Source organism: Scatophagus argus, chromosome 4 (genome assembly GCF_020382885.2).
Source record: "Scatophagus argus isolate fScaArg1 chromosome 4, fScaArg1.pri, whole genome shotgun sequence".
Lineage (NCBI taxonomy): Eukaryota > Metazoa > Chordata > Actinopteri > Scatophagidae > Scatophagus > Scatophagus argus.
The window spans coordinates 25,806,083-25,867,030 of NC_058496.1; the positions used below are offsets into that span (position 1 = coordinate 25,806,083).

Below are 60,948 nucleotides of genomic sequence, written 5' to 3' on the forward strand. Positions count from 1 at the left end.
GGATGTCTGCCACTGTGATGGATGCTGGGTCTTGTTCTGAGAGATTGCGGTTGTCTGCTCTTAGGTCCACTAGCCACTGAGCTTTGGTGTTATATGATTCCTCCTTCTCCCATATGTTCTTCCAGTACTGTTCAATCTCAGCCCTGATTGGATCTGTTCTCATGTTATTGCCCTGCCACTGGGAGTACACTTGGGATGGTTTGGTGGAGAACATCCTGTTTATACTCCTAGCTTCTGCTTCAGGTGGACAGCCAGAGCTGTGAACCTTTGCTTGGCAGTCTCCAGTGCCTCAGGTGTAGGCTTGTTCATCAGCAGCTCTCCCTTTATCATATCTTTCTGTAGCTCTGAGAGGTGCCTGACTTCTCTCCATTTTGCCTTAATCTTGGCCTCCAGCCTCCTCTTCCATGGGGGGGTGCTTTTTGTGTCTTTGTATTCTATGGATGCTTGTAGCCAAGCATCTCTAGAATTACTGTTGCTGTGGTGTACATCGGCTCACGGGTCTCAGTAATCAACTTAGACATAGTCTGTAGTCCTGCATTAACATCTTCTAGCAGACTTTCAGAAGTTACAAAGTACCTTCTTAGGTGCAAGGTGTCCAGCTTTGTCACATTATTCTCAGGTCAACTGCCCTTCTGTTCAGGGACTCTGTGTCTGTTATTGGGACTTGGTACCCAATCTCCTTGTGTGAGAATGATGATATCTCCCCTCTGACCTGTTGTCCATGCATTCCCTTGCTGTTCAATTGTACTGTTGTTGTACCTCAACAATCTCTAGTTATGATAGCAGTTGCCATTTGCAGATGTTGGAGCACTGTGCTAGAAGTTGGTTTTCGAAGCCAGAGTCAGAGCCTCTGCATGTTACATCTATATATCTATATACTGTATATCAGTAAACACACACACACACACACATACATATACATATATATATATAGTGGAATCTGTTACAGCTGCAAAGGTGTCTATATATTTAGAATTCATTTTCATTAAAGTACCTGTTGGTGTAATGGCCAGGTGGCCCAGTAATTTGCTCTATAAAGTATGGCTTCGACTGAGTTTAAACCTTAACTTTGAACAGTTTTCATCCCTAACTGACACTCTGTGAAGGGGCAAATTACTGAAAGTACTTTGCAGAAACCTTTCATTGCTCGTGTTCATCACATTGCCTGCCCATTTCTTCTTCATGCAAACACTGACAAGTAAATGCTTGGGTTTTGACATTGCTGAGAAAGCAATATCCAGGCGTTTCAGCCTGGAGAAACCGTGGGGTCTTTTCCAGTCTTTCATACCATGAGTAGATATCTTGGTAGAATACTAATGGCTGGCTTTGTCTCAGTCAGTCTTTGTCTTCATCACTGGACTCTGGGCTGTCAGGATATTAAGAATTTACTCTAGCACTTTTACCCTCAAGTACGTCAGTCTCTGTGTATGAGTCTCGACTCAAAAATTTCTACAGTCTAGTCATACATGAACTAAATGAGGAGTGATGATATTTATGTCAGCGATAGAAAATCATGAATAATTGATTTGTTTTCCTTATACATGTCCTCAGTTTATTTCAGTCAGCTATGATGTTTGCTATTTGCTTTTCCTGCGTTGGTTGCTTACTCTTTTGACCAAGTCTAGCCTATGGGTTGCAGTATTTACACCCGTGATGTGTAATATAATTACATAGCCACTTCACAAGTGGTACTAATCTTTTACTGACTATGAAGTAGAGCAATAAAACAGGCCCCAGTTAACTCTAGGGAGTCTTACAGAAGGCATAAAGAGGGGCTATGTGGTAAAAATGTCTGCCATCCTGCTGCTCTTGATGAACTCTCTGTGCCAAATGCTTGACACTGCTTGCGTAAGTAGGGTTCTTTTAAAAAATGACTTCATTTGCATGACAAAGGCAGATGGCTTCAGGGTACGAAGGAGGGAGGGAGGAATGGGGGTGTGAAGAGAGGCAAGAGACGGACCGGGACTCTAGGACAGATGCATTGAGATTGCTGGCTCTCTACCACTCAGGAGAGGAGATACTCTGCTGGACATGCTGGTTATTGAATCCAAGACATTGGATGAGGAGTCAGGACAGATTTGGGTTTGATCATACCACACATGGAGTTTGTTTCCAGATTATTCAAATGTACTTTTTTTCTGCTTTGGCGTAAAAGAGAGGATTCTGCAACTGAGAATGCAACAGTGAATCCAGATATTTTTTATTTTTTTTTAAACTGGCTGGAGTGACACACTAAAATGCTTCTGGCTTGCCTTGTCATACAACACTCAAAACAACTTTTGAGACATTTTTGATTTAAACACCTGTAATAACTACAGTCTTGTATTTACTTTGTGACTTGACAGAGATACAGACCTTTTTGAAAGTGAAGTACATTTGGATACAGCAAAAATATTATTTTCTAGGTAAGTTGAGTGGTTTATTTTGGTTGGCGACTACACTGGCTTAGAGATGACTGGATCCCTACAAACTGGACTCATACTCTTCTCATTTGTGGTAACAACTTTTTCATTCTATACTACATAATAACATAAACTATGTAATATAAAAGCGTGCAAGCAGTTCTCTGTCTGTTTCATTTTCAACTTAATATGATTTGATTGTTACATTTGAAAATGCTACACAGTGCATCAACATATTAACCCTCTCTTTTCACATGATACTGGCTATTAAATGCTGCTTTTACTAACGTACAGGAAAATGCTCCACAGCAACTGTTAAAAAAGTGATAAAATAAATAAAACCCTTTGTTCTGTAGATGATATGTGAGAGTGAGCCAACACATGCTGATCCAGACAGAGTGGAGAACTCGCATGGTGAGACTGTTAATCACTCTAATTGGCCATTTAGTTGCCAGCATTTTCAATTCTAAGTATTGGCCTCTCTTGACCATCCACTTGATTTGTTAAAAGAACAGTTAAACAAGTATTTGAACGAGGCCTCAGTATGTTTCATTTATGCTTTTGCTTATTCATTTCTGTCTCCTCAGGACAATCCAGATTGGTCCATTTAACTTCTCACTTGGCCTTTCACCTAGTCAATGACTCAATGGCCTTCTCCAGAGCTGACAGCTTCTGCAGAGGCCAGTTCAGCTCTCTTGCTGTTCTGGACCAGTCAGAGGACAGGCAAGGAGCCTTGGAGCTGCTTCGACAGACTGGGCTTCGCCCACCCATATGGGTCAGGAATCCCAGCAAAGCAGCCCCTGAGTCTGTGTCCTTCTCCAAACAATGTGAGTGAAATAAGTGGACCTACAAGCAAATAAAATAAGTAAAGAAATATTAAAACCAAAATGTACAATGTGATCAGTGAGTTCTCTTTCTGTTCTTGTTTAGATTTACAGTTTTCAGCTCTAAACTTCCCAAAAGAATCCCGTGAGGGCTTTGTTCGTGTCAACATGTCCTTTCCCATCCTGTCGTCCATCAGCGTGTGTGTTCGTGTCCAGTGGAACCCCGATGGGAATGAGGTGTCCACCATCTTCTCCTATGCTGCACCTGTCTTTATCAATGAGTTCCAGCTAAGAGGCCAAATGAACATGCAGGGACGCATCCTCCTGGCACTTATCATCCATGGGAAGCACCTACCATATAAAGCTTCCTTCCTCAATGATGGAGCTTGGCATCATATCTGTGTCACGTGGCACCGGAGCAGTGGCCATTGGGCTATATATGTGGATGGGGACAGGAAGGATATGGGTTCAGGCACAGACACTTCCAGGGATATGTTTGGGGATGGGATACTCATTTTGGGTCAAGACCAAGATTCATTTGGAGGGAATTTCACGGAGCCTTTTTTTGGAAATATCACTGACTTCAATGTTTGGAATATGTCTCTGGAAAAAAGGCATGTCCTTTCCCTCAACGCTTGTTCACCCATGACCCAGGAATTGCTTTTCAGTTGGAACCTTGACCACCTAAGTAGCCATCCAGTAGTCAAGGAGGTGCAGGTCCTTCTGTTTTGCCCAGGTAAGATCACATTTTGTAAATGAGTCCAATTTCAGCACCCAAGTCAGCATCTCATAACGGGTGACCAAGATCAGATTTTTTCAAAGCGTCCTCTAAATGTCTTTGCAACATTGAGTCTTCCAGTGCATGAAGGTTGCAATTAATTTCTCTGTAGGTTAGAGCCTGGACATCCAAACCAAAAGCAATCCAATTTTAAAAAAATTCAAGCCGCTGAACTGATGGGGTTGTGTTTCATGTCCTGGTGAGACAACGAAATACTGTAAAATCCTGGAATTACAGTTTAAAGAGTTTAAAGATTTATCAGACAGTAAATCACAGGGGTGCAGTGGTTTATAAGATAGACTGGATATGAATTGCATTTGGACCCAGGCTGTGGTATTGCAGTGGTTTGCTAGTGTTGCTCAAGAGAGTTCACATTATCCATGTTTAGTGTTTTCTTCAGAGGGTTTCCTTGTTATGGAATAATCCTGATTTATTATAACTTGGGTATTTTTGTGGTTTTGACCATCATTTCTTTCAGTAGTAATATATACACATCAAAATTCTTGAGATTTGAGTCTGACATGGCAAGAAACATGAGCTGATGAGAAGCCGGATCAGTGAATATCATGTCAAAGAGATAACAAAAGAGAAAGATAACCTTTTTACCAAAACAATCCCAAACTGTTCACAGACTGACTTCCCAGTTAAACTAATATCTTTGCCATAATTGTGCATGCATGCTGTTTTAGTAAGTAATGAAGGATTATTTACGTTAACCCAAGATACACTCATTTTCAGTTTTGCCTCCAAGATTAACAGGATATACAATTGTTTTCAACCTGTCCGATCATCTGACCGCTCATCTTTCTTGCCTTCCTGGATATAGTTGTAGAGCCACTGCTGTCTTGGATCTCAGCAATGTCTTTTGTTATCATAACTGTCGTGATGAAATTATGGCCCAGAGTACAAAATAAGACCCGACTAGTAATAAACCAGAAATATCCATTAAGTTCAGTTTTTCAGGTGCAAACAAAGGTATTTGAACTCTGACTGAGCTAGATACCCACACCAAGACACCTGAAAAAAAAGTTTTTGTCAACTTTCAAACAACCGCAGCGCAACTCATTAGAAGCAAAATCATACAAAACAGCCAAAGAATGTCAAGAGGAGTCTTATTCAGCCTGTGTAGACAGATTTTATGTAGACATCTTTTGAGAGAAGCTACCAGTGGCATTGGAGGCAGTAAAGGGACTAAAAAGACCTCTGTTGCTTCCATTTGACTATTCTTTTTTAAATCTGCCCCATGTAAGGCTGGCGATGGTGTGGTTGCATATTGCAACCATCTGAATTCCTCATATCTCACCCTCCACTATAATGGCTATTAAAAACACAAAAAACATGAAAGGCCCTTTTCACATTCTTACTTTCAGGTGAATGGAAAAAACAATTATGAATATTAGGCCTATATTCCATTGTGCCCCCAAACGCTACACCTTTAAACAATCCTATTGTTACTTTCGAAAATACTTTACAGAAAATGTTTTCTCTGTCTTCAAGACCAAAGAAATGTATGACTGTGCCCCCACTCTTCCTATTTTTACTGTAAACTGAATGTCTATCTCCTACTCATCACACATCATCCATCATTCATAATACTGTGTAAACTGTATCTTCCAATTTGTCATTGTACTGTACTATGTCCTCTTGTAGTACATTTCTTACCTTTCTCTTAATTATATTCTATGCTACTGTATTGCATAAAGTATTGTCTATATCTTTAACATTGATTTTCATTCATAACATATATATATATAGATAGATAGATAGATAGATATTCGAACAGCTTTCACTTATTTCCCATTTTCATACCGTGTATTATTTTCTGTTTCCAACTCCTTGTGTCTGATGCCAGATCAGTAAGGTTAGCGTGACTTATCCAGTGGTTTCTCTAAGTTGCCTGTGTAATATTTTTTGAGCCATTCAGAAACAGTTCCTCCCTGAAGAGGAATGTGAAGCTAGACAGTGTGAAACTGATCAACTCGACATAGAGACACCTACAAACGCTAAAGGATGTCTGAGTGGTGAATGAAGGGGAGTGAAATAGAGACAGAGAAGCAGGGAGGGAGGAAGGAATGGATGCATGGAGGGGATTCCCACGACTTCAGCAGTGTGGGGGCAGCTCGGGGAGTTCCATACAGTGGTGAACAGACACTCCCTCTTATTTCTTAAAAGATCCATGCAGTTGTTTTTTTCTTTCTTTTTTTCTTTTTTTTGACAGAAACAATTCAAGATTATTTTTTAATTTATATTTATCATAATATATTTGTATTTATTATAAATTTACAATTCCTTATTTTGCTGTCAGCCCTCAACAACCCCGTGATGTTCCTGAATGCTATCATTCTTTTGAACTGACCCTCATGTTTACTTCATCCATTGTTCATGTTTTTCATCAGTGAAGGCACTGAGACATGCTCAAATTGACTGTCTTGTTTGACGCTGTGTGTTTGAATGTCTGTTCATATCAATGTTTGAGTAGCAACGCGCCACCAGATGGAGCTGCAGGGCTGTAGGACACTGCAGGGCTGGTCAGATCAGCTCCCACTGTATGGTTATACAGACTGTTCTGATCCACTGCCATTCATCTGCAGGAGCAGCAGAGGTGAGCCTCACACATTGTCAACTAGAACAGAGGTCGTCAGGGTTTTGCAGTTCAATATTAATGAATATAAGTGTTAACGATGACATAGGATTTAACTTTAATATGTTAATCTACCATTACAGTGTGAAAGATTAAAATTGAGTAACAAGGTCATTTCGTTGTCTTCTGGATTCACTTAAGTAAACTTCAGTAAACCAGAAGTAGCGGCACACTGAGCGCATTGTAGACTTTATTTACTGTGGGTTTCACCTCTGAGGCTACAGTTAACTACCTTTTTTATGAAGGCTGGGGTTGTATTTGTCCTGAATACATACAGACACTATTCAGAACTGAAAAGGGTAGTCCAAACTTTTTTCTTTTTTTTTTTTTTTTTTTTTTATGTATATATTTATATTTAAAATCAGTATAATCAAAGTATCGTGTTCTTTGTTGTGAAGACACAAATCCAAACATATCAGAACATTAGTGCATATACAGAGGTTTACATAGGATCTCTGTTATCTTTACATCTCTTCCTTACTCTTACTTATATACTCTTCCTTATATACATATATATATATATCCATTCTTGGGGCTCAACTGACATGGCTGTTTCTTTACTGTATAATCTTGCTGAAACACAACAGATTATGCTTTTCAACGTCCTTGTAGTAACATAAGCTAAACTGTTCCCATATGAAAATACAGAGAAGGGACATGTTAATGTACATTAGTTTTGGGGATATAAGTTTTACGTATGAACTTGAGTGGTTACTGTCAGAGGTTGGTAAAATTAAATTAGTAAATTAAGTAAATTAAATTTTACTATCTGAACCTGAAATAAAGCTAATCTCACTACTGACATTGAGATCGGAGATCAGTTTCTTCTTGGAGTTCAGTGTTTTATTCTGGGATGCTTCAGTAAGTTCTTTTAGCCACCTTAAAATGAGTGTGTGAGCATCAGAGCATTCTGTCATTACATCATCCACTGTGGTGTTATGTTGTTTTTGGCAGAGCGATACCTGAAGATGAAGCAGATGAGTGATTCTCTGAGCTCCCTGCCCACTGCCTTTATGAACCATCTGATGAAGCTTTCCAACAAAACCCAGGTAGACAATCTATACATCTTCATTTAGATAACTTTCACTACTTAAAACTTTGTGCATACCTTATCTTCAAGTCAGTCAGAGATACTCTTAAGTTGCATTTAGGGAAAAATACTTTATTTTCTTTTTAAAAATTGATCACAGTGTTTTACAAATATATGCATGTACTTTCATGGGGTTTGAGATTTTGAGTTTGTTAGAAGTTGATGTTGATACTAATATCTCAGATGAAAATCTTATGTTTTATGTTGTATATTAACAGTTAATTTTCTTGTCAAATAATATAGATTGTAACATTTTAGGATCTGTCTCCACAAAAGCACAGAGAAACTATACAACTAATATGTAAAAAATATATATACATAATATACCAAATTATATTCATCACATACCAGAGCATTTTATTTGGCTTCTTATGGAGTTCTGTGAAATACTGACCTTACACAGTATTCATAATGAAAACATGCATTTTAGAATTGAAATGTGCATGATTGCAAAATGAAAGAATTGCTGTACCTCAGCTGTCTACACTCTTAGGCAGTGCTGGGGCAGCAGCCATCTGGGCTGAGCAGCCTGGCCCAGGCATCTACCCTGCTGGACGTTACTGTCCAGGCCCTGGAAGACACCAAGGAGGAGGGATTGCAGCCAACAGACATGGTGTCCCTCATCCAGCTACTGTCTCTGGCTGCGGACGTCCCCACACAGCCACTCACTGATGCCACCAACCACAGTCAGGACAACATTCAGGAGCTCAGCCAGCAGTTCATCAGTGTGGCCGACAGCATCATCAGTGAAGACAACGCCCTCAAGTGGCAGGCTATTAAAGAGGTGCTGCATATTGTTACTTTGTCTTGAGCCATGATGCACATGTGGCTCCGCAATGTTGATAAATGGATGGTTTGCAAACCTTTGCAGTTTTGCATTGTATTTACATTTAATGTTAAATGTTACAAATTTAGAAAGGAACCCTTGGTCATAACTGTTTGGATACTGCTTAAACTCGCTTTTTTCTAAGCTGCTTTGTTTTTTATTTATGGGAGACAAAACACTGTCACACTGTCATTGTCACTTGCCAGAAATAGTTCAGGATTATCAGGATTATTTTCTCAGACTTTAGAAAAATCTTACAGAGGCAAGAAAAACATTATGCAGCTTTTTTCAGGTATAGAGTAGTTTTAAATTCATATGTATACCATATATTTCATTTCCTTTTGAATTGTAGCAAACTTTAGTTCTTCAAACTGAAAGTAAAAAATGTGAGTTTTGGTGGTGGCTGAATTTGAAAAGCATTGAAATGTTGACATTACTGGATAGGTAGGTAGGTAGGTAGGTAGGTAGGTAGGTAGGTAGGTAGGTAGGTAGGTAGATAGATAGATAGATAGATAGATAGATAGATAGATAGATAGATAGATAGATAGATAGATAGATAGATTTCAGCTCTAAAACACTAGAGGGCAGTATGCTTCTGTAGATACATTATTTGAAGAGTTCATCATCAACAATGGAATGATGAGTGGACAGATGCTATAGAGATTTTACAGAGGAAACTATGCTCTAACCCACATCACACTTGGTTACCTTCTAACCAACACCCCCCCCCCAGCCGCACTTACAAGGCCACCTCAGCCCAGATGAGCAGCACTCTGAAAAACTGTGGCTGTACTCATCCACAGTCCTCCCTCGCTCTGCTCCCAGCTTTGTCTCCAAGGCTCAGCCCTTAGATTGGCATATTGAATTCAGAATGTGGGATTTTAAAACAGACAATGGCAAAATCGACAATTGTACCCTGCATTAAAGGCCATTCTATTGAGCTGTGTGTGTTCTCTTCAGCCAAACTGTGTGTATACTCTGACAAACAGTTAGCATCACTGAAAGCATTTTCTTATTATGTTGCATTTGAATGGTCATTTTGAAATGTACCACTTGAGCTTTGCTAAATGTGCTCAGTAGGGCAGATGGATGATTATTGCTGCTGCTGAGATGCCAGTGCTCCGTGTGTTTTAGGTGGTGAATGGCCCTATGGATGTGGTCAAGAGTATTGACCAGATGGTGACCAGCCTGAGCTCTCACTTGATGGCAGAGACTAATCACGTAACCATTCACAGCCCCAACATCAGTAAGTCACATACACTCACACACCGAGATATAAAAACATATTGGTTTGCATGGCTTTCATTTTTGTAGCTCCCTCACCAACTGTTAAGATCTCATTATGATGTGAAACAAGAAACATAAGCAGTAGGGCAATCAGATAGGTTGTTAGCAAATCCACAGATCAGTCAGAAGAGAAAGAGCAAAGGAAGGCAAACAAGCTTTCTGTTGTGACCATCTATCACAACAGTACAGTCCGGTTTAACTTCCACCTACCCCTAGTAGGTGAAAGATTGATCATAGTATGAATAACATTTCAGCCTTTCAAATTGTCTGATTGCTTGTACTTGTACTATTTTTAGCAATGTTGTTGGGTTCTGGTAATTACTAGTTATTTCAAAGAGGTGGCCTGAATTTAAAAAAATCAAAATCATGAAATTTGACATACATACCAGTTGCTATTTCCATTGTGAAGATTTGTTCATGGAACTTCTGAAATCTTAACTTTTCTTCTAAGGTGTCCAATTTTCCTGACCTCGTCATTGTGCTCAAGAATGCAGCAAGAAAAATCTCAAGTAGATTCCTGAGATAAAATAAATTACTGTGTTCTTACAATGCTGCAGAAATATGCTAAAGTTGCTATGGTAACACTGTTTCCGCAGAGGTTAATCAATCAGTCTTGATTGAAATTCAATACGTGTGTGTGTGTTTGTGTGTATATATATATCTATATATCTATATATATATAGGTATATATGAAAATAATGTGTTTCTTACACCATCAAAATGGAATAAATAAGTATTTATCATAGGACCTTTCTTAATGGCAGTACGTCTGTGAATCTGTTATGCTGCCTTTTTCAGAGCTGGAGGTGCAGCAGCAGAAGTTGCAGGAAGGATCCAGAGAATCAAGCTTTTGTGGGCCTGAGACAGAGAAACACATAAATCCAGACTGTATATCAGTCCCTCATCAGAAAATACAGGATCTCCATAAAACTGGTCAGAAATGCTGCAAGAACCAAACATCTTACTCCATTTGCATTTACAGCAATCACTTATTCAGACTTATCTATCACAAAGCTGGGTGCTTGCAAATAAAGAAGATGCATGTTATTAACATGAGTCTAGCAATGCACTAACGACAGACTCGTGAATGTGTAGCATGTATTCACCTACTTACACTCCCAAGGTCTTGCAGTGAAGTGCAGATGGGGGCGCATTGTTGGGTTTTGCAGCAACTATTCATCTTGAACAATAAGCAATCCTAAATGAGCTACATTTCTTTGAGTACTGTTTTATTTAGCTGTCTGACGCAAGCTGAAACCTCATCTTGCTGCTGTGTTGAATGTGCAGGTTTCCATAAGCTCACATTGGTCAACACGTGGTATCGCTCTCTGCGGCCTCTTTTCAATCCCGAGGAGAACATCTCCATGGTTCCTACTGTCACTGATGGCAGCCAGAGGTAACATTCAACCGCAAGTTAAGTTTTTTTTGTTGTTGTTTTTTAATCACCACAGCTATCACAGCTGCATGTTTTTGCAACAGATTTTGTGGTACAGTCTGCAAAAGACTTGTGGGCTCAATACCAAATAACAGATATGTGGTTTTAAATAATGCTTACACCTACACCTGCTATGTAGAGTCAGACACTACATGTTACACAAGAGCCGACTCTAATCCATCTACATTATATTGTCATCACAGATAAAGCACAGAAGCAACTGCTATATCTTACAGGTGCCTTTTTGTTTAACATACATTGCATGCACCTGCATACAGTTTTCTTTATAAGTGCGAATGCTGTGATAAAGGATGCCTGTGTAATTCCTGTTGAGCACTTTAAGTAGAGCCAGTCAAAATTTGTTATACTGTAAGTGTAATGACAATAAAGGTTTCTATTCTATTCTATTCTGTTCTAATAAAATCAGTGTTGGTGGTATTGTTACTAATTTATACTACATTAACTTTTTAGCTATCTTATAGCTAACTTTGGCCAACAAAAGAATGAAGAGAAAATCGTCATCACTTGCCCTTTGAAGTATATGGCAGTGTGTGAAATTGTTCTTTTACTAGCTTATTTACATTTGCTGTAATTAAATTTGTAATATCCATATATCCATATATCCAATATCCAATATCCAATGGATGCTAACTTACTTACAAATAACATTTTTTGTAGAAATGAATGGTACATACTAAACAAATGAAGCAATCAGCTAATACTGGAATTAAAGCAAATAAACAGAGTCCAACAATACAAAGCCAGAATGCTTAACATGCACAGCATCTACAAACACAGATCGAGTAAAGCTGGATTGTGATCTTCAAATGAACACAGAAAACAAGAAATCCAAGCAAATTGTCACCAGCGTGGATGTTTTTACACTTTCAGAGAAAGGCAGTACAACCGCAGTTTGCAGTAATTTACCTTAGATGTTTATAAACTGCAGGTTATAAGAGTCTTTTTAAAATACATCCTCAAAAAATTACATATCATGCATCCCTTTTTTCGCTTGGAGTTAAATATATTCTGCAAATCAGTCCATTTACAGATATAGCTCGATCATTTCTTTGCTCTGTATCAATCATTATGATGTATGAATTTGTGTACGTAACCAGGTATTTGGGCACCATCCTGGGCTCTTCTGTCATTTCCACCACAGTGCTGGGAGACGACCAACCGGTTAGCACAGCAGTTCGCTTCCATCTCCAGCACCGAGTACAGGTTAACAAAGTCTCTCTAAACTGCCTTCTTCTGAAATCTTCACAATTTTTTGTCAATTAAATGTCATATATTATGTGTTGTATATTTTTTACAGAATCCCACTGGCACTGTGTATGATCCAGTGTGTGCTTACTGGGATTTTAATCTCACGTAAGTGCCAATAAACACAAAGTGTGGATAGTTTGGAGGTCTCAGATTCCTACCACAGTTATCATACCTATTTTATTTTTAAAAAAAATGGTGTAAGTGCTGCAAAACTTTTAGATCAGAGAGTATTTTCATTCCAAGAATTCCTGTGTGCATGTAGATATGTAAGTACGTGTTGTTTGTGTCTGACTAGTCCCGAGGCTGGTGGGTGGTGGAATACCAAAGGCTGTGAGATAGTGTCCAAGCAATATGGATACACTGTGTGCTACTGCAACCACACCACCAATTTTGCAGTATTACTCCAGGTTTACGAAGCCCAGGTAACATTCCCCTCTCCAATTATCACTGTGTATTTTGTGTAGACTTTCATCTACATCTGCTACTATTTACAGCTCATGCTCTGCGTGTGTGTGTGTGTGTGTGTGTGTGTGCACGTGTCAGAGGAGCCAGGAGAATGAAAAAGCTCTGCAGGTGCTGACGTTCATCGGCTGTGGAGTGTCTCTGTGTGGCCTCCTCTTCACCTTCATCCTCTTCATCGCTGTGGGGTGAGTCACAAACATCACAGAGTGCACTCTGTAAAGCGCACAGGGTGAAAAGCATTTCATAAAACCCTGCCAGATTCACATCAATAAATGGAAAAAAAAAACAGAACATTGTGCTCTGTACACATGTCAACAGCATCACAGTGAAATATTTTTTAAAAATCCTAAGAACTGCTGGGAGAGCTTTACTCTATTTTATGCTCTGTGTTGCATGCATGGATGTGTGTGTGTGTGTGTGTGTGTGTGTGTGTGTGTGTGTACACCTGTGCAGTGTCCCCAAATCAGACCGTACCACTGTCCACAAGAACCTCATTGTTGCTCTGGGCATCGCTGAACTGCTGTTGATGTGCAGTGACTGGGTGTCTGCCAATGAGGTAAGATCGCACATACAGCATATTTGTAAATTTGAAGTGTTTTACAATATGTGGTTCTCCACAAAATGATAATGTGTTCATTGACAATTTCCTGTTATGTTACTGTTCAAAATATCATATATTTAACTTTTAAGCTGAAGACAGTACTGTCATGCATTGCTTCTGATGTATGTCAAACAATTGCCTGTATACCTTTAACTACATCAAATGCCCAAACATCCAATGGACAGCCCACTATAACCACACAGCTTCAAACACTCTATGGTTTTTACATGTTTCTGTTGGTCAGAACTGACATGTTTACCACCAATAAAATATTGTCTTCTTTAATAAATTTGGTGTTAATGCTGAAACCAGTTAAAACAGTGTGTTCAAACAGTGGCTAAATGTTGGCAGGTAAAGCACACTTTAAACATGGAGCAGATAGGCTGACGCAATGATGCTGCGACAAATTGAAACTTATTACAAGAAATTTATGGAGCATTTTCTGAGAGAGTCTATGGATATTGCTGTCACTAGTTCAGCGATGAGTTGAAACAGACAGTGTGTTCACAAACTCTCCTGCTGGCAGGTAAGAGAGCCTAAACACATCATTTGCATTACAGTAAAAAAAAATGGAAATCACATGTTGCAGCTTCTTCTTGTGTTACAGAGAATGTCAGTTGAGTAGCTAGCACTTCATTGTGGCCAAGACTACCTTCGAATGTGGTCTGAGTGATTTCAGATACAAGCTCAGTGCACTTGGATGCATTCAGACCTGTACTTAGAGCTGTCCACTTTGTGATCACATCACTCAGGACACGTGTTCATACCAGGTCTGAACATTGTCACTGACAATTCTGCTAACACCACCCTCAACTTGACCGAGGTATCTCAAAAACTGTTTGCTAGGTATTCCTGAATGTTACTGTGCATATTCCAAGTCTCCAAAGGAGGAATTTGACATTTTTTTGTAACTCGTACTCGTAAAACTTGGAACATTTTTGCTCTCTTGATGAAGTATGGACTCAAAGAAAAGTGAAATCACTTTCCAAGAAATATAATTCGCACTGGGCCACAGAACGTCTTTGTTTTTTATATTCTAATCCTGCAGGCAGCGTGCTTCATGGCGACTGCACTACTCCACCTTTTCTTCATGGCCTCCTTCTCCTGGATGCTGGTGGAGGGCCTGCTGCTGTGGAGCAAGGTTGTATCTGTCAACATCAGCGAGGATCGCAGGATGAAGCTCTACTACATCATTGGCTGGGGTAAAGTCTCATCTCCCTTGACTGCCTGGTCAAGTTGGAACTGGTAACTTGTAGATTCGGATCAATTTCTTTTTGTTTTCTCATCACCCTAAAACTAACATTATATGTTATGATATGCCATATATGGTATGTGACTCCATGACCTGCAGCAGGAATTAGGGAAAATGTTAGCTAAATTGTTGGATTGAATTTATATTGCTATTGTGTTACAGTGTATTGTATGTTGCAGTATATTTAAATTTGTGTAATTATCACAGTATCTCAGATTCAGTAAACCACAGTTGGAATGAAAGATATCAAACCATGCTTGCAGATAGTCATGGTCCTGTATACCATGATCCTGCAACATACATACGGGTCCTGCTCGGGGTTTCCTCCTGTTGGCGGGGAGGGTTTCCTTGCTACTGTCTGCTTGCTTGGGGGTTCGGGCTCTGGGTCTCTGTGGAGCGTCTGGAGGCGATCTTGATTGTATAGGGTGCTATATAAATGAATTGAACTGAACTGAATCGAATTGATAGGATAGTGGTTTTCAACAGAACATGAAAAATACATGAATGATACAGCATTTCATTATAATTTCATTATTATAATTTCAGTCTTGTGAAATGTTAAAATCATATTGAGGTGGTAGCAAAAGTGAAACTAAACAGTTGAGATTTTGTTTTACTTGTCTTTTTAGTAATGTCATTCTCATGTTGTTAACTGCTTTCCTGCCTGTACAACATCCATTGCACGTCTGCCCGTCCTGGGTGAGGGATCCCTCCTCTGTTGCTCACCCTGAGGTTTCTTCCATTTTTTTCCTGTTAAAGGTTTTTCTGGGAGTTTTTCCTTAGTCGATGTGAGGGTCGAAGGGCAGAGGATGTTGCTGATGCTATGTTAAGCCCTTTGAGACAAACTGCTTGTAAAAATGGGCTATACAGACAAAGTTGTCTTAAGTTGTCTTAACATGATATCAGCATATAATAATAATAATAATAATTATCAACCATTCACATCAAATTAAGTCATAATTTCAATAAAGACATTTGATTACCTCATTTTAATGAGCTGCAGTAATGAAACCACAATCTGATCTCATAAACTGACCCTTTAATAAATAAGCACATAAGCAGCTTTTAGCCTCATCTTATATTTCACACACATTTAGGACAACTAAACCTATTTAAAGAGGGATGTTACATACAATTAAATAAAACTGAATCTGTGAGTGATTTTGTAATTGGGTGTCTTTAGACATATCAAAATGTGCCTGTCACATTTTACATCCAAATATGCATCTATTTGCTTGGTTGTTCAAACATCATACACTAATACCCTAAATTAGCCCTTCTCAATGTTTGGGCATAATTTAGACAAAAACATAAAAACAAGTATTAATCTTTCCAAGGTACTGTAGATGTTTGTCAAATCAGGATTGTAAGCAAAAATAAACCCAGACGGAGACTTTTAAGTAGATTGTAGAACAACAAAAAAAATGTGGAAAAATGTGTTCTAAAGTGCTACAACAGTTTGCCTGAAGGACAAAACAATAATCTCACAAAGTGTTCACATTTGCTGATAATGTGTGTTTAGACATCACTGATGACTTCACTTGTAAAGTATACTGAGAATGGAATTTACTTTTGCTTGGTTCATCTGCTAGAGGAATGGGACATCTTGCTGTCCTCAGACAGATGATAGGGAGAGTTCATGAGGGGACACACAGGTGGGGAGGACACAGACGAGCAGCCTCTCGCAGCTCTGTAGTACTTCTGTGACTTCTTCTGGAAAATGAAATAATCAAGCAAGACACTGTCACATGAAATGTTGAGAATATTTCATTTACATCATGTAAATTGTATGCTACCCCCAAACATAAACACTAAAACACAGGCTGTGCGCAATTTTTTTACTTGAAATATTCAGTTATTTTTTGTGACCAACTTATTATAATCTATGCTTTACATAGAAACTATGATAATAGTAGATCACAATTAAATCAAATGTGAGCTCAAGAATATTAAGATAAGTGTGAGCCACACGGTAGCTACAATGTTGGTTCCAGTACTGGCAACATTACACCACCAGATGTGAACTGTTGTGAACTGTGAGAGAGAGAAAGGAAGAGAGACAAAGAGGAAGAGAGAGAGAGAGAGAGAGAGAGTGGGGGGCGGCACAGGACCACAGCCAGAAGAACGACCAGAGATCCATGGGAACTTATGAGACGAGAAAGCACAAAGACTATGTGGAAGATGCCACTTTGGTTTCATGCATTAATGGGACAGGAATGTGTACAGAAGGAGGGGGTGAAGATGAGAGAGAAGCTCAGTGCACCATGGGTAAGACCCCCGTTAGAATATGTTAGAGGCCACAAATTGTACTGAAAACAAAGAAACTGTAGTTGAACGTTTCATATTTCATGCCCCCATTTTGATTTAAGAGATAAAAATTTCCGAAAGTGCTGAAACTAAAAAAAAAAAAAAATTAAAAACATCAAAACACAAATTGCAGTTCAAATCTGTAACTAAATAGTAAGATATCTATAAATAAATGAATTTTTAACATACACAATTAATGACTATGTCAATATACCATTGCAATATCTTTATATTTTTTTTCTTACAAACATAGTGTATAAGACTGTCACAGACACGACTGGCATACACCCATCGGCTATAGTATTATGAAAACTGACAGGAGAAGTGAATTGATTAGCAAGGAGTTAGCAAATTCTCCAGATCTCAATCCAATCGACCATCTGTAGGAGGTGCTGGAAAAAGTCCAATCCATGAAGGCTCCACCTTGCAACTTACAGGATTTAAAGGATCTGATGTCTCGCTGCCATGTACCACAGCATGCCTTCAGAGGTTTAACGGAGTTCATGCCCCGATGGCTGTTTTGCTGGCAAAATTGGGCTTACTCAATATTAGGCAGGTGTTCAATGTATACTTCACATAACCAGGTATTATTAGTGCTGTAGCTTCTTTAAGGTCATATTACATTTCCCAGAAAACCCTTTGCTCCTTATTTACTGTTCTTATCTTTTGCTTTACTAAAGGTGATTTTAGAGGCGAACATGTAGAGGTTGTTAAGTCCCCACAGGTGACCCTGTGTATTTTCTGTAGCATTACCTTCATGTTTCAGTTTACTGAGCATACTGATCAATGCTGCCCAGAAGATGAACCCTCTCCATTTCGGAAATTCCATTCCTTTTGCACCATTCTCAGAAACAAGCCCCTTCTAATCAGCAGGGAGGCTGTCATGAGACCCCACAAATGTGTGCTTCCTTGGGTTTACTGCAGGCCTCCCCCTTTGCTCTTTCATATTGGGGAGTGTATTAAATGTTGTAGCCTGTAGGGGCTGCTAGGTAGACTTTAGTTTTTCAGACTTGGTGAATCTGCTGATGATTTATTGATGTTATTTTATGTCAATATTTACACAAACATTATGTGATTCATATGATATCATGTTATGCTATGCTGCATCTGTGAGTGTGTGTTATGTCGCATAATGAGCTGAGAACAGTATGTGAAAAAGCACCACAAACACTCAATATTCAAGTTTTCCTTTCATCATGCAGATGTACTGCATGTTCCCCTTCAGACTAAACACACTAATAAAACAGAGTAGACTAAATAGCCTGGTCAATAGATGGTGCAGCACTGTATCCATAAATAATACATTTTTAAACATGTTCTTTCTTTTGTTGTCACAGCTCTACCATAGTTCATTTTCTCATTATCAAATTGTTTTTCAGGACTACCTGTTCTAATAGTTGGTGTAACACTGGCAGTATCTGTGAACAAGTACAAGGCAGATGATCACTGCTGGCTCAATGTGAAGACTGACACGATCTGGGCCTTCGTGGGACCTGTTATATTTGTCTTGGCGGTATGTAATCACCCTGTGTGTGTGTGTGTGTGTGTTTACCTCATCAAGTTTTTGATTACCATGTAACAAAGTTTTGATGACTGATTCCTGTTTGTGTTTGCATCTAGCGTGAACACGAGGACACACTTAAAGAGGCATATGTGTGACCCATTCCTGCCCTAACTCCCTAGCAAAAGGCAGTGAACGCTAGTTAGCCAACCATGGATGTAAATGGTGCAATTGTCTAAATATTCAAAGAAGTTGCTTTTCAAGTGTTTTATGATTATGGAAATGTATTTGATTATGCCTGCCAAATTATGCCTGACATCCCCCGAAATCCTAAACAACACAGAAGATCAAGCTTCTAGATGAAGACTGAGCTTCTGTGTTTCTCTTCTGCATTTGCTCTGTGTTCTCTTTTTCTAATTCAGGAGCAATTAAAAATGAAATGATGCACATGAGCTCAGTCCTGTTTTGTGATTTCCTGCAGCCTCAGGAAGAGGGTAAACTTTCCCTCCTATACGTGTGAGCTTGAGGCCAAGTGGATCTGCAGCGGCATGTCTCATATTTGCTGGATACTGTTGTCCTATGCCTGCAGGTCAATGCAGTTGTGCTTTGTCGGGTTGTCATGGTGACCGTTTCCAGCGCTCGGCGACGTGCTAAGATGCTCAGTCCAAGCTCAGCATCAAAGATGCAGACCTTTGACCTCACCTGGTGAGATGCAATGGCTTCTCTACCTCTTTCTGTCACACTCTCTCTCTCCTCCTGCGTTTTGTGTGCTTTCTTTCATGAGTCTTTTTCTCTTGTGCTCCCACTCTCTCACACAAGCTCTCTCTCTCACACACACACACACATTTCCATTTTGGTCAAGCCAGCTATAGTCAATAGAGACAGTGTGAGAGATTGGGAGTTTAGGCTCAAGAGTCTTCTGTGGGAGTTGTAAGGGCTTATCAGCTTAACACCTGGTCCCAACACATCTGAATGTGTCTTTGTGCGTGCGTGTGTGTGTGTGTGTGTATTTGTGCTGAATCTTGGGATCTGTTTTAACTTAAAACTGCATTCTGTCATAAATTCTGTTATCTTATAAGTGCTGCCATCTATAATTTTCATAAACACACATGAAGCACATGAGAGCAACAGTGAAGGTATGGCAACTTTAAAGTTTCTGCCCTTCACTGAACAAACCTTATTACTGAGCACTGTTTGAGGCCAATTTTGTAGTACATGTACTTCCTTCATCTTTGTTATAGGGCCTTGAAAACACAAGGCCAAGGAACCCAATTCTTAGTTCTGTTATTTCACCACAGCTTACAGAAATACTGCTACTCTTATTATATCTAATCATGTTAAAGGCTAAGTAATGTTATGTTTTCCTGATAGCCAACGAATCCCATGAAATGACGCGCACCAACAATGCATCAGTATTAGTCTGTATTAGGCACTAGGTTTTGTATATATGTATATCTATAAATCGGTAGATAGATAGAGTATAGTCTGTATAATCTGTAGGTAGATGTAATATGATCAGTGTAATCTGTTTATAGTGTCGCATTGTGAGGACATGCCTTACTCCCACCTTACTTATGCAAGTCCCCACACCGTAAATCATTAAATATTACTGCAAAGTCTATGTAATGTCCCCAGAAGTATAGAAATAAGTGTGTGTGATGTCTTTATCTGCTGCGTTTTCATCCACCTTAGAGTGTGTGTGTGTGTGTGTGTGTGTAAATATGCAGATAATCCATTTCTGGCATGTAATTATATGTCATTAAATATATTACAAATGGAAATCACACACCTTGCTTTTGGCAGTTTTCTTTGGAGCTACATTCTACTAAATAAACATTCCAAATGACGAGTGTTGACAGTGAGATAAGTGAAGAATCAAAACAGGGCTATCTAAACAGTTTTGTATCTTTGTTATTTCACGTCCATTCTGTGAGCACCACATATAAAACTCCACTTAACTGTTGTATTTCAGCGGAGGCAGAAATCTCAGACATGGAAAGACATTTCAAAATATGGACAAATAAAATTAAATAGTTTGGTCTAGACCTTCTCTAACTGGAAAGTGTCATGAGATAACTTTTGTTGTGAATTGGTGCTGTGTAAATAAACTTTATTGAAATGAATTAAAACCAAAAATATGTTTGGCTGGACATTATTACTGATAGAGAAAACATATTCTTTATAATTTAAGAAATCTCTTCAATGTATTGAATTATTTCCCATGATTAACTGATTCACCCAGCGTATACAGTGCATACATATGCAGTGTAGCACCATCTAAATGTTCTTGTATTTTACTTGGAGAGGAATAGAATAGAATGTGAGGATTATACATAGATGTATTATAAGACATCTTTGTGCAGTGCACATAAGTCCCATTTTTCTTTCAGTATTTTGAGTACTAATGTGCTTTTCCAGAGGTATACACACAGGTCAGTGCACTAGAATTAGAAGATAATGCTATATGTTTTATGGCTGAGAAGAGATTTCATTTCTCACAAGTAAAAAGTCCTTCAACCCAACACACAACAGCTCTCCTTCATCCAGACATTTTTTTTTTTCCAAAATTGGCCTTAGCCTGATGTAAATGTTAGGACGCCATTCCCTCTCTTGCTGTCGTTGTGTCTCTTCGTTCCCTCACAAACAGACTGAAAGTAGATGTCTGCGCCAGCCCTAGAATGTTATTTGAATTCAGCAGATTAGAGGGAAAGCAACTTTCAAAAATAAAAGGGAAGAGAGGGAAGTGGGTGCTGGCTTTGTCCTTGCAGACACGGTGTAGTCTGAAAACTCAATCTTTCTACCCAGGTGCAGCACTGAGACAACAATAGTGGTTTGAACAAAGGCAACCTTTTCCGCCTTGCCCCATAAAATGGTTATTGGCCGTATAAGTGCCATTGAAAGGATGATTGCAAAGTATGTCTGTGGTAGGCAGCTAAATCTATAGTTGTGCAGAGATGTTTCGTGGGGATTCAAGGAAGACATTTTTGAGAAGAAAATACTACTGGCTCTTTGAGTCTAAATGGCTGACAAAGACAGGTTATACAAAGAGAGGAATCAAAAGGAATCAAATGGTGCCACAACACAGTGTGAAGTTTTGTTTCAGGGTTCCTTTGGACCTCACTCTCAAGCATCTACATTGAGAGTACATGTGTGTGATTCACACACATACTGTATGTGCATTTACGATTCTGGTATGTGTGTCTTCTGTATGTTTGCAGGGCTGTGACCCGTCCTGTTCTTATCCTGCTGCCGGTGCTGGGTCTGACCTGGCTGTGTGGAGTGTTGGTCCATCTGTCTGTAGTAGTTGCCTATATCTTCATCGCTCTCAATGCATTCCAGGTAAACAGCAGTACATAATATTTGCAAACATTATTTAATTGCAGTCTGTTACGATAATCTTGTAATATTAGGGATTACGTAGGGTTGCCCAAGCAGGTGCACATACAAATTCCAACCATTAGTTGAATCACCGCAAGACAATCATACATAACAAAATGGTACATGACGTTTTTCCCTAACAAACCTGATTTGTTTATTTTGATCATGATCAAGATCATATATAGTAATGGAAACTTAAAGAAAAGTAAAGGTGTCATCTGCATATGATCTATGTTTTTATAAGAATGTATCATATGACATAGTGACAACAGTGTGAAAATGGTTGCTTTTAGTGCTGAGCCTTGGACCTAAAGATGGATGACATCTGATCAAAAGTGTACCCAAAACACCTTGCAGAGGGGACATGGCTCAAATTATTTAATATGCTATAAAAACAGTGAAACATCATGATTGACAGCTGAGCGCTGCTCGTGACCGGGACAGATTGGTGTATTGGAAGGAATTTAGTTGTGTGGCTCTGTCACCCAATCACTACTGCTCAGACTCACCAACACAAGGTGGCGGCAAACCAATCCAGGGTATTTTGGCTTGTGGGTGGGAAGTGGAGATGCAGCATCTCTATATAAGTCAATGTGATGAACCTGAAGTGTGAAAGGAAACATCCTTGAGCCTTTCCTTAAGCTAAAAGTATACTTCTTGTGTATTAACTTACAGTAACCATGCTGTTTCATGTTAACCACATGTTAGAGAGGCTTTGTAAAGGCTTTGCACATCACATACATATACTCAAGGCTCAAAGTTGTCAAGTCTGCTTATTATACTCAACCTTGGGCTTCTTCGTCTACTAGCTCACTTTCAAATATTGGCAGGAGAAGGCTGCAATTTTTTGGGTGTGTTTCTAATGTGTTGTTACTTATTTGGGCTTACTCTCGTTACTGCATGTCTGTCCTGTTATGATTCCTACACCCTGTCACCCTTCCCGAACACACAATTGTCTGGGTCAGTTGATTGAGTTTAACTGTTTGAGTGAGTTCAAAAGAAAGATGTAAAACCACACTTAACAGTATTTTAAATGGTTATTGATTGAATCATATATTTATCAAGCAGAAACTCACATTAGTCAAGTTGCCTCTTTATGGCTTCTTTCCAAAGACCTGATTTCTTGTCTCTCTTTAACCTACAACTACAATGTCTCTTTCCAGAAATCATGAGCTGGTCAGTCAAGACAATTCACAGACCTTGTTCTATCAATGGACCTCAAAAAAAAAACCTACTTTTACAGTGGCAATATAATAATAGTAACTTCATTTGTATAGCTCTTTCGACAAACAATAAGCTTTAACAAAGAAAGAATAAAAAAATACTGCCGTAAAAAATAAGAACACATTATTGATATAAAATATAACAAATCTTATCTGCTGTGTATTCATCCAATTTAGTGTGTGTGTGTGTTTGCGCGTAGATTTTTGTCCGTGTGTGGGAGAAGACAGTCGGGCATTTGAACGACAGGTCATACCACATCTACCTCCAGCTCTCCTCCCCTGATAACACAGCAGTTACTTCCTCTCTCAGACACTTTTTACTCACTTCAACATTTCTGTTTCTTATACCTCACGTTCAATCTGCACATCTTTCTCTTTCTCTCTCTCCTTGTCTTTGCTTATGCAACCCACCCCTGCATGTTATTTCCTGGTTGTTAATTAATCAAAATGAGCTGGCCCCTGGGTGACCCCCAGAGAGCTGCTAGTTAATTTAGATTTACTGCCTGTGTCAAGCTGAGGGCAGATAACATTTCAGTAGGAGTTCTTCCTCATGTAGACAGGAGGATAATGATGAACCAGCCCATTATTCTTACCAATATAAAAATAATGTAATAATAATATAACCAATATCTTCCTCAAGCTCGGGTCTTCTATCAGAGCCCACAGATGTACCTGGAATCTGCTGGAGCCACTTTGAGGGTCACAGCCCCCAGTGCCCAATTACCACTGGCACCACTGTTGCTTTTACTCACCACATCTTTTCTAGCTCTTCTTTTAGCCCTTGTTATTTTTTGAGCTTCTCGTGATCATTCTCTTTGATGTTGCAGTTACTTGGGATTGCTAAATCTATCAATTCAATTCAATTCAGTTTATTTATATAGCGCCAATTCACAACAAAAGTTATCTCATGACACTTTCCAGTTTGAGCAGGTCTAGACCAAACTCTTTAATTAAATTGTAAATAGAGAGAGCCCAACATTCCCCCTTGAGCAAGCACTTGGTGACAGTGACGAGGAAAAACTGCCTTTTAGAAGGCAGAAACCTCGGAGCAGACCCCGGCTCAAGATGGGCGGCCATCTGCCTTGACCGGTTGGGTTGAGAGAGAGGGAGAGAGAGAGAGAGAGAGAGAGAGAGAGCAGGAGAGCAAGAGAGAGGGAGAGAGAGAGAGAGAGAGAGAGAGAGAGAGAGCAAGGGAGAGAGGCAGAGGGGGTGGGGTGTGAGAGAAGGAGCACACAAGCAGAGATGCATAGCAGCAGTAATAATACCAGAAGTATCGAAAATGTAGATAATGATAATGACAATGAAGTATACAGAAGGTATTATGGTGATTTTGATAACAATAGTAGTAACAATAATGGTATCAACACTGCCTTCTTCTGTTCTTTGTCAACCACCACAATGTCCGGCTGGTTTGTCCTCACCATTTTCTCAGTCAGGATTTCGAAGTCCCACGGAATCTTAGCTTTGTAATTCTGAACCACCCTGGGAGGCGTCTTGCATTCTGACCTTGGGACCTCCGGCCCATACTCAGTACAGATGCCAGCCACCTGGTTATGGTGTTCCATGTACGCTGTTCCTGTCATCATCTTACACCCTACTGTTATGTGCTGAATTGTCTCAGGGGCATCTTTGCACAGCCTGCATCTGGGGTCCTGTCTGGTGTGGTAGACCCCAGCCTCTGTTGAACTTGTACTGAGTGCCTGTACTGCCATGATTAGTGCTTCTGTACGGTCCCGCCTTCTCTAGTCATTGGCAGGATTTCTTCATATCAGCCACTATTTCTCGGTGGTACATGCCGTGCAAGGGCTTGTCCCTCCATGATCTTTCGTCCTCTTCCTCCTCATCATTGCCAGGTTTCTGCTGCCTCGGGTATTCACTTAGCAGTTCATCTCTGGGGGCAATTTTTCTGATGTATTCCTGGATCTCTGTTGTTTCATCTTGAACAGACACACTCCCTCCCTCGTTCCGCTTAGCATACAGTCTGAGGGTGCTGCACCATGCATCGAGCATCCTTGTCTTGATATCAATGGCCTCTATCTCCTCATTTGGCCAATTTATTATGCCAGCAGGGTATTTGAAGACTGGCAGGTCATATGGGTAAATGGACAGGACCTTGTTCTTACCATTCAGCTGACTTCTCAGGACCTGCCTCACTCTGTGTAGGTATTTGACTGCAGCTGACTTGCTTGTGGTTTCCTCGTGGTTTCCATTTGCTTGCAGGATCCCAACATAACTATCCTGAACATCTGTAATGTTGCCCTCCCTCAGCTCAACCCTCTCTATTCTAATCATGAGAGAAGGAGCACACAAGCAGAGATGCATAGCAGCAGTAATAATACCAGAAGTATTGGAACTGTGGATAATGATAATGACAATGAAGTATACAGAAGGTACTATGTTGATTATGATAGCAATATTAGTAACAATAATATTGGTAGCAGCTGCAGCAGAGTAGTAATAGAATTAAAATAGATTATGACTAAACAGTAGTAATAGCAGTAAGTTTCGAGCAGGACCGCAGCAGGAGGTCCAACCACGACTCATAGGAACCTGAGAGACGAGAAAGCACAAGGACTCCAGGGAAGAAGTTGAGTTGAGTTTGTTATATGCATTAATGGGACATAAATGTGTGCAGAAGGAGAGGGAAAAGAAGAAAGAGCTCAGTGCGTCACGGGAGGACTTCCGGCAGTCTAAGTCTATAGTAGCATAACTAGGGGCCGGCCAAGGAAAGTTTTTAGTCTACTCTTAAATGTAGAGACTTAAATGTCTCTGTGCAGTGCTTAAAGTCTGTGGTGTAAATGGTGAAGAGGAAGGGAGAGAGGATGGTTCCCTGTGGAGCCCCGGTGTTGCTGATCGCTTCATCTAACAAGCAGCACTTCAGGCATACATACTGTGGTCTGCTATTGAGATAGTCTGCGATCCAGGACACTGCTGCAACCGGCTGGGAGGGAGAGGGGGGAGAGGAAAGACAGGGAGATCCAGCGAGTTTTTCTCTGTTGTTGCAAAGTCCACATGTTGATGGAACTTAGGGAGGACTGTCTTGAGATTCACATGGTTGAAATCTCTGGCGATAATAAAAAGTCCATCTGGGTTTGAGTTTTGAGCTTCACTAACTTTTGTGTAAAGTTTGTTTAAGGCTACGTTAGCATTAGCACCAGGCAAAATATACTCTGCGACAATGAGCACAGTGGTGAATTCCTATGGCCAATAAAATGGCCTGCATCCGACGATTAGGAATTGCACCACTGTAGAACAGTGTGTGGACACCAAGACAGAGATCTTGCACCATTCCTTGTTGTAAATACCCTAACCGCTGCTGCAAGTCTTACAGATCCAAGTTGCGTCTTTGTCTGCATGGAACAGGGTTAGCCCGTCTAGTTCGATGGCGGCATCCGGTACTCTGTTGCTGAGTCACGTCTCTGTGAAAATGAAAACACAGCAGTTCCTGCATTCCAGCTGGGTGGTTCTTTGAAGTCACATGTAGTCCACTTTGTTTTCCAAGGCTCTTGCGTTGATGAGCATGATGGATGGGAGGGTCGGCCAGGTAGGGTTTGTTTTTAGCTTAGCATGGACTCCCGCCCGCTTGACGTGCTTCTGCTTCCTCTCTCGTGATATCATTTAAGCACGGTAGACAAGCACAGTAGACAAGAAGAACAAGAACAGCATGGTAAACAACAATGACTCTCTATTGACCAATCAAAGGACGGCAGTGGGTATGGCTTAAACCGTACCATACCTCACCACTGTACTTGGTACCCCAACAGAAGGGTGCCAAAAACCAGTATGGTACCCTTATTTTGGTAGACTTAACAACTTTTCATAATGGAAACACAAATAATTGCATACCATACCTAAGCGTACCGTGTTGATCAGTGAAAACACAGCTTTAGACCCACATGCCACTGAGCATTGGTGTTATGTGATGCCTCCTTCTCCCATATGTTTTTCAAATACTGTTCAGTCTCAGCTCTGGGTGGCTCTATACTCATGTTATTGCCCTGCCACTGAGAGTACAGCTTGGGTGGTATATATTCATATACATATATATGTATATGAATATATTTAAATAAGCTGCTTCAGCAAAGAGAGAGAGTAGAGAGTGAGAGTGTATGGCTACTATTAGATGTTCACATTAGCTGTTTACTGGCAGTCACTGTAATTTTGAGTTAATAATTAAATCTTTGCATGAGTTAACTATAGTGGGAATAATTATGTTTCAGTACAGAGCAGAAAATGTAGCATTTGTTTTGTGCTTCCTTACAATTAAATGATTACATTTATTGCAACATAAACTTAAGCCTCTGTGTACTGCTGCTTCAGAAAAGCAGAGAATTAAGACGCAACCCCCGATCAACAGTAACTCTAATGGCACATAGTACAGGAAGTTTGTTGGTAGCCTATAACTTTTACAAATGGCAAAACAATGAAAATTCAGGTGGAGCTATGGTTAGATTAATACATCCTTTGAAAATATATCCTATATCTGACTGTGACTATGTGAGGGCTCTTGACATTAGCATCAAGAACCAGTCATCTTATCTCCTGCTCTACCCGACCAGCAACTCAAAGTATACACAGGGTTGGGCAGATTAAAAAAAAAAAAAACAGTAACTATAGTCAGCCCTGATGATTGTGTAATTAGATTATAGTCACGGTATCGAGGATTACATTATTATATCTAGATTACCACTTCTATGGCAATTTTAAAATCATGGATAACTAATGATTTCATGATGACTAATGATGTATTAATTCTTATTGGACCAGGAGTAATGTTCTCTTGTTTTTTAAATATGATTGATGGATGGTGGGATTTTTTTTATATTTTATTTACACTGAAAATGGAAAATGAACACGGAATATGAACAGAATATAGAATATATAACAGAATATATAACTAGAATCTTCACATCACTGCGTCTACTGAATGCACTCCTCTAGTTTAATTTGTTTGACAATTTTTCTTACATTTTGTACTTAAAACAGAGTGCAACACTATGCATGCCTTCCAGGAAAGACTAAAAGACTGAATATGCTATGAATATGATATGCACTGTTATATAGAGTGGTTTTGTATCTCCTCTGTGACGTTAAGCTTTTCAAGCTCTACAAACACTTCTGCACAGTGACTGGATTAAATGTATCCAGTATCCCCATGTCTGCAGTACATCACTGGACATCCATCCATCCATTTTCTATACCGCTTATCCGTCAGGGTCGCGGGGGAGCTGGAGCCTATCCCAGCTGACTACGGGCGAGAGGCGGGGTTCATCCTGGACTGGTCGCCAGTCAATCGCAGGGCCAACACACAAAGCAACAACCACACACTCTCACACTCACACCTAGGAGCAATGTAGAGTAGCCAATTAACCTAATGTGCATGTTTTTGGTATTGTGAGAGGAAGCCGGAGTACCCGGAGAAAACCCACGCAGGCACAGGGAGAACATGCAAACTCCACATAGAAGGGCCCAGACCGGGATTCGAACCTGGAACCCTCTTGCTATGAGGCGACAGTGCTAACCACTGCACCACCGTGCCGCATCACTGGACATACAAACTGCAATCTTAGAAATGGACTGTGTTTTCTAGTCTTGGTGAAAACTCAGAGCACTTTACAATACACATTGATGCATCACTCACACACCAAAGGAGGAGCCATCCAGTGCCTAAGGTATCTTGTCTAAGGACACTTTGACATGAAACAGACAGAGCCAGAGTCAGAGCCAGCGATTGAAACAATGATGTTCTGATTAGTAGATGAGCCACTCTAACTCCTGAGACAAAGTTGCCCTGATAGAAAATATTTCTTCCAAATTGCGTTTCTGGTACAGATTTTCCCCGTGAAAATAAGAGAAGAGAGATCCAACTTAGATTCAGTTCAGCCACACCCTACTGAATCCAACTGAAGCTTGTGCCAGAAGGGAGTAGAAAACCACACCGATACAGAGCATGCATAAATATTTTTCAATACATTTCTGTCTTTTGGTTAAGAGAAAAACAACATTTGACAGGGCTTACAGATTGGAGTACGAAACAAACTTGATGAACATATTGTCAATAAAAGCTGTATGAAAAGAGTTTATTCTTCTCCACGTTCAACCTTTCACATGCTTCCTAATGTGTTTCCACAGGGCCTGTATATCTTCTTGGTGTATGCTGTTTACAACAGTGAGGTAAAGAGGCATTCAGTCCATTGTCAGTGTCCCTGCCTGTCACCACTCCAGCAGAATTTCAGAATGTATCATTGTACGGTATGTGAGGCTGCCAGCCTTTTGGACAAATCAGTGGGTGTAAACACTGCTTCTCATTTAGGTGAGGAATGCCATAAAGAGGATCAAAGAAAAGAGGAAGGCCTTATCTTTCACGGTTAGTAAGTAATAAGCACACAGCTATGATCAGGTTCATCAGTGCAGAACAAAAAATAAATTTCTTTTTTATTTTCATGTTTATTTTAAAGGAACTTTGACTTTGTTTTTGTGTGGACAGTTTTTTTTAGTAGAGTATAAAGTATATATACTTTAGTGGTGTAGTAGACCAGTACTATAATTTATAATAACATCATCACCACTTCTATCTTCAGAATTGTTCCCAGCCAACCAGCTTTCTACCCTCCCAGAGAGCCCCAGTTACCTCCTGGGGCCGCAGTCCTCCAACCCCCTCCAGTCCTGAGACCAGTGAGACTTCTGGACATCCCAGCTCCACCTCCACATCACTGGTCATTAAGAATGGTAGGCTGTGTAACCTAGGGCTAATATGTGAGTGTGCTGTGTGGGACCTGGTCTTTCGTATTAGTTATGAAGCTGTGAGGTATGAAGCTATTTCTAGGTACCAAACATGCTAGAAATGAACATATGTCAAAGATAAGACAATAAATTCAACATTATCTAAGCTTTTGAGGTTTAAGTAGCCTTTACATTTCGTGTTCTTCTACCAATGTTCTAGCACAATAAAGCATAGTATGCACTTTTAGGTTGAGATCAACGATCTAAAATTGCTGGTTTCTGTTTCGCCAGTTATTTTTTTCTTACTTTGAATGGTGCAGATCTGATCCAGTGCCATATGATTGAAGCAGCAAGTAAAAGTACTCTGTTATGTTGTTTTAATTGATTTCAAAAGTTTTACCAAAAACTTCTCACACATTGTTCATTGATCGTATGGTTGGTAATCTTTTTGTTGAGCTGACAGAAGTACACAGACTTTCTCTATTGGATACAAGCACACTTACAGTAACAAAAATGTTGTCTCTTCATCCATTTTCTTACTTCAGCAGCAGAAAATTCTTTTTTCAGCCCTCTGTTATTTTCAAAACATGCACAACACACATTCAAGCAGTGTGGGACCAGATCTTAATTGGCTGCTCTTAGGTAGCCAAATTATCACACTCTAAACCATTTGTATCCACCCAGTCAAATAAAAAGTAGTTTTGATGTATAGAAAACCTTTCAATCTGGCAGGCCTGTACAAGTTAGTCTGAAATTAGTGTCTGGTGTGTGACTGGGCACCGTAACAAGCTATTAGAGATAATTCACACATAATGACACAAAAACTGTATACAAAAATCATCAAAAATGCCTCTGGTACTGCGTCCCACCATGTATAATGCCAGAACGGTCACTACAGACATTCAAGTCAACACCAGAAATCACACTATTATATCAATATATTCACTTCTGACATTTTTTAAGGCAAGAAATTTGGTTAGATTAGCAATATTGGCGCTTTTATAAACTAGCTAGCCAGCCTGCCAATCAGTTTCCATAGAGAGCTGCAGCCAATGCAGCAGACAACTTCAGTATGGTAGAAGAAAACCAGGACATATTCCTAATTTTTTGTACTGCTGTTTTTGCTTTTGTTATTACAGTGCATTTTTGATATATTTTATTGAAATTATACAGTTATTGCCAAGGTTTCACAATAGTGGCAATATTTTCAAGTTCGCAATTCACAATTCACTTATTTACTATAGTAGGCGGCACTGAATACAGCCTGGACCAATGCTGGAGGCTCATAATTCTCCTGCTCATTGTGACTGAAAAAAGTGAACGTGGAGTAATGATAAGGACAGACTTTAGATTGCAGATGATGCCATTTCGCTTCATTTCATATCTTGGTTTATCTCATCAGCAGCAATCTGTCCTGCAAACAGAAGGCTGTGATTAGATGACATTAATTGTTTAGAAACACAAGAGCAAATAAAGGGAATCAGTGTGAGAAGGAACCAAAAGGTTTTAAGAATTCTCATAATGTTCTGTAGTCATTCATATTGTTTGTATTTTTGTTTATCTGTGTGTTTCATAAAGCTTTCTTTGTATTGTACTTTGTGTTGCTTTTATGTCTTTGTCTTACATGTTTTGGCCTTGCATAAAAAATGCGTTGGTCATGAAAGTGAAATTCAAACTTTGAAAATGTGTTATTGTATTTCAGAGAGTTTCAGAAAAGAGAACTTTGTGAGTTTCTCCTTAAAACCTACATCAGGAAACCAAGTAAGTAGCATGTTCTTGAATTTCCCTCGGGATCAATAAAGTATCTGTCTATCTATCTATCTATCTATCTATCTATCTATCTATCTATCTATCTATCTATCTATCTATCTATCTATCTATCATTATCACTGCACTGTTGCCATATGGTGCCTATAATACATATTCACCAACTTGGATGTTTTCCCCTTTTATTGCTTTTATAAATCAAATTTTTGTTGTTGGTTTTTTTTTTTTACAAAAATTTACAAGAAACAACCTCTTTAATGTCAAAGTGAAAACAGATTTCAACAAAGTAATGTCAATTAATTCAAAATGTATAATGTAAATGTGTAGAATCAGAATTCCTTTATTTACCCCTGAGGGGAAATTCTTTTTTGTACAGACATTGTACTCTTGTACACCAAGAAAGTGAAATATATAAAATAGGATGAAAAAGTAAAATAAGTATAAATCTTAAATATAGGTACTAACACACTGTATATAAACGTATGTGTTTCTGTCATAGTGCAGAGTTTAATAGTTTGATGGCGACAGGCAGGAATGATTTCCTGTGTCGCTCTGTGGTGCATCGTGGCAGTAAGAGTCTTTTGCTGAACGAGCTCCTGTAGCCGATCAGCACATTGTGGAGAGGGTGAGAGGGAAAGTCCAGTATAGTTCTTATTTTGGACAACATCCTCCTCTCAGACACCACTGTCAGAGAGTCCAGTTCCCCTCCCACAACATGGCTGGCCTTCTTGATGATTCTATTGAGTCTATTAGTGTCCCTCACCCTCAGGCAGCTGCCCCAGCAGGCAACGGCATATGTGATGGCACTGGACACCACCGACTCATAGAACATCCTCAGCATCGTCCTGCAGATGTTGAAGGACCTCAGCCGCCTCAGAAAGTAGAGGCGGCTCTGGCCCTTTCTGTAGACCATGTCCACGTTCTTGCACCAGTCCAGTTTGTGGTCTAAGTACACCCCCAGGTATTTGTACTCCTCCACCACCTCCACAGTGTCCCCTTTGATGTTGATAGGGGTCACTGGAGCCTTAGTCCTCCTCAGGTCCACCACCAGTTCCTTGGTCCTTTGGCTGTAGGTGGTTTTTCCCGCTCCATGTGACAAAGTTGTCCACTACCGTCCTGTACTCTCTCTCATCCCCCCCAGTAATACACCCAACCACTGCAGAGTCATCAGAAAATTTCTGAAGATGGCAGGACTCTGTGCAGTGCGTAAAGTCTGTGGTGTAGATCGTGAAGAGGAAGGGAGAGAGGACAGTCCCCTGTGGAGCCCCGGTGTTGCTGATCACTTCATCTGACAAGCGGCACTTTAGGCGCACGTACTGCTAGTCAGATAGTGACTGATAGATATCCAGGACACCAGTGGGGCATCTACCTGCATCGCTGTCAGCTTCTCGGCCAACAGAGCCAGCCCATCAAATGCACTTGTGAAGTCAAAGAACGTGATTCTCACAGTGCTTGCCGGCTTGTGGGTGTAGACTCTGTTCAGCAGGTAGATGATGGCATCGTCCACTCCAAGGCGGGGCTGGTAGGTGAACTGAAGGGGATCCTGAAGTGGTTGGACTATGGGCCGGAGCTGAGAACATGCAAATTCCACATAGAAGGGCTCAGACGGGGATTTGAACCTGAAACCCTCTTGCTGTGAGGCGACAGTGCTAATGCCCTTATTTTGCATTATATGTTTCTAACTAATTGACATCTGTTTTCATTTTGTAAATTTGTATCAAGAAAAAGCCAAATTATTAATATTATTATTAATATGTTTCTTTTTAAAAAAGCAATAAAACGGGAAAACATCCAAAGGGGTGAATACTTTTAATAAGCACTGTGTATCACGCTGTACACTGACTGTACACTGACTGGGTATTGTGTCTCTCTTTTTTGTTTAAAGCAGGTTGTCCAGCTGACTGGGTTCAAGCCATCAGGTACAATTCTATCATTACTTGATACTGTTTTTGAATCATTAAGAGTATGGAGTAGAACACAAAGTGTATGTAGCAACAGTAGGAGGATCATGTGAGCATTTTAGTATTTAGCCAGGCCCAGCGTGCACCTGCACATGATGTGACTTTTGTGTCTACTTTTTAATAGATGCAATTAAAAATGTAGCAGAGTGCGACATTTGGCATCATCACTTAGGTAAAAGTACTGATTTTAATGACAAACCTAAAAACTTTGTAACCTTGTGACAGGAACAAGCATAATGTAGTTTGTTACTTCCATCCCTGCCTACATGTCATGATGATCCCTCCGTCTGCGCCATACCCTGGTCCCATCCGGAGCCAACAGTCAGTACTTAGACAACTCTACTTTCAGGACAAATTTGTGCTTCGTCTGCTTCAAATGAACTCTGGTGCTGATCAATTTCTGGTACTAAACCACCACACTGAGGGGGTATACCTATGGCTAAGGTGTTAGGACACCAGCCACAAAAGTCCCTGGCTAAAATTCGGTCAGGGTTGTCACGTCTCTCCCTTTTTCCTTATTATCCCTCCCCTGCCGCTATAATAAAGGCATGAAATGCAAACTCTGGTGTGATCCATGGTGTGATAACAAAACAAACCAGGCAATGGATTTGGTAATTTTAGTATGAATTCAAATGCTAAATTATTTAAACTACGAAATCCTTCTGTAGATATTAAGAAGTAACGGTTTCAATCAAACACACAGGTCTAAGATTACTAGTGTGACTAGTGGAATTAGAGAGATAAGAATCAACACTACAATTAATTTTTTGATGATTTTACTGATTTTCGAGCGTGAATAATGAACCTCGGGCCTGGGTCATGTAGTGGCTGCTCCTTATAGTGGTAGGCATCTGAATCTGTTATGACGACAAATTCACTGTACTGATCCCTCACTACTAGTGTGAAATAGAACTTTGAAGGCAAATAAATTTCGTTTATTCAGGCTTTCTGAAATGAGTTTATTCAATGCCATCACCTATACGTTTCAGAAAATGACAGACTATTGTTTACCTCCCGTAAATTTCAAATTTCAGCTCCCATGTGTGTTCTCTGTTCCCTCATGGTATGCTATGTCACCAGTGCATAAAGCTCTACCTGCGCTCTTTCTCTGGTTTTAAATTACACTACATAGGGCGTATTTTGAACCAGCCTTGAGAATAAAAAGAAAAAAAAAATATGCAAATGTATTTGCATTTATGCTCATTGAAAATTCCTCATTCCAGAGTCATGTGTCTGTCAGTTTATGTTAATATTGTTACTATTAGGTGGTTAAATGATGGTCTTAATGCTGAATATTTGTGTGTTTATTCGTAATTTTCACTTACAGATAAAACAGGAGAAAACAAAGAATAGCTGTAGTTTTACGGTCCTAAAAAGCATTTTAAAAGGCGCTGAGTATTTGGAGAAAGCATAATCTATTAATGACTTCAATCTTAACGATACAAGCTACCTCAAACCCTTGTGGATAGACATGTGTGCAGAGTACATGGGTCATAGCACAGCCATTGATCACACAGGAGATGTAACAAAGATTCACATATGAAACACAAAGAAGAGACCAAAGGAGAAAGAGTAAAAGGGATTTTATTTTTCACATTGTCTCCACTTAGCTGCACAGTGCACAGCATTAGGACTGTGTGAAAACTGGTCCAATGGCTTTTGTTGATTTGAATGTGCAAACGGACCAACAGATGGTCCTCATATTTCCAGAGGGTTAATTCACAATGGCTCTAAATTGCCTGGCAGTGAGGAGAAAGGAAATTTGTAATAGATTCATTAAATGTTTAGATGTCTGTGGCGTTTGAGTGCTGCTGGGTGTTCATTGTTGACCGACGAGACAAAGGAGAAGTTCATTCCCTCAATCAGGAACGGACAGCGCTTGCTATTTATGCTATCAGCCATTAACCACTCCAACACCTGCTCTCTCTCTCACTCTGCCTTTCATTCCCTCCTTTCTTGTTTTCTCTTTTGTACACAAACACACATGCACTCCTGTAATCCAAAAACATGGAACATCAGATTGAGTTGGGAGTCGGAGCTAATGCTTTTCACTCTATTTCATCGCAGGTTGCTGAACTGCAAATGGAGTGGATCCTGGTGCTCATTTACAATAAACACCCATCCACACTGAAAAAAAGGAGTACTGGACAGATCCCACCTGAAGAACTGCATGGCCACACACACACACACACACACACACACACACACACACAAAAAGCAAAGGAAGGATAAAAAAGTGAACTGTAATTGACTCTCTGGCATCTATTGCTTTGGGACAAATAAATGGTGAAGCAATGAATTTTTGATCAGGGGATTCACCATTTAGGCTAATGTTCACACATCAGTATCTTCATTTAAAAGTCACAGTTTGTCTAAAAGATATGTATCCCGTGTAGCCTGATAGCAGTGTAAGCAGATGAACTGACTTTTTCAAGGCACAAATGAGTGCATTTGCTTTGGGATCTAAAGCTAAAAGCAGGTTTACTGCATCGCAGCAGATTTTAAAGGATGACTTCACCAAAATCACAAATCAATCAAGCTAAGGTTTTAAACACAGTGGAGCATATTTTCTTTCTTTCTTTCTTTCGTTCTTTTTAGACTCAGAAAAAACTTAACATGTTACAGACCTCACTGTTAACTGTTTTATTATGAAACTTTTACAATAGAGTAGAGATAGTTCCTTGAACACTAGATTCTCTGAGTTATTCTGCGGGCTGGAATGTTGTATCTGGAAAGACGTAGTTATTTTCAGCATAAATGAAAATCTGTACCGACTGTCAAGGGGTAGAGGCAGAAACACAGCAGCATCAGCTTTTTTTAATATCTTGCTGAAAGTCTTTTTTCAATATTACTGTTGCAAATAGATGATTACATAAAGCATTCAATAAGACTGGACCAGCAGCTCAACAGACAGGGAGCTGTAAAAAGAAAAGATAAAACATCAATAATGACGCTGTCGTGAAAGTGTGACGATTGGATGTTTGTGTCAACATCCCGGAGATATTCTTGCATGTTCTTTTGCCTTCAGTTCACTGACTGATGACTCAAATCGCCCTTAAACCTATCAGTAGCAGTATCTACCGTCAGCTTCAGACACTGCAGTTATTTCTCCCTTGTTCTGTATTGTTACCTCAGGCTGCCATTTTAACTCTCCCTATCTTTCCTGCAGCAGGATGCACTGCAGCCTAAAGGCTTAAAGCGTCACAAAGTGCTGAATGTTCGTGGATACGCCAGAGGCCTGTGTGACTTCGCTGGGCTTGTAGATAGCCTTACCTAACAGGAATCATGTTATGACTGCTGGATTTCTTAAAACAAGAATCACAGTTATGTCTAAAATGTGCAGTCTGTTCCGTTGTTGAAAACAGGGATATTGGTGTATTCTTCAACATGGTCTACATTTACACATTTTTCTAGATGTACATTTCAGGAACATATCAGTTTTCCTCTAAAGACTTTTGTTCCTCCTTAAAATATGAGTATATACTGTATCTAACATATCTAACAATATGAGAACGGAATTTCAAATGTCACAGTAAAACTGTTGTCTGTTTTTGAGACGTTGAATGACAACTTTATGATTAATGTTTTAGAGTACAACTGACTGATTGAATGATTGAATGATTTTTCTAAAGTCAGACACGGCTAAAAGCAGCCACTGTACTGCTGTATTGAATCTTGTATATACAAGCTCTGTATCATTTGTGTACAACTGATAAATGCTATGCAATAATAGCTGACACACAAGTGGAGCCTTATTTCTCAGAATTTTATTGGCTTGATGCTATTATTACAATAAAATATATTCAAAGAAAGCAAAATGTTTTGGTCACTTTCACTTTTGGGAGAAAAACACCTCGGTTTAAGATGGGACAGACTGTCAACTCACAGGAAAATAAAAAGTGAATTAAGAGCAAAAACAAAAGCAATATCAAGAGAATCAATTCCACAACAGTAGCAATTTGACCTCAACAGAAAGCGGAGAACATTTTCGGTGTTGAAATGTATCTTCATTTTGCAGTAGATATTCACTTCACAACATAAATATACTGTACAGAGTGATAACACAGAGCTTCCTCAATGGGGAAATCAAGGTGTGTGTGTGTGTGTGTGTGTGTGTGTTCACGCAGACGTTAAGTTAAGGCAGGCGGAGTGATTGTCTATGATACCTTGAAATGGCAGACCCTGCCAAGTCAATGGATTAAAAATGAATGACTATAAATGTCCATAGGGAGAAAGTAGAGTTGCACAATACTACAAACACTATTTTGACTGTGCCTTTGATTTTCTGTTGATCCTGGTGACAGTGACAGTGAATATGAGTTACATTGTCATCATTGCTGAGAGTCATGTGCTTTGAAAAAGGGTGTCGCACACAAATCTGTCCACCTTGGGACACAACACATTAGTTACTTTTCAACACATTTAGTGCCACAGATAAAACACTGACTGCTACAAATACTGACACAGTACCCATCTCTCACCTTATTCCAAAGGTAAGGGATTGTGCTCAGCAGTGGCTAATGAAAAAAAAAACCTACCAATCCCAACGGTTCAGATTAGTGTAAAATTCGAGGCGTCATCCTTCATAACCAGCTAGCTATGCAGCCCTGTTCAAGAAAAAGAACATTAGTAAAGTATCTATAAATTTGGTGTAGATGAGACTGAGGCAACTGTACGGGTTTTTGTTGTAAATCAAATCCTGAATGTTCCTGAAGCTTCTGTCTAGATTGGCATGTCCTTTGCAACTGATTGATTAGGGCATAAAAGAATTAAAAAAAAAAAAAAAAAAAATTAAACAAAGCTAATGCCACCTGAATTGTGTTTTCAGTATAAACCATTTGTAAGTGAATGTATTTTCCTTCTGTCAGACAATGAGGGGAACCAAGCAGGTTAACAGGCATTGGTGTAACCCTTGCACACCTTACACAGTCCTTATGAGCATGTTTTGTGTTTCACAGTATTTTCAGCATATCTCTTTAACCAGTGGCTGCATGTTGGACGTTGGGTAAAACACGGACCATACACAGAACACAGAGGGTCTGTACGCCACGCACAGAATTGCCACTGTTGCACTGAGTACTGAGAAACAGATTAACACATTACTGGTTTTGGTGGATTTGTTGACAGGAAGAAAAAAAAAAGCATCAATATTATTTACAAGAAAGTGTTCCTTGGGAAAATGTAACCCTTTTCTTTATGTGCACAAAAAACCATTCGTGCAGCAGCTTCAGGAGCAGCCTTCACACATCCAGATCTGTCAATCCCTAGTCTAAATACAGTATAGTATGTTAAAAAGTGAGAAAAATGTGTGTGTGATGTCTTTTTTTTTCTTTAGGGCACTGTGCTTCAGGGGGCATTAACCTACAAAGAAAGAAACTTGCAACCAAATACTGTCATCTTTTCCCTCCTTGCTATCTTTATCGTTCATCTCTCCTTCATCATCTGCACATTCATGTGTCTTCTTTGTGATCCTCTCTGCTTCCCTTTTCTCTCTTACTCTTTCTCTGTCTTATCCGTCTTTGTCTCCCTTTCATCTTCTGTTTTTTTTTTTTGTTTTTTTGTTTTTTTGGTGGGGGGTTTTATGAGTTGCTGAATAAGAGAATGTGCTTTTCTATACATGTCTGGCTTTGATATATCAATATATTAACATCTAAATAGATTAAATCAAAACTATACTGAACCACATAGAGCTTTCTTTTTTTTCTTTTTTTGTAAGGCTGGTGATGAAAATAATGAGAGCCAAGATACAAACAGTGCTAGTCTAGTCTGACAAGACCACAGTGTGTCATGATATCCTGAAGTCTTCATCTAAAAAACATAATGATAACAACAATAATAATAATCTATCAACAGTGTTGGTGACCTTGGAATCATAAAGTTGCATCTGACACTGAATGACATTTGGATCAAAAGGGCTAAGTTTTAACACTAAAATTAGATTTCTAAAAAGAGTCTACAAAATCTGTAGCAAAAAATGCACATTAGCTCACCCAGCAATCATTCAGGAAATTCAGCAGTCCCTTCCTGTGATGTAACAGCTAAACATCAGCACTCAGCACCAGATCACACAGTACATTTCCTATCAAAGTAGTGTTTGGAAAAAAAAAAAAAGATATTGAGATGTGGATGTTTTAAAATGATGCAGGTAGCAGCAGAGATGGTCATAAGTCATCTTTCTGAAGTCCAAGTCAAACGTCAAGTCTTTGGTCACAGATCCAAGTCAAGTCTGTAATGAACATTCTGCAATCTGTTGCATGCCATCCAGTCTGCAGAACACTGCAAAGCAAGTTACCCAACCATTTTTATAGCAAAGTCATAGTAAAGCCAGGACTCCATGTGAATAAGGGCAGCAAGCAAATAAACACTCATTTCACTCATCTTTCCAAAATCTTTTCAAAAAATAGCTAATGCCAATCTAATCACGTCACATCCCTTTGTTATAAAGCATTAGATAACTGATGCTGAGCTAAACACGTTTGCTAAATATCCATATCGTTAACCATATGACTGTTGAATGCATTTTCAGGTGCCTGATGAAGTTTGATGCAGTCGATCCAGCAGCCTTTATTGTGATACTGCAGATTTTGCATGTAGTGATTCTTTTGTTTGGATCTTGTGTGATATTATAGCCAAAGATAACGACAAGTATCTCAGCAGCTTCAGGTGTGTTTGCCATGGCGTTGTTGCTGCAGCTTACCATTGATAATAAGGGAGGGAAAGACATTCAGGTCAACAGATATTTTCTTAATATTAATGCACAAAAAAATGGCAATTAGATATAAATAAATAATCTGATCAAATTTCGAGTCTGAGTCGAGTCTCAAGTCTTTTGAGGACAAGTTTCACGTCAGGGATCAAGTCACTGCGTGTGCAAATGTCTGGGTAGCAGTCATGGACATCTCAACAGTGATCTGTCCAGGTGACCATATAAGTGTTCAGCACTAATGCAGGCTGTAGCCTCTTCCTCTGAGTCTAAATGTTTGCTGGGCAGCTCTGTGGGATGCAGAAATTTTTGTTCTTGATGTTGAATTTATGTGATATTCGATCAAAGAGGATGTAATGTAACTCTACAGGCAGATACATTTTTGAAAACAGGGTGGAAAATCCAGTTTATAAAGATCACATAAAGGTAACTCTCCAGGATATGAAAGTCTAACATTTAAAATCTTAAATCTACCTAGATTACAGATGGAGCTTTATAATTCCAAACTTTAAAGAATATTTTCTCCTTTCTGGTTCAAACAAAAGTCCTCACAAAGATCCCAATATGAACCTGTTTATTTTCATTTGATTTTTTTCTTCTCACTCACACTTTCCCTCCCACACACACAGTCACTCCTAGCAAAACAGCTCATGACGATGGAGTATGCGACTCTTACACACACGCTCTCTTGGCGTGCAGCATCTCGATGAGCAGGTTGTTGCAGGGCACCTCTCCGCTCAGATGCATGTAGCACAGGTAGTCCTCGGCCTGTGTGCTGAGGGAGCGCAACTCCGGCAGCCGCACCACCAGCTGGCTGAACTTCTCTTGGAACTGTGGGTAGGTGGACAGGGTGTACTCCAGCAGGGCCCCGTTGACCTGCTCCTGCACACCTTCCACAAATGCCTGGTCCTCCAACAGCTTCACATCTGCGCACAAACACACGCAGTCGATGAACAAGAATCATGTCTCAGTAAGCACAAATATGAATTTGCTGAACACTGGCACACAAAGCCTAGTGGGGTACAACACTAAAATGCAAAGTACTAAAGTGGCATTTATGAGTGGTAGCATTTGAGTTCACAGAAGTGCTATGTTACCCTGTTATACAGCATCAAATTACAAATCCAAACTTATTAAGCAGTAAATCACTGTCACCCAAAACAACATCTTAGCAGGGAAACCCATGGCTTAACTGTCCTTAAGTCACAGTCAAAACAAAGGTCCTTGCAGAGTTTAGTGAAGCTGACCCGCAAGGCAATTTCACATTTGCTGCAAACTTTTAAGCATGTTAATTCTACCGAGAACGTACTTGTTCTTTTCTGTTTGCTGACTGTGAAGGTCAATGGCAACTTTCGCGAGTGACATCGATCTGAGCCGTTATATTAATCCTTCCAAGCAAGCCTAATCTAACAGCATTTTCCACATGTGAATTGCTGTTTTTGTTTGGCTAGTCACACCCAAAGGTGCTTCAGATACTTGAATCCTGTGGTGGTCCGAGTGATGTCTCCTCCAAAGAGCAGGCAAGGAAAGCAGAACAGTTACTTTTAGGCAACACTTGCAGTTAGCCATGTTTTTCTTTTGAACCACTCTGGATTAAAGGAGCAGTTTTTGTCTTTTCTCTGCTGAATGATGTCAAAATCCTGTGGCTGGTCCCAGACATTTAATCTCTAAATTTTTGCTCTACTCACAAGGTGCCAAATCTAACTTTTAATAAACTGTCCTCTTGATTAAGTTTATGACCCTGCTAATGGTGGCTAACACAACAGCTAGCTGGTGGAAAGATCACTGACATTGTTGTCGCTACCACGGTCGCTGTGTGTTCTAACATTGTTCAATCTCACAAAGCTTTATTTTGAATTCTAGTGGAGATTCCAAAATTTCCAAATTTACAGAAAAAGGTCAGGAAGAAATGTGAGCAAAATAATAAAGGTATAAAACACTTTGAATATTTCTATGATGTATTGAATATAAACATCATATAGCTACAAAGAGGTGGACGAACATAATACAGAATACTTGTGTATAATATGGACAGAAAGATGTTGAATGAGACACTGATTTTTCTTTTTGGAGGAGAGAAAAGAAAAAAGCTGGATTTTAAGAGGCTAATGATCCACGATGATTGTAGCAAGGTGAAAGGTGCATGACACAAGATTCAAGTCATTTCATCACAGACCTGTCTTGTTTCATAGATCTAAATTGTACGATTCATCAACTTGGTTTAACGCATATTTTCAATTTCTATTAAAACCATGAAAAAGTTTGGCACACTAACAAAGAGTAGTTTTATCGGTTTAAGTGAGGTGAGATCAGCTGGTTTTTTTCCCTCTACTCTTCAATTCACTGTGGATACAGCTGCCATTTTCTTAATAAAATGGTGTGACCAAGAAATACATTTAACAATTTCCCAAACAATGAACGAACGATTCCCATTTTGACTGTGAAGGTTCAGTCTGGCCTTGGAGAAAGTAGTTTGACAAAATAATCTTATTTAGAGTTTGGCTTACTGTACTTGATGTTGGAGCTTTCAACTGCATCTCACATTCCTCATCTAGGAATTGTGATTTATACTTAGTCATCTCCATGACAACTGAGCAAACTCCATACAGTAATGAGGACTGTGAGAAGCTGTTGAAAGAAAGGCAGGTAGTATGTGGACCTTGAGTTAAGAGCAGTTTCTAGAAGATTCCAGTTTTGTTTTGCACATTCTTTTAACAATTTGCTTAAAAATTTGCACATTTGGATAGACACCAGCAAAACCAAGTCAGTTTTTTTAAGTTGAGGTATTTAAGAGATCTCCTTATCTTTAAGATATCTATCTAAGATATCAAGTTATCTCATGACACTATTCATATAAAGCAGGTCCAGACTAAACTAGTTAGGCTTATACAGATTACATATTCGCACTGAAGCTGCTCCAAGTCAATATTCAGTATAAAATTTGACTGTTTTCAATCAGAGAAATTCCTTCATTTTGTTCTTGTATATGATGTAATGTTGAAGTTCTGCTTCAAAATATCACAGTGAAGAAAAAAGCAGCCAGAATGTTGGATAAAACTGATTTAATACGGCATAAATGCTTGCTACTACATTTTATGCTGTATCTACATTTATATGTATGAAATAAGATGTGTGCATGGAGGGTGTGTGTGTGTGTGTGTGTGTGTGTGTGTGTGTGTGTGTGTGTGTGTGTTTGTGTGTGTCTGAGACAATAGCCAAGCACTCCGGTGGACCGGCATTCGGCATCAGCTGAGCCCATCTTGGAGAATCCATTCACACAGTAATTAAATGCTTTGAATCAATGTTCTGAATCGTCTTTTCAAACTGCTTAAGGGCAATTAAATTACCCCCGACAAACCTGACTCTGAAGATGAGGGAGAGCGCCAGCAAAGAAGCCACAGGCAAAGACAGCAAATATTTTCTGCCTATGACAAGTGCACTCACCATTCAAAAGCTCTTTGTTCCCTGCTTTGCCAGCACTAAACAGCAAACACTTCTGGGAATCTGAGCAAGCCACATCTACGCTCTCTCCATCTGTACAAGCCACTACATGAATGTCGGTCCGGCCACCGAATGATAGACCCATCCATTACGCTTCTTTTGAATGCCATTAGTGGACAATGGCGGAGGATGTCTTTGTTAATATGGCTTTTGTCAACCCTAGAAATTTAATTAAGTGAATGTAATGGAGGGAAAAGGCCAGTTTGGAAAACGCTTGTAACCTTACAGATAAATAGTACCGCAGATAATTTCCAATTGTGACATTTTTTTTTTTTCATTAAAATGTCAGTGTTGCTATTCAAATTCCGCCAAAGGACAGCATAAGTATGGCCTTGCAGCACCGCAAAGTTGATTGATTTTTACATTCAAACCTGTTATTCTTCTGAAAACACTACACGCTACACATGTAAGCTCAGGCCTTTTAATACACATTTATTTGGAGATAGGTCAATTAAGGATGAATCATTTTGACTTAGAATATTCATGTTTAAAGAAGGAAATTCTATACCATAGGCTAATATAAAATACCACTGTTTTACTTTTTTCATTTGTTTGTTTGTTTGACCTGTTTTAGCCCAACCAACCTCAGGTATACACTATACTTACAGCATCTCTGGACAACAGCTGTGCCTACAGATGGAGCAGCCAGTAGCTCCTTCAAACTTGCTACATTTTTTGTTTTCATCTGCTATTTTTTCTGCTTTATTCCAGAAAAATATTACCTATGGGAGAAATCATCAGCATTGGAGGAGGCGGCGCAGGAACGGAATTCTTACGGAACAAGACGAGCAGATATTTTGGAATGATAATTGCACACGGCACCTTCAATCATTCAGACGACATCAGTGGAACTACGCTGTGAGGAGAAGAAAGAGATCCACGGTAGGAGCCGTGTAGCCCAGCTTGTACGTAACACTGCTGCTGGCTAATGTGCAGTCTGACAATGAAATGGAAGAAATGGGATTCGGGCTGTTGTGTCCACACCTTTCCAGAGACCTGTCTCCACAACAACGTACGATCGAGGTGTTGCACTTGATGGGAGGAACCGTGTTCCGAGCAGAAGGAAAGTAAGGACTACTGCAGGACAAGGGGAGGTCCCTGGTGCAGTCAGGGTTGACAGTTAATATTTCCCAGATGCCAACCTTTTAATGTGAAGGTGGCAACCATATTATCATCACCATCTTTCTGTGTTAACATCTCCCCAGACTTAAATTTGAAAAAAAAAAAAAAAAAATGCACAGAATTACTTGCTGTATGCATGTATAAGTATATTTGTGTATAAATTAAAGTATTTTACTATTTTATTTTTTTATCAAATTTTACTCTAAATGCAATAACTTGAGTTACATCAGTTGTTTTATCTAATGTTTCTCATTTTTCATTGATCTTAAATGTTTGTATAGCTAATTATTAAGAAGACGATGCATGATTCATATTCAGTTGATTCATATTCAAGTGATGTTAATGCCCATTATATAATTTATAGTTAAAGTGCTATATACAAGATTTTTTTAGGGCTTCTTTAGTACTTAGAAAAAACAATTATAATTCCTGTTTGCTAGTTAACACACAGTCACGTTTGTGTGTGTTTGTGTGTGTGTTTGGTACTGTTTACTGCTGACGTCTTTATTTCCTGTGCAGTGAAAAAGTTAGTTTAGCTGAGCTAAATCGTGGGAAAGTCATCATATGCAGTCTTTGCTTGCAAGGACAGGAAGAGCTTCGGCGGACACCACCGCAGGTGTTTTGCACAGTGCTGAGGGAGTTGTGCAGTGGGTGAGCATGTGGACTGCTGCTCCACTGCTCATCTCTGCCATGCCGGCTGCAGACTGAGACAGATCTGACAACACGCACTTCCACAAGTGCGATAGGCGCTGTTTTCAGGTACTGCTATACTGTTTCATCATGAGCTCCGATGTTAAGCGCACCAACGAACCTTTGTGCAAGCTTTCTCAAAGAACAAACGAAAATGAAAGAAAAGGTGCACTCAGGTTAACATGGGCTTAAGACTAAATTACGTGGGCCTCTTTTATTTTCTATTTAATTTTGTGCAATTTCTATTTTCAGATGTATTGATATTAGTTGCTGACATCAGTATTGTTCCTTCTTGTTATTTGTTGGAGGGAGTCGTAGCTAGTCAGGATTATTGTACAATGAGATGTCTCTTTTCTTTTCTTTTACGGTATGGGAATTTAAAAAGGTTTAATACTTTTAGCACCGCATAAAGTGTGTAAAGGGTTACATAAATTTAATCACAAGTATGTGTGTGTGTTGCATGAGGGAGATTTTCACTTTCATGTCATTCTGCAACCTTGTGCTACACAAGGACAAAGAAATTATGTTAAATCGTTGAATCTCTCTTCATAAAATGTCATTTTTGTCAGATGACGATCCCTGACTGTGAGTCATTATTAGCATTTGCAATTCAATGCATCATCTTTCGCTGCACCTACAACATAGGAATGAAGTACAGACTTGAAGCCGACTCACTGGGGTTGAACAGCAGGAGGAATTTTAGACAGGCGATCTCCCTGCGGTCCACCTGAAGCGCCCGCAGCCTCACCGCTAGCTCCTGACCTCTCTGGACCAGACTTGACAGAGTCCCCTCAGCCTGGGACAGGATGAATGACAGCTCGACCTAGAAACACAGGCTACTGGTCATTTTTCTTAGTCCTTCATAATCGTGAAACTCTCAAGTAAAGCATAATAAAATTAATTCAGAACTTATGTCCTTATATTTCAAGGGGAAAATTGCGTGTAGAGGATACAGTGCACATGATGACTTAAGCCACAAAGATATTGTGAAACTACTAATTTCAAAATGATATAGCTCATTTTTTTAATGCTACTTCGTTTTGAAACCAAACTTCTCATATTGATATTGTTCAATGGTTGCAGAGTCATCTTATACAGACTTCTGTAATCCTCCTGTCTCCCTAAATAATCATCTTCAGTAATTAGTTTACCTCTTCCAAATCATTTAACCAGTCCTGGGAAGGACGCTACAGCTTGTGACTAACAGAGCAGTCCATCTTTACTGGAAAAAAAAAAGGTCGGCTGTGCAAGTAGCTTAATTTAACCCATATTTACATTTACTTTTAGACGTCAGCCTCGAATGGCATCTGTGATTTTGACGGTAGCAAAAAAGGAAGATGGGTGACAGTGCATAAGAGTGAGAAAGTCCATTAAGGGAAAAGAAGCATGTTTTATTTATTCACTTTTAGTTACACTGTGTACTTGTGTCATCTATGTAATATTTATGATGATTTTCCAAAATCTAACAAAGCCGTTTTGGTGCCTAAACTTGAACATGTGGTCTCTTGTCCAAACCTAATCAAACTGCAACCATTTCAGAACCTTAAACACACAACAAAGAAGGTCCAGTTCTGTTAATTGTTCACTAGTACTCTAAAACATTTGCAAATGTCACGTGGAGAAGCACTGGCAATGCATCCATATCCAGTCATCTGGATATGAAAATGTGCTGTATGCAGTGGTTTATCATGTAGCCTATGATGTGTCACTGTTAGTGACACATCATAGTTCTTACTTAACAGACTCTCCTCGTGAAGCACAAAGGCATGGAAAACCATAACATTTAATTTTGTGGCACATTTTATTGTAAATTATTGTGTTTAAATGCATTCCAAGTTCCACTGAATAGGTGTGATGGGTCACCATGCCTTGCAGAGCTACTAACAAGAATTTCTCTTTTCAGAGGCTGATAAAACACACTGTTTTGGTGCAAAATATGAGCTCCCATTTTTTCTAAAACTGATCCATTTGATAGATCAAAAAAAACACAACACGCACTGGACTCCACTCTGAAAGTACAGTCCAGTGATTTGGAAAAGGGCCCCTATTAAGTACATTTTGAATGCAGGTAAAGTAAAGTAAAGCAGGCTGCGCACTGGGCTGACAGGAAGTGGTGTGAGAGAGTTGTTACCTCCTGGCCAGTCACCAGTAGGATGCTGTCTTCCTGCCCATGTTGCACTTGTCTGAAAATGTGATCCAACACCAGAAGTTCAGACCAGCAGTTATGAAGCAGCTTCATTTGATCTCCCACCTTCAGGAAACACACACACGCACACACAAAAAAAAAAAACACATTATCTTAAAGCAAATCTATATTGTATACACTGTAGCTTTTTTTATTCTTTGTTTTTTACTGAAAATCCCAATCAATATTCTTTGAAACCTGCAAATAATCCTGATTATTGTTCTTCCACATGTTCATGGAAGTAATCAATTTCATCTTTTTCAAAGTGTTTTTCAGTTGTATCCTGTTGTGTGCTGTGTATGATCTATGGAAATATCTCATGTGACTGAACTCCTTCAGTGCGTAAAACTCAGTCACCATTAAATATGATCCTGTTTTAAATAGATTAAAGAAATACTATTTACTCTACTGTCATGCTATTAATGAGCCAAGACCTCCTGAAACGTGACAAAACAGGTAAAGTGATTTTTGATGGTGCATGTCTCATGCTGTATATTTACAAGCTTCGTCTCAGACCTCTACAACCACTCCCCAACCCCCAACCCACTTCTTCTAGTCACATCTGCTCTGCCCCCTCCAACTGCCTTCCCCACCCCAAACTGCAATTCTGTCTGTAACTGAAGGCCACAGCAGTCAGTAATTTTGTAACCGCAGCTGCTAATAGGTCCAGACACGCATCCATCTGACACGGAGCTGACATAAATACTGTCCTTCTGAATGAAACTATATATCAGTCGCAGAGGAGAGGGTCCAATCTCGTTGGGCACACACTCATCTGGACTGGTGAAGTGGTGGGGGCCTGTGTGTGCAGTGATAAAAAACGGGGTTAGGAAGCAAGAGGTCTCAGTGACCTCCTGTGCTTCCTCTCCAAGAGGAGTTGGACACTGAGCTGCAGCCAAAAAAAAGTCACTCTGAAAACCCTCCAAAACATGCTGAACATGGGGAGAAAGGCTTTATTATCTCGCACATAGATTTTCAGAGTGTCTGTTTATATTTCTATTGTTTAACTGGGTTACACTGATATATCAGGTCATATACTGTCCTATCTATATAATTCCTATATTTTAACTCCATTTATGTCTATGATTTAGATTCTTTGCTCTTTTCTTTTACTTGTGTAATTTTCTCTTGTATATTGTATGAGCATTGTTGGAGGCACTGGTAACTTTGGCACAAATATATCAGGATCAACCTTGAAAAAATGAAAATGAAAAAACAAAGTAGCAACCCTGTCTGCAACAAGACCAACAGAATTACTTAAAATCCAACAAGTCTGGGTTTAAGCTGTTTAAAGGGAATATGGACATCCTTACATACTCATCCAGTCAAATTAGTTGAAGTTGAATAAATTAAGTGGGATTTGCAGTGGTTTCATAATTTTTAAGCGCTGCACAAGAAATGTGTTATGTAGTTGCTGTGCAGCTGTGTAGTCAGTGGGAGTATTGCTTAATATGCCGTGGCGAGGCTCTGAGTGCTACTATTTGGTCAAGTAGCTAGATGTGGGGAGAGGAAGTCGCTGCAGAGCCATAGTGAACTTCTTTAAATAGTCTAATACACAAATAGACAAGACAAGAGACAAGCTATATAGGCAAACTAGAAATACAAGTCAGGGGACTGCTAATAATGAATCAGAAGCTCATCAGAACCTCCCTGAGTCATTCAACAAACCCATGGCATACTAACTGCAATCAGTACAGTGTTTGAACGACACTGGGAAATATACAACAACAAAAAAGTGGATTTTATTTTTATAGGACATCATTATTTAGCACGTCTTATATACAGACAAAAATATCAATATCTTGTTACTTTACCTTGAACAGTCTGTCAACTGCTACTCAAACTTCAAACAGTACAGCTCTATCTTGTCTTTCAGGGTAGATATCTATTACAGCTATTTTCAAGCAAAACTCTTCAAAATCTTCTTGGGTATGTTTCTTTTAATTTCTTCTTTCTTGCCACCAGCATACTACCTCTAATAGTTGAACATTTATGATGATCACTGTGTGCACTTCTTCAGCAACATCTTCCATGTTCAACAGGTGTGTGGAAGGTCAAACACACAAGACAGGACAAAGGCCACCTCTGGGGAATTGCCGCAATCAATAGCTTCCATTCTGCTCACAATTTAACAACAATGTAGATGAGCACAGTGCAGAGCTGCAGCGGACAGCCAACATTTCCCTGTTATCGTCTGCATGGAATGTAATTATCGAGCCCAGGGAAAATCCTCTCTCTGCACGAGGCTTTCTTGCCAAAACGTGCACAACTCTGGTCTCACTATCCATACTGGATACTGCACAGAAAAATGTTGTGATTATGAACAGAAATACATCGGATGTGTGTAACATGAGGTCCTGAGCAGGCAAAATAAAATAAAAAACTGTGTTTATTTTCCTGCATTTCTTTTAAATCAAAATCCCTCTCGTGCCTCCAGCTCATCCAAAATTCTGCCACGATTTTGACTTGTGATGGGAAACCCAACCACATTAACCGACCTTGGCTTCCTTACACTGGCTACCTATCACTTTTAGAATTGATTTGAAGATTTTATTGATTACTTACAAAGCCCTGAGAGGCCTCGCCCCAGGTTATTTAACAGAACTTTTATTGCTCTATGTCTCTTTCCTGAGACCCTCATATATGTCATTCCTGGTTATGCAAAGGTCTAGATTAATACACAAAGGTGTTAGCGCCTTTGCAGTCAGGGCTCCTAGACTTTGGAATGACCTGCCTGAGGAGATCAGGGCTGCACTCATAGCTTCATCTTTAATATCATTTTTGAAAGCCCACTTTTTTAAAAGAGCTTTTTTGAATGAGCTTTTTCAAAATAGTGATTTTATCTATTGTATGACATTTTAGTTCCTTCATTTCCTTTGTGTTAAATAGGCTTATGTTAACGGTTTCTGTTTGTAACATAAAGTGTTTTGTAACAGTATTTTGAATGGTGCTATAACTTTTTATTATTATGGTTATTATTATTAGTACTACCAATAACAATAATAACAATAATATTGTCCATATTGGGGAGGATTCAGCAGCAATATATTATTATTTTTATGTAACAATTCCATGACAATAAAAGATGAGCAGCATCTGTGCATCTCCTCTGTATCAGTAGTGCAGAGGAGCAAATCAGCCAAGCGTTCTTCTAACAAGGCAGTATAAAGATACCTTGTTGTTGTTAAACTGTGAAGATGCAACAAATCTCATCAGCACCACAATGTGGTCTTTGTTAAAGAGATAAGGAAGGTACAAAAGCAACAAAGAAAAAGACATCCTCCTGGATGTTTTTTGAAACTAAGAATTAAATCACCACAATCATTTTCACTCATTTTCATACTGTGGGTTTAAATTATAATTCAACAGAACATTTTCGTTGCAGTAACACAAAATACCAGAATGCACTGATGTTTAACAATATATCTGTGGCATAACATTATTTTGCTGCATTAGTGCTAATAAATAATGCTGACATAGACAACAGACATGGACACAGATTTCTGCTTTTGATAATCCACCTAATGAATGTCAACTACTTGGAATCATTTCAACTGGGAGGTCTCTTAGGCCAACAGTCAAAAATGAGTATAGGACTCAAACAGAAAGAAGTGATCCAGCTGTTGATCAATTTGTGCGTGGTATTATTTTCCTCTGAACAGATACCCAGGATAGAAAGAGTCCTTCCAAAACACGCTTTGAAACACATTACGAGCAAGTAGTTTAACATGGTAGCCAGCAGAGGAAGACTTTGCTCTTCGTGACGACATGCACAACCCTACTGCAGTCCCAAAAATGAATGTCAACAAGTGAATGAGTATGAAGCAGGGCAGGAAAGGAGACCTGCTCTGAATGTAGCAGAGTAAATAAACTGTATTTTATCAAAAGACAAGAAGGAATGTCACAAAATCTCACCAAGGCCAGGATCAACCTTTTGTTGCTAGTTAAACTGTTTAATTGGTTGAGTCAGTTTGACCATGGCTTGCTGACAGATGTTTGTTTGTCAGCACAGACAGATTATATCATGGCTCACAGAGGAAGGTAAAATTTTCTGCACTGTTGTGTAATCGGCCTGATTTGTCAGAAAAGAATAAGAATTCTCCATTTTCACTTGGACCAGTCAGTTCCTTCAGCCATATTGTCAGCAGCAGTGCAGTTACCACAACAACAGCATTGATTTCTCCAGCATGGGACTTCAATTTGACTGTATTACTAAATCATCTAAACTGCCCAATGCCGCAATGTGTCACAGTGAGGGAGATGATGGAGTGGGACACTGATATATGTCCAGTCATTATTCTCAAAGGTGTGTTTGTGTGCGCTTATGTCTGTGTGCGCGCACGTGTGTGTGTGTGTGTGTGTGTGTGTGTGTGGCCTGATCCACTATTGTTCAGGTCAGAGGAAAGCCACGAACAATTACTCTCACAAGGCTTTAACAACACTTACTTCAATACTCAATATTCAGTACAGTAACTTTGTATTTGGAATGTATTATGTTACTTTAAAGATTGTGCTGTAACATTACATTAAGCAACAGCTTACATGAGCAGAAATAAAATTCAAACATCTTTTTTTTTGTACATTTCTAGTAACGAACGCAGTGTGTTCTTATGTGTTCAGCCAAAAATGAAAATTCAGTCGTCATGTATTCAACCCTACGCCAATAGAAAATCACGTGTAGTTTCTCAGTTCACAAAGAGGACACAAAGAGTTTGTGCACGTGTTGTTCGTCCCCAGCTACTTCAGCTCTTTAGGAGAATGCTGCAATGTTGTGAACGAAGCTGTAAAGCTCCAGGATGTTTTATTGACAAAGAAACTTCACCTGAGCTTACGTCGGCACGAGAGTGAGTAGATAATGACTGAATTTTCATTTTTGATTGAACTGCTCCTTTAATATGAAACACCAGAGTATACATGAAGTATGTAAAATGGTTATGATGCAACATAATTCCATAATGTGATAGAGTAACACATAAATAAATGTTAACTTTGTAATGCAAATCAGCACTATTCTAGCTTGTGTATATTTTAATTCAAATCATATATACACATATATACATTTTTTGTCAAGCAGACCAGAAAATCCACTTGCACAGACTTGTCTGAGTTAGATAATCAATCGCAGTCAAAATTAATGTTGACAAATATCACATCAGATGTAATATCTACATTAATTACCTCACACAGGTTTTTAGTTTCTGCTGTTTGATTTTCAGAATATAGAAAAAAATCAACTAGTTGCCAGCTGTGGTTTGTGCTGCTAAAGTGGGCTGCGGTTCCACTCTGAAAGGACTGCGAGTGAAAAGTGGGCGTATGAATCAACTTCATCAGCTTTGAATGCATTCATGTATTTTTTTCATAATGAAGAGAAAGAAAGAATCTAAGCCTGTGAACTGTATTAAAACAGACCTAAAACAAGTCAATGCTTTCTGATTCCTTTCGAGCAGTAAGACAAAAAATGTAAAGCAGGGGCAAATGGCAAGAACAGGATAGCATGTCTTTACTAAAACCAGAAACTATTACTATACTAACTGTACTGGGAAGTGCTGGGACATATAACATAGCAAACATCAGCTGTCATAAACACATAGTGGCCCTTTATAAACAGCAGTTGGTGATCTTTAACTTTGTAAGCTAATCGTCTTAGCTATGGCTTGAAAAGGTTGCTCCAAATCTCATAGACAGTTCAAGGTATTAATGTTTATTTTGCTGTTCAGTAGGTTGTTTTGGATTTTCTTTATCTGAGAAATTGTTCAACCAGAACGCACAGCCAGTGTGAGCAGTTGTGATGTGTCCATCGCCATCAATCAAACCAACTGCAACCAGGCCTATTCCAATCCGAGCTGACTGGCTCACGGAGAGAAACTGAATGTCGCACTGAAGAATTGAAATATTTTGTCTTCCAAACCAGTTTTGTATTTATTTGTTTAAACGTATGTGAATTTCATAACTGAAATCAGAACCACTGATGTCCACAATGAGCACGAAAAGAAAGAGAGATGAAATAATTAGAATGAAACAGAAAAAGTGATTAATTTAGAATCACTGCAGAGCATCTGCAGAGTCTCTATTGCCCTCATCTTTCCATGCAGCATTTCATCTTTTTGTAACTTTTTTGTTTTGTTTTGGGGGGGTTGTTAGATGCACATGTGTGTGTGTGTGTGTGTTGGTGCAGACACTCAGGAGAATTCAGATTTGGGGGTTTGGCAGCATTTTCATTCTTTCATTTGAAAATAAAAAAATAGAAATTTGTTGTATTGCCACAGATGTGTCACAAAAAGGGTTTCAGTATAGATACAACAGAGAAAATATTTAATGTGTACATTATAAATCAGGGTCATCGGAGGGAAAACAGCTGAAGCTTTGTTGTAACTTTGGTTGCATGCATGCCTATGTGAGCTCGACGACAGAATAAAGGGCTTGGGACTTACCCTGAGCTCCTTGAAGAAGATGCAGCTCCGGGCCCACTCCACTATGGAGAAGAGAGTCTGGTCTGCCATGCGACACATGAGGCTGAAGGTGCTGGGCTTGTCCAGTCGGCCCCGACCGCTCTGTTCCTGCTGCAGATGAGCAACAATCTTATTTTGCACCACCAGCTCATCCGGATCACAGCGCAACAGCTCCAGCACCAGCGGCGGCAGGCTGGGCGGCTGCGGTGAGGCTGAGGGGTACACGTCTGGGTAGGAATATCCTGTCAGAGACTCAGGGGAGCTGGTGTAGTCAGGACACTCGGCTTTAATTGCCCTGCCAGGGAAGGCTGTGTACTGATACTGAGTGGTGAGGGGCACATGGGACTGCATGGCCATACCAAGGGAAGGGGGTCCGTAGAGGTTGGCTTCGTAGTCTGTAGAGGTGATGGAGCTTGGGGTGGAAGGGAGCAGACTTTTGGAAATAGTGGGCAGGTTGTGCAGGCTGCCGGTGAAGCCATAGTCAGTCTGCAGAGGAGATGCCGGCGGAGGGGCAGCGCTCTCCAGCTTGAACCCGTTGGATCGTATCAAAGCCTTCTTCTGCTGCTTCAAGGCCCTGTCTCTCTTGTACATGGGCCCAAATTTATTCCGCCCCCCACGCATGCGGTCTGCGCGTACCGCTGTCATGCAAGAGACAATAGGTGAAAAAAAAAATACATTTACAGATGAAACACCAACTCTGCTCAATTCTCCTGCCAAGATCCCCTTGATGAGCACTGAACTGTAACAGCAGACGGTAAATTCATAACTCACATTTCACCACTATCACCAATTATTCCTACTGAGTAAATAACATGTTGGTCATTTTTGCTTCCCTTTTTAGGGCTGAGAAGAATCCCCAGAGTCTGTGCAGCTCTACTCCTTCTTGTAGCCTAAATAGAGCTTTGATTTAAAACAGGGGAGTCTCTGGGGTTTTATCAGTAAGTCAAGAATGTGTCCTTTTTCTGCTACGGAAGCAGGTGCTTTCCTGCATTGCTGTCTGTGAATTAATTCCCATCCCCTGTGTATAAGAAACAGCATGAGAGTCACCAGCCCACAATTTAAGAAAAATTCAAAGTGGTTTTTACTGCAGTAATCACATGATAAAATCGTACAATTATTTTCCACGTGAATACACACATAATGAATACGTATATTTAGGTGGAATTAAAACACCATAAAAGGCGCAGTTAGAAATGTGTGACAATGGCAAAAATATAAGTGCCTAAGAATTGTTTAGTTTGGTTTTTTTATTTATTTATTTCAACCAAATGATTGTGATTATTACTAAGAGTAAAGTGTACCTTCTAGCCGCATCCCGACGCTGAGGCACTTTTGGAAGCGACAGAAAGGACACCTCTTCCTCTGGGTTTTGTCTATTTTACACTCCTGGTTCTCCGCACATGTGTACCTCTTATTGTTCTGTACTGTCCTTTTGAAGAAGCCCTGAAAAACAGACGACATATTATAATGGAGAGATTGAGAGTACACACAGTGCCAAATTACGGAAAAGTGTCGGGCCTGAAATGACTTTTTTTTGTGCAACCATTTGTGATTAATTAATATTGGGTGATAATGTCATAGGACCCTAAAGCAAGTGTTCGTGAACCCTGAGCCTACACCCTTTAGCTTAGCGTTTAGCTTTAGTGTAAGCTAATTGTACAGTTGCGTTTTGCTATTTTCCTTCTAGCTTAAGTAGCTCGGGCTAAAAGAGAAAAATGAATTTGAAATACCTAAAATCGATTTAAAACTCAGGAGTTCACTTTCATCAGTTTGGTGTGATAATTTCTTATATGGACAATAACTACAACATCGGCTAAAAAAGCACATCCTCTTGTACGGGATTTGGCGAGTTGGACTAATATGCAGGCTAATTTGATTAAGGTTTAAGGTCGAGTGAAAATGACGTGTGTTACCTTGCAGCTCTCGCAGGTGAGCAGACCGTAGTGGTATCCAGACACTTTGTCCCCACACACAGGGCACAGCTCTTCCAGATCGTCGTCATATGTGTATTCCATAACCTTCAGTGTCACACCTGGTACACCCACACGTGCACACACACCCACGCACACATGCATCCACCAAAGATTATGCGGCATAGCCTACTAAGTGCAGCTTTCAAATATCCCACGGAGAACTGATGCCGATCATTTTTAAAAACAATCCAAACATTTAGTAAAGCAGAGCCTACTTATGTAAATGTGAGTTACAATAGGACTCTATTTAATTTGATCGTGTTCCAGAAGTCTGAGATTAGCTTGAAACACGTCAATTGCCAGAATTTTCATGTATTACCCCACGCAATAATAAAATTACACTGTCTGATTTTCTTTAAAAATTTAATTTAGTAATTTAGCAATTTTCCATAATTTTAATATCGTTTAGTGTATGATGTTTGAGTGCTGTCGATTTGTATTTTTTTCACTTTTAAAGTAAATTTGATCTGACGCAAAAATGAACACTTTTTTTAAATAAAATTCCAGTGGCATTTAGTTTCAAAATGTCCTAGATCCTCTATGGAAGGGAATTTATTTATCTATGGAGGCTATTCATTTGATCGAAATTATTGTAATTAATTACTGTATTTATATGCAATTTTAAATTTAGATTAAATTATTGTATTTATATCACATTTTGATGTAATATATAGTCCTAGTGAATATTTCAAAATAAGTAAAACAAAGCTTTATATATTAAGTTAAAATCCTATTTATAGAGTTAAAAATTAGGTTTAATATTCGTGGCCCAAAACACTTCTATTCTGAATATATTAATCTATATCACTGTTTTACTGTACATCATATGTATAGTTGATGTAGGATATTTTCGATGTAGGTCGTCATTTTGAAAGTTGTCCTTTCAAAATAAAATAAGATTTAAAAGGAGACCGCAACCCCACCCCCATCCCATTGTATTATATGAATTAGTTTGAACCTGCGCCACATTGCCTAAGCTTGCGTTCCCTGCGACAGTGGATTTATTAGTATTATGAGTATTATGGCGGTAAACTATTCTTCAAAGTAAAATATGACGGAAGCACCCAATTTGGGTGCAAACATTTTATTTGAACACTCTTTTACCGTGCTACACTCTGTCTAACGTTGCCTGGGCTATTCAGACACCGACTTGATAAGTGACAGATGACGCCTGTATCAAAACCATCACTCACGCTTAGCCTATGTGGTGACAAAGACGATGAAAAAGGAAACCAGGTTCGGTTCGGTGTCCCGTCGACGGAATGGACAAACAGCAGACGACACACGCCACGAAAAAGAAAGGAACTGACTTGAATTGAACTGAATTAAAGGGAGCAACAGGACGGACGTGAGGTGGAAGTTGCAGATATGCAGGCCGTGAAACGGAGGCTTCTCGCAGGCCGTGAAGCAGTCCGGGAGAGCACGCGGCAAGGGGTCTCGCGAGTTGTCGGAGGATGCAAGAGTGGTGCCGCGCGCACAGGTGTACACGGACCGACACGTTTTCAAGGCCCAACGACAACTCGTTAGATCGACTTCCAGGGACTCCCAAAAAATATTATTATTATTATTATTATTATTATTATTATAGACTTTGCCTGTTATTTTAGATTTTCTTTTTAGTATTTTCCGTATAATATTATATTCTATTTAACAGTTATACTTTTTTTCCTTTCTGGAGACTAAACTGTTGATATTTGTGAGGATTTCAAGTGTTTCTACAGGCACAGCTGTAACGTTCGAAATCGAACCACTATATATATGTATGTATATATATATATTCTGTTTTATTTTTAATAATAATATTTCATGGCTTATAGTATAATTTTTTAATTATTTTTTAAATCGGCTTGTTGTTTCAGGTGACTACCATTCTATATTATGGCCAAAAGCTGTGTTTGGCTATAACAATTATTGTAACTAATTAATTTACTAACTAATTTACTAATTTTGCTGATTGAACAACAGGTCAGAGATCCCTGGATAACCTGGAATTATTTTAAGCAGTATCAAGTATCAGTATCTGAATTTACTGAGATTAAACCAGCATTGAAAAAAAAAAAAGTCCCAACTATAATGAACAAACACAGGCTGTAGAATAGCAGACAGACTTACCGTGAGCCTTGTCTCCCAACATTTGAACCACAGACCGCAGCCACTCAGTGATGATTGTCTGATAACTAAAACCTAATTGTGCGTGCTGCTTCAGCCTTACATGGGCGGCCGAGGAAACACAAAATGAAAAAAGAAAAAAAAAAAAGATCAATACAAATCCGGATGGTCAGTGCTGATTTCAGTGGCAGCAGGGCCAGTAGTAAGGTGTGTGGTGATGAACATCGATGATCTCAGAGTGAAACTCCGACACTCCGCTCGCTTCTTTACTGTGATTCCCTTATCACAGAAGTTAGATTGCTGTTGTGCGATTGGTGCGAGCTGAGTCACGTGATGGACGCGCGCTGCCTCGTCCGTGAAAATGCCTGGACAGGAGAGCAAAGCGCTGCTGATAGAAGAGGCATATTTAATGTGCACACACACCAAAACCGTCAAAATGAATGAAAAGTGCTTCTGGAAAAAAAAATAAATAATCTTACATGAGTCGGCAGCTGAAGTTTTAAACTGGCATTAACTGGATTAACATTTGCTCTTTAAATTACTCTCTTTGAAATTGAAATGACTGCTGAATACGCAGTTCTGCCACATTAACTACAGTAGCCTAAAACGTAGCTGTAATAAATATGAATGTTATTGATAATCAAGAGGAAGAAGAAGAAGAATGTGGACATAATACATGGTGTCACATTAATAGCCCAGACAAAAATGTGCTGACCGCATATGTCTATCATATAGACATATGGACATAGATATGTTCACTGCTTTTCAGTCTGTTGTTCTCTGGCTATTGAAACAGTGTAGACTATGTGATTCTAAAGCTTTCTGTATTTAACTGTACTGGCTGACAGTATATACTGCATGTTTCAGCAGAAATAAACACACTGGCATTAACAGTAATTGACTTTGAGCGGGCATTTTGCTTGGTAAGCACTATGAAAAGTCAAACTGTCTATTGTTAGCTGAGGCAGGAAGCAGTGGGTGGCTGCTGAGGATCCGTCAGGTTGCCAAGGGTCACTGGAAACGCGAACAAAGCTGATGGTTCTGAAATATAGACCACTGAACAGTTTTATAGACAGGAAACACATGGGTGACTGGGGTCAACACAAAATGTTCACATCCATTCACTTTTTGATTTCTGTCAATTTGTGGGCTGTCAGCTGGGTTCGGTCCCTGTATTGAGGAGGAGGTATCTCTGTCTGCGGGGTCCTCTTCCTCATGATGTTGGCACAACTGGTTTTGGTAAAAAAAAATTTCCAGACCCTGCACAGTCCTCGACAAAGCAGAGTCCCATGAATTTTCATGTTCACAGTTAAGACAGTGGTCAAAATACAAAACCTCAGATAAACAAACTTTAAGAAGTCTTGAAAAGTGCTAATTACAACTTGCACAAACAAATCTTGGTTCCAACATACTTTTATATTACAGTAAACAATTCCTCGAACAGGTCTTGCCAGCTTGGAATATTAGCCTTTTAATAATATCTTCACTTCCTGCAGGATTGAAAGCTTATGATTGGAAGTACAGATTAAGGCGCATGCATAGTTACAAACAACTCCTCTTACCAACAGGTAGTTTTTCAACACATAAGAGGGTTTTGACTATCTACAGTTACCAGCTGTGAGATGAAGACACACCTGCAACACTTTTATTCAAATTTAGACTGCTAAAACTGTGTGGCTAATGTTGGGAGCAGACTCTTTGTAGTACATGGGATACAAGTCAAAAACACTGCCCATCCATGAAATCTGACCTCCCCTTCAAAACCTTTAGGGGAGGAATATAAGTGTTATATTGCCTGGTGTGTCACTGAAGTGTGTCAGACTCAGACACTTTTGGATATTCATTTTTTAAACCTTTCACTCCATTCCAATTCATATCTACTAACAAAAAGCTAAAGTGGTTTATTTCAGCTTTATTTCCCTCGTTTTCTGCAGTGTCTCTACTTATATTGTCCAATGAGTAGCATGAAGTGCCCTATGTAAATAATAGCAAACAAACAAGAAATGAAATTGATTGCACAACTTAAATTAAATAAAAAAAAAGCAGAGTCTTGGGTAATGATTTGATAGATGACAGAGAGATAAATATGAACAGCTACAATGTGCTTTCTGACAACAGTTAGTTCTGTGACACATCTTTTGATCAATATAAAGGGAGTCTTCATTTAGACCTGTAACTTGTATAGATTAAAGCAATGAGTATAAATTTAAAAAACAATAATATCACGTCAGTCATCAGTCATTGCTGCGCTTCCCCTTTCCGTAAATTTAAAGCAACTTAATAGAAAGATCAGTAAACTAAGTGAACCTGTGCCCTGTCCCTGACAAAGTGAGGGGGAAAAGCTTGCACAGTACATCTCTGCCATTAAACTGTTTTGTCAGCAGAGGGTGCACAGACAGATAGGTTCTATTTATCAATCTGTTTCACCCCTGACCCCCCCCCCCCCCAGAGTCACGACAAGGTCCTCGATTAGCCTATATCTACTCATC

General features: G+C 39.4%; 2 protein-coding genes across 4 annotated transcripts; one reads left to right on the forward strand and one right to left on the reverse strand.

The window, feature by feature from the left end:
• Positions 1-1,991: 1,991 nt before the first annotated feature.
• Positions 1,992-37,339, forward strand: adgrd2 (adhesion G protein-coupled receptor D2). Of its 2 annotated transcripts, XM_046386009.1 has the most exons (25): positions 1,994-2,496; positions 2,759-2,816; positions 2,990-3,229; positions 3,333-3,962; positions 6,484-6,606; positions 7,600-7,694; positions 8,229-8,519; positions 9,696-9,807; positions 10,647-10,781; positions 11,136-11,244; positions 12,402-12,507; positions 12,602-12,657; positions 12,848-12,974; positions 13,096-13,199; positions 13,468-13,570; positions 14,664-14,817; positions 18,554-18,687; positions 19,265-19,380; positions 21,894-22,014; positions 29,409-29,450; positions 29,590-29,643; positions 29,858-30,005; positions 31,702-31,760; positions 33,652-33,685; positions 35,795-37,339. In XM_046386009.1, exons 1-25 carry the CDS (start codon positions 2,452-2,454, stop codon positions 35,800-35,802), a joined length of 3,204 nt encoding a protein of 1,067 aa, XP_046241965.1. In that variant the 5' UTR covers positions 1,994-2,451; the 3' UTR covers positions 35,803-37,339. The 2 variants fall into 2 exon arrangements, 1 of the variants encoding a protein (XP_046241965.1); XR_006843137.1 differs by lacking the exons at positions 21,894-22,014; positions 29,409-29,450; positions 29,590-29,643; ... (2 more) ...; positions 33,652-33,685; positions 35,795-37,339 and having other exon boundaries at positions 1,992-2,496; positions 14,664-14,860; positions 19,265-19,377.
• Positions 37,340-40,987: 3,648 nt separating this feature from the next.
• On the reverse strand, positions 40,988-58,727 carry LOC124057603 (nuclear receptor subfamily 5 group A member 2-like). Of its 2 annotated transcripts, XM_046386013.1 has the most exons (7): positions 58,463-58,727; positions 56,291-56,409; positions 55,679-55,820; positions 54,360-55,015; positions 47,875-47,994; positions 46,419-46,566; positions 40,988-41,356 (listed from the first exon to the last, which is right to left on the reverse strand). In XM_046386013.1, the coding sequence occupies exons 1-7, from the start codon at positions 58,482-58,484 to the stop codon at positions 41,103-41,105; spliced, it is 1,461 nt and encodes a 486-aa protein (XP_046241969.1). In that variant the 5' UTR covers positions 58,485-58,727; the 3' UTR covers positions 40,988-41,102. The 2 variants fall into 2 exon arrangements, with proteins under 2 accessions (XP_046241969.1, XP_046241970.1); XM_046386014.1 differs by lacking the exons at positions 56,291-56,409; positions 58,463-58,727 and adding an exon at positions 56,108-56,252.
• Positions 58,728-60,948: the final 2,221 nt, after the last annotated feature.

Excerpts from the sequence above, each read along its gene's own strand:
- adgrd2 (XM_046386009.1), top strand. The coding sequence starts at position 2,452 with ATGACTGGATCCCTACAAACTGGACTCATACTCTTCTCATTTGTG. Across the intron at positions 12,658-12,847 it reads TACTGGGATTTTAATCTCAC|TCCCGAGGCTGGTGGGTGGT; the intron begins GTAAGTGCCAAT and ends GTGTCTGACTAG. Across the intron at positions 13,200-13,467 it reads ATCCTCTTCATCGCTGTGGG|TGTCCCCAAATCAGACCGTA; the intron begins GTGAGTCACAAA and ends ACACCTGTGCAG.
- LOC124057603 (XM_046386013.1), bottom strand. The coding sequence starts at position 58,484 with ATGTTGGGAGACAAGGCTCACG. Across the intron at positions 55,016-55,678 it reads CGTCGGGATGCGGCTAGAAG|CGGTACGCGCAGACCGCATG; the intron begins GTACACTTTACT and ends CTTGCATGACAG. Across the intron at positions 41,357-46,418 it reads CCTCCTGCTGTTCAACCCCA|ATGTGAAGCTGTTGGAGGAC; the intron begins GTGAGTCGGCTT and ends GTTTGTGCGCAG.